This window comes from Heterodontus francisci, chromosome 15 (genome assembly GCF_036365525.1).
Source record: "Heterodontus francisci isolate sHetFra1 chromosome 15, sHetFra1.hap1, whole genome shotgun sequence".
NCBI lineage: Eukaryota > Metazoa > Chordata > Chondrichthyes > Heterodontiformes > Heterodontidae > Heterodontus > Heterodontus francisci.
Genome location: NC_090385.1, coordinates 55,836,103 through 55,907,974, shown reverse-complemented (window position 1 = coordinate 55,907,974; position 71,872 = coordinate 55,836,103). Strand labels below are relative to the sequence as shown.

Below are 71,872 nucleotides of genomic sequence, written 5' to 3'. Positions count from 1 at the left end.
AACAACAGCCCTGTTGTTTGGTGATACCACCCAACTCCAGAGGGTGGCAGTAGTATTATGGTAAGAAAAGAGATTGGTTCAGTCAAACTGCAATCCTGAGAAGGAAACTGTTCCAATCTCCTTGACCTCCCATCAATTATCGCTACATGAGAATGAGATCACCATATTTGGAAATAGCCCAAGAGCCCGGCTCTGTTTGCTTGATCTCTTTCTTGATTGCTTGCTCAAGAAGTACAATACCCTTTTGAACTTATTTAGACTATTTACTTAAATGGTTTTCACTAATAACCAATTGCACAAGAAAATCATTTGGTATTTCTGTTCAAGTGTGAGTATCATACTTTAGACTGTGTTTCTTATTTGCCAGAAATACTGGATAAGGAAATGTTCCGAAGAAGGGTCACTGACCCGAAACGTTAACTCTGCTTCTCTTTCTACAGATGCTGCCAGACCTGCTGAGTGAATCCAGCATTTCTTGTTTTTGTTAAGGAAATGTTCTCCATGTATTTGCAATGCAACATACGAAGACCAAAGGAATCCTTCACAGAGAATTTGTGTTTGCTTGTTATTATTTCCTTATTTACTTTTCTTTGCTGCCTCCCGTGCTTTTTGTATGCGCACATTTTCCCCTATTGGCTTTTAATTATGATTTTGGTCTCACACGGACTGAAGTTGCTCTTGGGCGGTATCTTGAAAAGTGGCTCAACTACACAACGCGCAATTTTCATTTTCATGGATGTAAAATGGGCTGTGGACCCGCTATCATTTGATGTTGCTGCCCAGGACACACTTCACCCCACTCTCTTTTCAGTAGTTAATATTTTACATTACTTATAATTCTTTATCTCTACATATAATAGTGGCGTGTACGTTCAGTACACTGACAGTATAGTTTTGCCATTTTTCGGACGATTTCGCATGCTGCAGGACCTGAATGGACACAAAATGGGTAGCACAGCAGGTCAGGGTGCACAGGAGCTATTCCATCTTTGCTGGATTTGCTTTTGAATTAGGTCACTCTACTCGGTTGAGCACCAAAGTTAATCTGTTGTCTTTGCCATTAGGCTTTTTATTCGGCAGGATTGCGTGATTTCTAAGAAGGCACATGTTGCAAAAACCTGCAGGAAGCAAATCCAGACTTCCATTTTTCCCAATTTCAGGCAGAGACCATACATCACATGTTGTGACTAGTATATGTCTCACACATGCTTAATGCTTATATTTGTGGAGGCAGAGGTAAGTGTTCATCGTGGACAATGGGGCAAGGGTAAATGGATACAATCTTTCCATTGAAAGTTAAGCTAATCTGTACATCTAATGTGCACCGAGCATCCCTTGGACAGGCCTAGCATACTATCTAGATCAGTTCCTGGATAAACAAATGTTGTGCAATTGAATTTATAAGCTGTTCTTTCCACCATTCATCACTATAGAAGGGCAGACATTATAAAGAATAAAAGACTTACATATTGTTTCTTTCATGACTACAGGGCATCCCAAAACACTTTACAGCCAATGAAGTACTTTTGAAGTGTGATCACTGTGGTAATTATAGGAAATGCAGCAGCCAATTTGCGGACAACAAGTTCGTACAAACAGCAATGTGATAATAACCAGATAATCTGTTTCTGTGATGTTGATTGAGGGAATAAATATTGATCAGGACACCAGGAAAACTCACCTACTCTTCTCCAAAATAGTACCATGGGATCTTTTACATCCACCTGAAAGGGCAGATGGGACTTTGGTTTAATGTCTCATCCAAAAGACAGCACCTCTCCCTCAGTACTGTACTGGAGTATCAGCTTTGGTTTGGTGCTCAAGTCCTGGAGTGGAATTTGAACCCACAATGTTCTAGCTTAGTGGTAAGACTGCTACCAACTGAGCCATGGCTGACACTTATCCAGCATGTGTGTGCATTCCTTAATGTTGTTGTAACTACAGGATGCTATTTAACTTCCTCTGTGCACTTGCCAAAGGGAGTAAAAAAAACCTGAAGTTATAAGGGACACGCCGAGGTGCATTATCAATTAAAGGGAAACATTTTTCAAGGTGAATGAGGTGCAGCTTAGTCAGTGGGGCAGCTTGGGAGGTTTTAGGAACATAGAACGTTTACGGCACAGAAAGAGGCCACTTGGCCCATTGTGTCTGTGCTGCCTGAAAAACAAGCCACCCAGCCTACTCCCACTTTCCAGCATTTGGTCCATAGCCCTGCAGGTTACGGCACTTCAGGTGCATATCCAGGCTCCTTTTCAATTTGATGAGGTTTTCTGCCTCTACCACCCTTTCAGGCAGCGAGTTCCAGATCCCCACCGCCCTCTGGGTGAAAAACTTTTTCCTCATCTCCCCTTTAATCCTTCAAAAATCGCTTTAAATATGTGCCCCCGAGTCACTGACCTCTCTGCTAAGGTAAATAGGCCCATCACATCCACTCTATCCGGGCTCCTCACAATTTTGTATATTTCAATCAAATCTCCTCTCAGCCACCTCTGTTCCAAGGAGAACAACCCCAGTCTATTCAATCTTTCCTCATAACTGCAATTTCCCAGTCCTGGCATCATCCTCATAAATCTCTTCTGTACTCTCTCTAGTGCAATTACATCCTTTCTGTATGAGGTGACCAGAACAGCACACAGTACTCAAGTGATGGCCTAACTTTCCATCATAACCTCCCTACTCTTATATGCTATACCTTGGCAAATAAAGGAAAGGATTCCATATTCCTTCTTAACCACCTTATTGACCTATCCTGCTACCTTCAGGGATCTGTGTACATTCAATCCAAGGTCCTTCACTTCCTCTACACCTCTCCGAATTCTCCCATTAATTGTGTATTTACCTTGTTTGACCTCCCCAAATGCATCACCTCACACTTCTCCGGGTTAAATTGCATGCTGTCCACCTGACTAGTCCATTAATTTCTTCCTGCAATCTATAGCTGTCCTCCTCGCTATCAACCACTCGGCCAATTTTTTGGCCTCCATATCCAAGAAGGCTGAATTCCAAGCCATCATACACCTGAGCTGGACAGCCCAGTACGAATAACCAACATCTGGAGGCTCTGGTAATTTTTAATCACACAGTTCGAACAAATAACATATAATCACAGGGAAGACAGGATTTGAAGCACTCTACATTCCTCTGCTTCTTTCCTGTATACACCCTTATTGCACCCCAGAAAGAATGTTGTCCCTAGAGTTAGGTGAGGAGATTGTAAAATAAAAGTTGAATCTTGACATGATTACTTCCTTCTTGCCTTTCCAAAAAGCAATGCATGTATTAATTCTTTTCCATATATTATTACATGGTAATCACTGGTATATACTCTACACTTTCAGGTCTCCATCCATAGTCCTTCAACTTAACATTTTTGGCCTTACTGTTCTCTCTGATTTTAAAGGGAAATCCTACATGTTCAGCTCTGAGAAACTCAGCTTTGCCTTTCATGGTAAACACTTTCCCTCCAAGTCTCTCAAGATCCCAATTGCACCCCAGATTTAAATACTGCTTCCATCTCTCCTGTAGCCTGACAGCATACAATATTGCTCCATAAAGGATCCCTCTCTCTCATTCTCTTTCTTTTTAGAATTAGAATTAGAATGTTACAGCGCAGTACAGGCCCTTCGGCCCTCGATGTTGCGCCGACCTGTGAAACCATCTGACCTACACTATTCCATTTCTTGTTCGTAGATTCTCAGTCTTTTCAATTTGTTACATTGTTTCTCTACTTATTCAGCTTTCATTTTCCTTTATTGCCTGCAATTGAGCTGTTGTTCTACTCTCTCACTTCTTACTTGCATTTTCTCAATTTGTTTGTGGTCTTGGCTGGCTCTCAGGAGATGTTGTCTAGGTGTTAGTGGAATTCTGCCAGGGCCACTCAGCTCCTGACCTCATTACAGCATTTGTCCAAGCATGGACAAAAGAGCTGAACTCCAGAGGTGAAGTGAGAGTGACTGCCCTTGACATCAAGGCAGCATTTGACCCAGTATGGCATCAAGGAGCCCGAGCAAAACTTGATTCAATGGAAATGAGGGGGGGAACACTCCACTGGTTGGAGTCATACCTAGCACAAAGGAAGATGGTTCTAGTTCTGAAGAAGGGTCACTGACCCGAAACGTTAACTCTGCTTCTCTTTTCACAGATGCTGCCAGACCTGCTGAGTGGTTCCAGCATTTCTTGTTTTTATTTCAGATTTCCAGCATCCGCAGTATTTTGCTTTTAATTAAGATGGTTCTAGTTGTTCGAGGTCAATCATCTCAGTCCCAGGACATCAGCTGCCCTATCAATGACCTTCCCTTCATCATAAGGTCAGAGGTGTGGATGTTCGCTGATGATTACACAATGTTCAGCATCATTCACGACTCCTCAGATAATGTAGCAACCCGTGTCCAGATGCAGCAACACCTGGACAACATCCAGGCTTGGGCTGATAAGTGGCAAGTAACATTTGTGCCAGGCAATACTATCTCACACAAGAGAGAATCTAACCATCTCCCCTTAGTGTTCAATGGTATTCCCATCGCTGAATCCCTACTATCAACATCCTGGGGGTTACCATTGACCAGAAACTGAAATGGAGTAGCCATATAAATACCGTGGCTACGAGAGCAGGTCAGAGACTAGGAATCCTGCAGCGTGTAACTCACCGCCTGACTCCCCTAAACCTGTCCACCATCTGCAAGGCGCAAGTCAAAAGTGTGATAGAATACTCTCCACTTGCCTGGATGGGTTCAGCTCCAACACTCAAGAAGCTCGACACCATCCAGGACAAAGCGGCCCACTTGTTTGCCATCCCATCCACCACCTTAGCGATAGTCAGCACGGTTTTGTGAAGGGTAGGTCGTGCCTCACAAACCTTATTGAGTTTTTCGAGAAGGTGACCAAACAGGTGGATGAGGGTAATGCAGTGGATGTGGTGTATATGGATTTCAGTAAGGCGTTTGATAAGGTTCCCCACGGTAGGCTACTGCAGAAAATACGGAAGTATGGGGTTGAAGGTGATTTAGAGCTTTGGATCAGAAATTGGCTAGCTGAAAGAAGACAGAGGGTGGTGGTTGATGGCAAATGTTCATCCTGGAGTTTAGTTACTAGTGGTGTACCGCAAGGATCTGTTTTGGGGCCACTGCTGTTTGTCATTTTTATAAATGACTTGGAAGAGGGTGTAGAAGGGTGGGTTAGTAAATTTGCGGATGACACTAAGGTCGGTGGAGTTGTGGATAGTGCCGAAGGATGTTGTAGGGTACAGAGGGACATAGATATGCTGCAGAGCTGGGCTGAGAGATGGCAAATGGAGTTTAATGCGGAAAAGTGTGAGGTGATTCACTTTGGAAGGAGTAACAGGAATGCAGAGTACTGGGCTAATGGGAAGATTCTTGGTAGTGTAGATGAACAGAGAGATCTTGGTGTCCAGGTACATAAATCCCTGAAAGTTGCTACCCAGGTTAATAGGGCTGTTAAGAAGGCATATGGTGTGTTAGCTTTTATTAGTAGGGGGATCGAGTTTCGGAGCCACGAGGTCATGCTGCAGCTGTACAAAACTCTGGTGAGACCGCACCTGGAGTATTGCGTGCAGTTCTGGTCACCGCATTATAGGAAGGATGTGGAAGCTTTGGAAAGGGTGCAGAGGAGATTTACTAGGATGTTGCCTGGTGTGGAGGGAAGGTCTTACGAGGAAAGGCTGAGGGACTTGAGGTTGTTTTCGTTGGAGAGAAGGAGGAGGAGAGGTGACTTAATAGAGACATATAAGATAATCAGAGGGTGAGATAGGGTGGATAGTGAGAGTCTTTTTCCTCGGATGGTGATGGCAAACACGAGGGGACATAGCTTTAAGTTGAGGGGTGATAGATATAGGACAGATGTTAGAGGTAGTTTCTTTACTCAGAGAGTAGTAGGGGCATGGAACGCCCTGCCTGCAACAGTAGTAGACTCGCCAACTTTAAGGGCATTTAAGTGGACATTGGATAGATATATGGATGAAAATGGAAAGTGTAGGTCAGATGGTTTCACAGGTCGGCGCAACATCGAGGGCCGAAGGGTCTGTACTGCGCTGTAATGTTCTAATGTTCTAAAAGACAGGTTAAGTGAGTGGGCAACAAGATGGCAGATGGAGTATAGTGTAGGGAAGTGTGATGTTATGTACTTCAGTTGTAAGATTAGAAAAGCAGAATTTTTTTTAAAGGTGTGAAACTTGTAAGTGTTCAACAAGACTTGGGTGTGCTTGTTCAGAGAATGCAGAAAGTTAACATGCAGGTATGACAAGCAATCAGGACGGCACAGTGGTTAGCACCACAGCCTCACAGCTCCAGCGACCTGGGATCAGTTCTGGGAACTACCTGTGTGGAGTTTGCAATTTCTCCCTGTGACTGTGGGGGTTTCCGCCGGGTGCTCCGGTTTCCTCCCACAGCCAAAGACTTGCAGGTTGATTGGCCATTGTAAATTGCCCTTAGTGTATGTGGTAGGAGAATTATGGGGATGTGGTAGGGAATATGGGATTAATGTAGGATTAGTATAAATGGGTGGTTTATGGTCGGCATAGACTCGGTGGGCCGAAGGGCCTGTTTCAGTGCTGTATGACTCTATGACCATCCAGGACAAATCAGCCCCTTGATTGGCACCCCATTCACAACCATCAACATTCACTCCCGTCACCACCGACGCACAGTGGCAGTAATGTGTACCATTTACAAGATGCACTGCAGCAACTCACCAAGGCTCCTTCGACAGCACATTCTAAACCCGCAGCCTCTGCCCCTCGAACACCACCACCTGCAATTTCCCCTCTAAGCGGCACACCACCCTGACTTGGAAATATATCGCCGTTCCTTCACTGTCGCTGGGTCAAAATACTGGAACTCCCTTCCTAACAGCACTGTGGGTGTACGTACGCCCCAAGAACTGCAGCAGTTCAAGAAGGCTGCTCACCACCACCTTCTCAAGAGCAATTAGGGATGGGCAAAAAATGCTGGCCACGCCAGTGATGCCCACATCCCATGAACAAATAAAAAACATTCTGAACCTAAAGGTTTCTCCTTTTATTCTGTCTGTTTTAGCTTCACTTGTCCTTTGCTAGCATGTGTGTTCCACTGCAGCCTCTAGAGGCTACAACACTACGTTATATAAAACACAAGGTCGGCCCCGGCAGGAATACTGCGTCCAATTCTGGGCAGCACACTTTCGGAGGGAGTGAAGGCTTTGAAGATGGTACAGAAGAAATTTGCTTAAATGGTTCCAGGAATGAGGGATTACAGTTGCATGGATAGACTGGAGAAGCTAGGGTTGTTCTCCTTGGTGGAGTGAAGGCTAAGAGGAGATATGATAGAGCTGTTTAGAATCATGAAGAGTTTCAATGGAATAAATGAAGATAACTGTTTCCAGTGGTTGAACACTCGGAAACCAGAAGGTGATTAGCAAAAGCACCAGGTGCAACATGATAAACAACTTTTTTTACACAAACAGAGGTTAGGATTTGGAATGTACTGCCTGATAGAGGGTGGTGTATACAGATCCAATGGTAGTCTTCAAAGGGGAATTGGATAATTCCTTGAAGGAGAAAAAAGCTGCAGGAATGTGGGGAAAGATCAGTGGAGTGGGATTAACCAGATAGTTCTTCGAAAAAGCTGGTGCAGACTTGATCAGCCGAATGATCTCCTTCTGTGCTGTTCTATTCTATGATCCTATGATTCTTTGCTTTTATGATTCTGCTACGAGTGATGGATGTGAGGTCTGGTTTCCAGATTCCTTTCTGTTTGTTCTTTGCCATTTGCTGACCTAGACTTTGCTCCCATGGCCCTTTAGACTTTCTGGTGGTGCCATTCTAATGTCAAGCTCTGAATTCACTTATGGCCCATCCCGCTGAGAGCTCGTTGCTGTGCTAGACTGGGCAGAGGGCTGACAGAACAATGAGAATCTTCAGTCATGCACAGGTCTTCTTCAAGATCTGTAGTGCTATTGTACTTGTTGGGTGTCCTTTTACTCCCTCCATCTGCTTGCACACTATCCCTTTGTGCAATTTTATGGACAAGATTCTTTCTGGGATGCAGTAAGGTTGTAGACCTGAAAAAATAGAGGAATGTCGAGTACTTCCTTATTCTGTCTCTCATTATTATGTTTTATACATTAAAACTGTGTGGTTAGAAATTATTAGGGGCCCCAAACCTTAGTTGCTATTACTGAGCTGCCCAGCTCAGAAGTATGATGGCATAGAATGCAGCTTCACTGGACATGGAGACCAAAATCTCCAGTTACACAGACAGTCCCAGGTGCAGTAGCTACAAGTGGATTCAAAGCCCAACCTGACAACATATCACCAGGCTTAGCCAGCTTCTTCGAGAGGGTGAGATCTTGAGATCTGTCCTGTCAGTAGTTAATAGCAAAATTCCATCAAGGTAACGATGGCCAGGCTAGTCAGTAGAGATTGGATGGTTTTGGCAGAATTAAAAAAGACAGGAGACCTTCAGCTCGGGGTCATGCCTGTGAACTGAACGGAGGTGTTCTGCAAAGCAGTCACCAAATCTATGTTTCGTCTCCCCATTGTAGGGCTGACTGCATTGTGTGCAGCGAATACAGTATGCTGAATTAAAAGCAGTACAAGTAAAGCAGAGACAGAAAAGTTAAGGAAGGGAAAAGTCAGAGATGGACCATCTAAAGGTGAAGGGAGGGTGGAAATTGGAAGCAAAGTTGATGACATTTTCCAGTTCAGGGCGAGAGCAGGAAATGGTACAGATAGTCATCAATGTACAGGAAAAGCTGAGAGAGGGGACATGAGTAGAAAAAAAGAATGTTCTACATTTCCAACAAATAGGTAGTCATAGCTAGTACCCCTACAGGTTCCCTTATAGCATCTTTTATTTGGAGGAAGTGAGTGGAGTCAAAGGAGAAATTGTTCCATGTCAAGTTAAGTGGAGGAGGGGAGGGTGGTTGAGCTTCCATTCAAGGAGGAAGTGGAGAGCCCTCAGGCCATGCTGATAGGGGATGAATGTGTAGAGGGATCAGATTTCCATTGTGAAAAGGAGCCAGGAAACTGTTAAGGTGGTGGAGTGCGATGGAAGAGTTGCAAATGTAGGTGGGAAAGTTGGACAAGGGGAGAAAAATAGAGTCAAGATAAGAAGATATCAGTTCAAGATTCTGTCCAAAGTCATAGCCAGTCGAGTCAAGTCTGCTCTGGAGTTGATGATCCACCCCGATCAGACCTGTACTGTACCCGGCAGGAAGATCTCTGATAGTCTCGCGCTACTCAGGGATACGATCGCCTACGTACGGGACAGGAGGGTGGACACCTGCCTCATCAGCCTGGACCAGGAGAAGGCTTTTGACAGGATATCGCACACCTACATGATGGATGTGCTTTCCAAAATGGGGTTTGGGGAGGGAATCTGCAATTGGATCCAACTGCTCTACACAAACATCAGTAGCGCAGTCTCAATCAACGGGTGGGAATCGGAAAGTTTCCCGATCAAATCTGGAGTCAGACAGGGCTGTCCTCTCTCCCCGGTCTTGTTTGTTTGCTGTATTGAACCCTTTGCTGAGTCTATTAGGAAGGATGCGAGCATAAGAGGGGTGACAATCCCAGGCAGCGGAGGCACTCAGGTGAAAACCTCCCTGTACATGGATGACGTCGCCGTCTTCTGCTCGGATCCGCTGTCTGTGCGCAGACTGATGAGCATCTGAGACCAGTTCGAACTGGCCTCGGGAGCCAAAGTTAACCACGGCAAGAGCGAGGCCATGTTCTTTGGGAACTGGGCTGACCGATCCTTTGTCCCCTCCACCGTCAGGTCAGATTACCTGAAGGTGCTGGGGATATGGTTCGGAAGGGCCAGGGCGTGCACCAAAACCTGGGAGAGCGAGTAGCCAAGGTATGACAAAAGTTGGGCATGTGGGGGCAGCGATCTCTCTCCGTCGTGGGTAAGAACCTGGTCATCAGGTGCGAGGCGCTCACGTTGTTGCTCTATGTGGCGCAGGTCTGGCCCATACCCCACTCCTGCGCTGTGGCAGTCACCCGAGCCATTTTCTGCTTCATCTGGGGATCTAAAATGGATCGGGTCCGGAGGGACACGATGTTCAAATCTCTGGATAAGGGCGGGTAAAATGTACCCAACGTGGCCCTCATCCTGATGACCACCTTCGTGTGCGGCTGCATCAAGCTGTGTGTAGACCTCCAGTACGCAAACTCCAAGTGTCACTACGTGCTGAGGTTCTGTCTGTCCCCGGTGTTGCGAAGGATGGGCTTGGTCACATTGCCGCGGAACGCTCCATGTAGTTGGGCCGTGCCGTACCACCTATCCTTCGTGGAGCAGTTTCTGCGGGAAAACACCTTTGACCACCGATCCATCAGGCAGTAGTCTGCACGGAATGTCCTCAAGGCCCTACGGGAAAAGGAGACGGTGGATCCTGTCGGATGGTTCCCCGAGCAGACCGTCAAAGTCATTTGGCGGAATGCCTCATCACCAGAACTTTCAAACAAGCACAAAGACGTAGCTTGGCTGGTGGTGAGAAGGGCCCTCCCCGTCAGATCCTTCATGCACACCCGAAGTCTCGCCCCTTCCGTACAATGCCCCCGCGGTGGCTGTGGTGGGGAAGAGACGGTCGCCCACCTCCTCCTGGAATGTGTCTTTGCAAAGCAGGTGTGGAAAGAGATGCAGTGGTTTTTCTCGAGGTTCATCCCAAGCAGCTCTGTAACACAGGAGTCTGTGCTCTACGGGCTGTTCCCAGGGACGCACACCGAGCCAAACATCAACTGCTGCTGGAGGACTATCAATTCGGTGAAAGACGCCCTTTGGTCTGCCCGAAACTTGCTGGACTTCCAGCACAAAGAGTTGTCCACCACCGAATGTTGCAGGCTGGCATATTCCAAGGTCCAGGACTATGTGCTGAGGGATGCACTAAAGCTTGGGGCAGCCGCAGCAAAGGCTCAATGGGGAAAGACCACAGTGTAAGGTCCCCCCACCAAGCTGAACTGAGGGGCTGGATCCATGGGAAACCCCTCGAAGTGTATTGGGAAAATTTTCATTTGCTGTAAAATGTTAAAACGTTAATGGCATGACAAATGAACTGGAAGGGTTGTGAGGCAACTCATGATTGTATTGAAGGAAACTGATCTCCCTTGCAATGTTTGTATTTTTTGGTGCTGTTTGAAACTGGTAATGTATTTTTTACAGATTTTTATGAATAAAGTATATTTTGGAAATAAAAAAAATAATCAGTTCCTTGGGGCAAGAATAAGCTGAATTTTAAGGGAATGATATGGATGGGTAAGAAGGCATGGGGGGCATAAAATCGGAACAGGACACGTCCGACAGGAAGTCCGACGTTGTGGCGTCCATCCCAATTTTGTCCATGGGAGCAAACATGGAGGCTGGAGGTCTGACAGTGATGTGGCAGGCACGTAATTAAGCTAGTTAAATGGCCAATTGAAAGCGACTTTTTGTGTCAGATGCAATTTTATAAAGGGCGCACGGGTCTCATGGGCCTTCAGTGTCTCGCGATGGCAGATCATGCCTGCCTGGATAGAGAGGCTATTGATTGGAAGGGCTGAGCTTAGCGTGTCATGAGTGAGGGGAAGAATGGCTGCGTTGCAGGGGGACCAATTCAAAACGGCAGTGGGTAAGTGACACCTGGGCAAGGATCACGTGTGGGCATCAAGGGGGACACTGGCAGGGGAAGACTACCTTTAAGGGAGAGGCTATTTATCATGGGCCTCATTCACCCAGGCTTCAGGGACCCCGTTGCAAACAAATTGCACCTGAGTGGGAAGGAGGGCCAGGCACCTTCAGTGATACCACAATGGACCATGAGCCCACAGGAGGGACCTCAGCAGCCTCTGGACAGAAGGGCGAATAGGAGAGAGAGAGGGAGGTGGCCGGCGCAGAAAGAGGTACCCTGCAGAAAGAGTGTACAGGTTGAGGCTCAACTACCTGCAGATGTCCGAGAGGTTGTGCCAATGAAGACTGCGGCTCTCCAGGGAGGCCATTGCTGACTTGCATGTAATGATACATAATGAGCTGTGCCACAAGGAACTGGGTGGCAATCCAATGCCAGTGTCTGAAGGTCACTGCAGCGCTGAACTTCTATGTCACCTGATCATTCCAGGGATCCACAGGGGACATTTGTAGAATCTCGCAGTCCGTGGCATATCGGTGCAGCAAGGAGGTCACCAATGCCCTGTTCAGGAGGGCCAGAGACTATGCAGCCTTCCGCACGGAACCCAACTCACAAGCAGAGAGGGCCATTGCTTTCAGGGCCATTGCTGGATTCCTCCAGGTGCAGGGGGTCTTCAACTGCACACATGTGGCCATCGAGGCTCCGGAACACTTCATCAACAGGAAAGACTTCCACTCCCTCAATGTACAACTTGTCTGCGACCACTGTAAACAGACCCTGCAGGTCTGTGCACACTTCCCGGGAAGTTGCCACGATGCCTACATTTTGAGACAGTCTGAGGTTCCTGCACTTTTCCATCCTCCCTCCTGCCTTCAGGGATGGATCCTTGGAGACAAGGGCTACCCACTGAGGACATTGCTGCTGACACTTGTGAGGAACGCATGGATGCAGAGGAGAGGTACAATCCATGCCATGGAACAATGGGAGCTACCAATGAGCAGACCATTGGTCTGCTGAAGATGAGATTCAGGTGTCTAGATCAGTCCAGGGGAGCCCTTCAGTATTCCTTGGCGAGCGTCTCACGTATCATGGTGGTTTGCTGTGTGCTGCACAGCCTTACCCTGCAGAGGGAGGAGCCAATGAGCAACGAGGAAAGTAAGGAGCAGACTGCCTCCTCAGACAATGAGGATGTAGAGTGGGAAGATCGGCAAGCTAGGCCAAATTAAGAACCTGAGGGGCAACATGGCATTGGACATGAGAGGGAGGCTCGCGATGCCCTTATACATCCCTGTTTTATTTGATCCTTTATGTACCTTGTCCAATAAAGACCTTCCTTTCTGCAGCCAACTTTCACCAGTCCTTCCTTAACAATGCATTGTCTTATTGATCATTCACGTATAGCTGATCTGGTGAGGGTCCAGAGCTGGGCCCTCGCAGCATCAGCGATCGCCTCCAGCTTCTTACTAGAGGCTGGAATGCAGTGAAGGATCAAACCCTTGATGGAGAAAAAGGGAGGGAGTCCTTGCCTAGCAGCAAAGATTTATTTACAGTCATAATGGTTGCAGAAAGTGACAAGCACCTCTCCTGTGAAAACTCAGTGATTCTAAGAGTACTTCTTAATTTTCTCACTTGAACTATTATGTAGTGCTGACCCTGCTCTGTCAGCTGAGATACAGCCTGCCTGTTGATCATGATGCCGCATGGCGACAGATGACATTGACCGTCCACGGGGTGCCTTGGGCCTGGAGAGCTCCGGCATGCTGTGGGCCTCCTGCACAGAGGCAGTACTGCCTTCTTTCAGCTGGGATGTTGGATGTACTGGCGACACTGGCAGAGGGGCAGAGGAGCTGTTGCCTGCACCAGGATCACCCTGAGAGGAGCCCCCAGCTGGGGGAGGCAGACACTCCTCCTCCCTATCAAGGCAGACTTCTGCTCCCCCTCCCTATCAAGGCAGACTTCTGCCTCCCTGCTGAGCTGAGAGGACAGAGGATCTGGTGGTGACTCGAGGTCCTCTGTCCCCTTCTCGCCTTGCCACTGCCACCTTGCGCCCATGGTGAGGACGAGGGTACGGTGGTCTGCACAAATATCCAACTATTACTGAGTGCTCTGTTGGATGTGACTCTCCATCAGATCTGCCAACCTCTCAATGGAGGAGGCCATTCGTCAGAGATAATGTCAAGTTCAAGGCTTGGATGGACTCCTCAATTGACCACACTTGGGCACGCATAACCTCTAGCATCTCTGCCAGATGTTGCTACACTTCTCACTCAGCTCCAGCATTTTCCTTATTGCTACCAAAACCAGAGGCACATCATGAGCCTGGGGTTCAGCATGGGCCTGGCCTCCCACAATCTGTCAGACTGTCAGAGACATAGGCTTTTCACCGTCTCCATCAGCTGCCTGGGCATGTGTGTGCTGTGTTCACCAGATGCTGTGCCCTGATCTAAACTCACACACAAACCCACCAGGGTGCATGTATCTGTGCTGGTGAAGGGTGGAAGAATATCAGGTGCTAATGGACCCTCTCAGGCTCCTTCCACCCTCAGAGGTGGCAGAATCTGCCGTATTTTCCACTGGTGTCCGATTTGGCACAGCTTGACCTGCATGACAGAACAAAGACATGTAACACTCTAGGACCTGCCATCCCTCCGTTGCAGACGCCCCGACAATGCAGTCCCCTGTGTGCACCGATGCCTGATGAACAGCATGGTGACATCATTGCAGATACAGCGTTGAGCCGCATGTAGACCTTACTATCTTGGGCAGATGCCCCTGTCTCTCCGTCTGCAACGATCCTTCCATCCTGCGGTCTGACAAGCTCCACGACCTCTTCCTCCATGCAGCAATGGCAGCCCTTCTTTGGTCTTCGCCTACTCCATATGATTATGTGCTATCTTCTCCTGCAGACAGAGGAAAGGAAGATGTTGGACCCCTAGCAACATCAATCCCAATACAAAGGCTGCTGGTAGTGCAGTTGCCACTGATGGGGGCACACATACACTTCCAGCATGTGTTCTCTTCCCAGGGATCTTGCGAGATTTAAATATGACAGGGTGCTTGCTTTCAGGGCTAATGTGACAGGCCGCTGACAGACATGTTGCATCCTCTGTCCCTTTGCCCACATTGGTGGAGGGGCAGGTCACTGTCGTCCCAACGCAGTGTCCTACTTTGACAGATGCACAGCTCAAGATGATGAAAGGATTAAATGATACTCACTTTCGTAGCCCAGATGAGGTCATTGAGCCACTTGCAGCACTGTATCCATATGCGCGAGGTTACGCCACAGCTGCTGACTTCTTCAGCAAACTGGACATGTCTGCTTGGTTCAGCTTGCCGGTCTCCTCCTCCTGTTTCTTTGGAACAAGATGTTCCTCCTCTCCCTGAAAGCCTGTAGGAGCGCCTGGAGGGAGACATCAGGAAACCGTAGGGCTGTTCAGGGTCTCCTGTCAGCCATCTCTAATCATCGGATGTCACCTCCTCTAGAGCTCAATACAGGAGTGACATCCCTTTTAAAAATGGTGCCAGACCCTGCCGAGGCATCACCTGACAACATGCTCCCCACCTCCGGGCCCAATTCTGACCACACAATTGCTCAGAGTTCACGGCTGGCCACTGCTGAATCATGTGCAGCTGGCAACTCCATCCTCCCTTGTGCCTTCCGTCTGACTTGGCTCCCGACGGCAGGACCAGCGTTCAAAACACAAAATTCAGCCCAATGGGTCTACCAGGACAGTCCTAATTGTGGATCTTGGGAAGGAGGTGGAAGTGGCTGAGCAGGATTGGAAGCTATGAGGTTTGAGGCCATCGAAGGAAGATTGTCAGAGGAGATGAGGTCAGTGATGGGGTTGGAAACAATGGCATGATGTTCAGTACTGGCGTCATGGTCCACTTTGAAAAATGGTTAGTTTTGGAGACAGAGCTGGGACGATTTGTATAATGGGCGTCTCGAAGGCATATCCTCTCCAGCATTCACTCAACAGAGAGGTGCAGAATTTAGGAAGCTTATGTGGAATATATCTTCCTTGTAATTAGCCATCTATTCTCCTATCTTTTCTAAATTGCCCTTCCAGAGCTTCAGAATCCACCATGCTATACTCTGTTCCTAATCCAGGCATCATTACTCACTGTTTTGCAATCAAGAGCCATAATAGTCTGTTACTAATTCATGCTTCCAAAGACCTCAAAAACTGTGGCTCATTTTTTCCTGTGTCCTCCCATTAGCAAACGTTTAAACTCCACGCTTGGTGTAAAGGATGTAAATGAAGAAAAGTGGTATGTAACTCGCCTGGTCTTCAGTATCTTGCAGGAGTCACCTGACGTTCTCAATAATCCCAATATCATGTATAAATGGAGAGAAACAGAACTGCTGATGATCTATTCTGATGAAAGGTCACAACCTGAAATTAACTCTGCTTCTCTCTCCACAGATGCTGCCAGACCTGCTGAGTATTTCTAGCACTTTCTGTTTTTATTTCAGATTTTCAGCATTCGCAGTATTTTGCTTTTATTATGATGTATAAGTATATCCTCACTCAATAACAAAATTAGATGAGACATTTTCTATTGTCTTGTAAACAATGTTTTGTTATGGTTTCCGAACGAATTAAGGCGGGTAACAAACTGCTGGACTATTCGTGACCCGAACGATAGCAAGAGCAACATTCTGCATTTCTAATGGATGTCTCCCATGCCGCAGACTCCATACATTTTCACAGCTTATAATAGTGACTTTCAGATCATTTAAATCCGTCAGAGGAGGAAATATAACCTTAGTGTTCTGATAAAAAGTATACCTGCGAATAAGACTTGAAAACAACTGAAGAATGATCACTCAGTGAAGATATTTTTTCCTTATTTCAATTTTCTCGTGTGTTTTTTTGATTTTAATCACAATAATTTACAGGCGCTCACTAAAATTATGACGAACAAGGAAGTTAGCTGTGAGATAATGAGGTGTAAAAAACGTTAGTAAAAGCGCTCCAGGAGGTGGTCACATTATGGAATGCAATCCCTACTATTTCCTCTTTCTGTGACAGCTGCTATAAAACTGGGAGCCACGATAGTTGGAAATAACAGCGAGGAAGGTGCTCTTCAAGGACATTACATGTAAGCAGCATTAACTTTCATTCGATTAGAGGATGCTATTTGTTAATGTAGAAACAGCCAAGTGATCCAAAAAATCTAAAAAATTTAAAGGGAAATAAATCTGCGGTGTGGTTTCGATATCGAGCTATTTCTCCAGCCGAGAAATAAACCGAAGTATGAGTTTACAAGCCAGCTCAAATTCGTTATATACCTTAATATTAATTGTACAGTGTTAACTTAAATCCGATATAAGAAATGCGTTCATGATAATGTACTCGAACTACCTTTTCGTCTAAGATATGTTTGGATCAGATTCAGTAAGGATGTGATACTTTAAACAATTTCAGGGAAAAGATAAAATAAATCTAACGTATCTACTATATAATCTAATGTATGGGGATAATTTTTCCGCTTCTGAAACAAGCGTTGACACAGATCTCAGAGTAAGTGGAGCAAATCACTCTGGGAGACCATTCCTGTCAGTCAGTGGTTCTATTCCCAATTAGATTCCCTGGACTCCGGGCTTCCGCATGAATAGGTCCCAGAAATGGTCTGATTTCTGAACTTTTCTGGAAGCCCTTAGCAGGTTAGACAGCACCTGCTTTTAAACAAAACGTGTGTGGATGCTGTTCATTCTTCATTGTCTGTAGATGGCGCCACATTTACACGGCTAAAGCCATCGAATCACCTGTAAGTTCTGTATTATTGCTAAATTCACTACTTTGAACCCTCCAGTTACTGAAGCTCCTTTGAAAAATTTCAAAACAACCAGTATTTAGGTAATACAGTTCCGAAGAAGGGTCACTGACCCGAAACGTTAACTCTGCTTCTCTTTCCACAGATGCTGCCAGACCTGCTGGGTGAATCCAGCATTTCTTGTTTTTGTTTTAGGTAATACAGCACTGATTAGAGTGATTATTAAAACCAAATGCAGAGTAGATTGAACTAATTGTTTCAATGAGTACTATCATCAGAATACTCTTTTAACTATAACAAACTTCATTGTGTAATGGCTTTAAAATAGATCAATGTCCTTAGGTTCTTCATAATGGGTGCCAAGTGATGGAAGAGTGTTAGGCAAGATGGGCGACACAGTGGTTAGCAATGCAACCGCCGCTCCAGCGACCCGGGTTCGCTTCTGGATACTGTCTGTATGGAGTTTGCTAGTTCTCCCTGTGACTGCATGGGTTTCTGCTGGGTGCTCCAGTTTGCTCTCATAGCCAAAGACTTGCAGGTTGTCGGTAAATTGGCCATTGTAAATTGCCCCTAGTGTAGTTAGGGAGTAGGAGAATTGTGGGGATGTGGTAGGGAATATGGGATTAATGTATAAATGGGTGGTTGGGCTGAAGGGCCTGTTTCAGTGCTGTGTCACTCTAAGATGACCCATAGTTTAGTCAAAGAGGTGAGCTTGTGTAGAGTTTTAAAGGTGATGGTGAGGTTTTAAGGGGGAATTCCAGACCAGAGTGCCTAGCTGACTGAAGATGCAGCTGCCAATGGTGGGGGAAGGGACAAAGTATGCACAAGATGTCATTGTAAATGGAGTGGAGAGTGTAGAGGGTGGAGAAGGAAGGTCAAAGGCTAGACAGTTTGGATTTTAAAAGTGCAGTGACTTACGGGAATCTCTTTCCAGGAATAGACTCAGAAGGAATTGGGGATGTTGGTGATGAGCTAAACAAGCTGGTGGTTGGAGACGGCCTTGTGAAGGATCAATACCATAGGAGTAGAGAGGCCAAAGGTCAAGAGGATGGCCTTGAATATGGGTAGACAAATTTGTACGGAGGGAAAGGTTTATGGAGGACAGGAGTGCCATGAGGAGAGAAGAAAAGGCAACTGAGATGGACATGAAAATCACCAAAGCTCAAGGAGAAAAGGAAGGCAATGATTACAGGAAGAAACCCATGGTGGGGCTTGGGAGGCAGTAGGAAGCAAGGATTTTAAAAGAGAGGTGAAACAAGGTGAGGTGTTCGAAGGAGGAGAAGGAATGGTAGAAGGAGCAGTGGGAGAGATCACATTGTGAGTTGGTGATCAGAGCTACACCATTACTGTGGCAGTTTGAGTGCAGCAGATTTCATGAATGACAAGGGCCTTGTTCATAAATGAACAAACATTGTGGAAGGACATAAAGAGAGGGAAGGTGATTGGTGATTCTCAGGCAAAGTCTAAGGAGGAAATGGTGAGTGGGGTGAGCGGGATGGAAAGGATGTTGGTGAGTTTAGCCCCCAGTGGGGTACTGGGAAAAAAGTCAATGAGTTTGAAGGATAGAAAATTTGTGGTTGCTGCTCATAAGGAAAGGAATGGGTGTCTTGATGGGCTCTTCGGAGAATGCCAAGAGTGGCACAAAGTGTAAGTATGGTTTTATTCAAGGGATGCTAGTAGGAAAGCAAGAAGGCAGAGGAGAAATGATAGGTTGGGGAAGAAATTAGGGGAGCAAGGTACATAAAGGGGAGAAATGAATGATGCCATGGCTGTTTGACAGGAAAGGGAGAAGATAGAAGTAAAGGCCTCAGGTCTGGAGTGACAGCCAAAATGCTCACACACCTGAATCACAGTTTTGTATTTTGCAGTGGTAAGAATATTGATAAAACAAGTTCAAGCAAATTTAAATCACTTCGATGAGATAGCTTGTGTTCAGTAAAAATCACAAGCTAACACATCACCAAATACTGTTAAATTTACAGAAGCATGTAAATCATTGAAGGGTGATACTCTTCTGTTTATTACCATATCTTAGTTTCTATATATTACTGGGTCTGTATATGGTATTATGCATTGTTAATATGCTATATATAAGTTCACCCAGTCTCGTCATATCAATTATTGCTATGCTGATTTCTAAACCGTAGGTATTTTTTGTGTGTGATATATTTTGTCAAGAATGGAGATGTCAACTTCTTGGCGGGCTTTGTATTTCATTCCTAATCCTTAGATTTAAAGACAATGTCTAGTTCTTGATATACATGTTGTTTAATTCATGTATTCCTTTATTCATTTATTCTAGACTTAAAGAAAATGTCTAGCTCAGAAGGTTTTGCTGCTGTATTTTATAGTGAACCAGGAGTCCTGGGGCTATTGGCCAATGTAATCAGTGCCTTCCTAGTAGCTCTGCAGAATTTTGCTCAAGTCAATGCAAATGTTTCAGCCAATGGAACTGAAAACATCTTGGCAGGTTAGTGAAAATATGGTAGTGTGCTACAGCTGTAGTTAGTGATCTCCTCACTGGAAGACAACAATATAAAATATCTTATTTTGCTAACATAACAACAGTCACTAAACTTTAATTATGTGAAAAGTTTTGAGATGTCTTGTAATAGTATTACGCAGGGAAAATGGTTTAGGATGATTGGATTTCATAACTGATGTGAAATATTATCTGTTTAGTAAATAATCAGAATATATGCAAATATTAGTGCATCCTTTATATTTACTGTCAGATTAATGACAGTTATTATAGGGAAAATAAAGAAGGATTCAAAAAGAAGGGCCATTTAAATATTGGTTTTAGATTCCAGAGGTGCTATGTAACGTAAGGGAAGAATAATATATCATTTGCAATAAACAATATTCCTAGAATCTGTTTCACGGATCTGAGAGTACTTTATAATGTGCTTATTAGGGATAAATTTTTGCAGGAGTTCTCCAGATTGTAACTTTGGTCGAAGAGCCACAAAACCCCAGAAAAATTGTGAACATGATGTTTGTGCTATTTCTGCAGTGGTTCAAAGTCATGGCGGATGATCATAAGAACCAAAACAGAACTGCACTCCATTAACTATTTATCTCCCCTACAATTAGTAGAATAGAGAATGTGTCATAAAGTAACAATAGAAAAGGTCGCATTGATTAATGTTCAGGGCATTAACTACATTCTTTTTAGAAAGACTTCTGTGTTCAGACTTTGTCTATAAAAGGGTCTTTACATTGAGATGTAGTTGCCTTTCTACTTTACTATACTTTAGCATCATTGCAATGCAGTTTTTTTCTTCACACTAACATTAAAGGTGTCAGGGCCCAATCTGACTGCTGAAATAAGCATCAAGAGACTCTGCAGAAAGCAACCTCATACCACTGAATGGGATATAACTGCAGTGCAGTGTTAATCTTGCTCCAATGTTTCTTGGACCTCCTGTGACCCAACTAATTTCTAAATCCCACATGCACTCTGTAACTATTTACACACCATGTGCTGTCAAATCCGAGCACTTATTGACTGCCTCATCCAGGGGTTGTCACACTGTTCCCCTTTGCAGTCAGTCAGAATCTGACTCCAGAGTTTTACTGAAAGTATAGGGTTGTTGCAAAGCAGAAAGCTTCTCAACAAAGCTAAAATCGCAGTCTTAACAAATGCTGAGGAGATTTTGAATGAGAGATTCCTGTTAAATATCTCCTGATCCTGAAACCCTTTTTTAAGTAATGCCTTTTGACCTTTTTTAAAGTTTATGGTGTTCAAGAATGAATCAAGTTTGAAGACCATATATTTGATGTAAAATGTTTGACAAAGGAACCAATGCTATTAAAGATTCCATTGTCTGTTTTCTAGGTGTTCACCTTATCTTGATTGGTGGAGTGACACAACTTGTTGCTGGATTAATGTCCTTCAGGAAGTACGACCATCTTGGTGGCACAGCCTTTATAGCATTCGCAGCTTTGTGGAGCAGCTTTGGGGCAACTCGGATTATTTTGGGAGCAAGCTCCCCTCTTAATGCCACCTCCAACAGTCCATATCTAAAAGACACCAGTGTTGTAAATAATAGTTCAAATGTGGACCTACCTCCTATTAGTGAGTCAGCTGTTGCAGGGCTAGTAGCCTACATCAGTGTAGCATTTATTTTGTCCTTCTGTTCAGCTACAGCTAATTACATCATGCCTTTTGTGTTTGGGGCCATTACACTTGCACTCATTTTTGAAGCTGTTGGTCTCTTTAGCCAATGGGCTTTAATACTATCTGGAATCTTTGAACTAGTGATAGTTGGCTTTGGGCTTTATGGAGCCACTGCCCTGCTTTTAAAGGGAGTCACCCAGAGATACATCCTTCCAGGGTTTGGCAATGCATTATTCAATGTGCTGCTTCTTGGAGCAGCTAACAAATCATCTTCTAAGACTATTGGCGAAGAGAAGAAGAAGAACACCAAATATGCTGAGCCAATGGCCCTTGGTAACTTGTGCAGTGTGATTTCTCCCTTCATCTTTGCTTTTTACTGCTTTGGATACATGAAATCATTTTATGTGGGAGCTGTGTGGGTCAGCATCATTTCTATCGTGCAGCTTTGTGCCAGCTACTATGGTTACCTGCGTAGTGATGTCTACTTTGCTACTAAATTTGGTGTCCATAGTATGTATTGGCTTGTGAAGTCTTGGGAGGAGTTCATTTTAACTGTCCTCATAAATATTCATAATTTAGATAGCAGCAGAGCCAGGATGACAGGAGACTGGTTTTTCTTGGTCACGGCTTTGATTTTGTGTCTGATGTCTCTCAATAGAAACAAACTGGAAATAATCCATAATGGCTTTTTTGGTCTTCTCACCATCTCCACCATTCCTCAGATCAGCAGTGTATCATATTACAGATTTTTTGGGGCAGTTTGCTCTATGTATACAGCCCTGTCACTTTACGTAACATTTGCCAGCCTAATCAACTCCATAGCAGAAAAGGCACTGATTCCTATTGGAACTCAACTCCTCTCTTCAAAAACATTTCAGAATGTTCTATTTTCCCTAAAACAAAGATTCACCAAAGCTGAGGAGCTCCCATCGTTTACTACTGTGCAGCTTCCAGATGCCCTCTTCTACATCTGCAATGGACTGGCAGCCCTGTCTGCCATCCAGAGTGCAAATTTGGACCATGCCCAAGCTCATCTTACTATTCCCTGGGTGCTGATTCCTGGAACTGTGATCCAACTCTATGTATCCAGGATTCAAGTCCGAGGAGGAAGGCGTTTTGGCTCTGTATTACCCTTCTTCTATGCAGCTATCTGGGCAGCTTGGACCTGGCTTCGATTTGCAGGTATATTTGTCAGTGCAGTATTACCATGAACAAGCAATCTTCTATTGATAGAAAATATCTGTATGTATCTATATATAATGAAAGTACTTTTGTAACTGAGATTTTAGTGTATATACAGTTTTTTATTGTTTTTGTAAAAGTTATATTTCTTAAGCTTGCACACTTTTATATTAAAAAAAGTTCTGTTTATTCTTCTTACCAGCTTTGTCCACCATTTATGATGTTAATCTATCCAAAGCAAAAATGGCCGTTATTACAAAAATATTCCTTTACTATTAAAATAATAGACAGTTAAAAGAATGAGCTATACTCTCCCCGTTCATTTGGGGATTAAATTTACACTTGTGATTATACAACCCAAAATTAATATTTATCTATTCTCTACTTCTACACATCATACTTCTAGCTTATTAAAATCTCATTCAACAGAAACAATGCAATGCCATACAACTATGAAATATGTTACTGCATATTATTCAGATTTGGAAAGCAAATTTTTTTTTCTCAGTTGTGATATAGTAAGAAAACATATTAAGTATACATGGACAAAGTCTTAACATTGTCTCACCATTCCTTGTGTGCTGATCTCTGAGTCCCTGGTCTATCTTTGTGTTCAGGATTCAAGTACAAGAATGGAGGTGATTTGGGATTATACTATTGTACGTTCTGCTATACAGCTATCTGAATGAGCATTTCATTCTTTATCCTGGAAATGTTATAAATGCTTCACGACTTATATCTTACATTTCTCTTCACTATAACAACTCATTATATTAAGTCATGTTAACATAGATTAACAACTCATAAAATAGCAAAGGGAGGAAGTTGTTAAATGTGTATTAAAATTTCACACTAAAGCATCTCTCAGAAAATTCCAACTTTCAATCATTTCTCAGTAGACTGGAAATTTCCATTGACCATTTCTGGTCACAATATCTTCACTCTAAATTCTTGCCCATAAGTAATTACTCAAATTAGTCTTTGTATTGACAGTAATATTGTGTGCTTATATTCATGTTTGTCTGTAACAAGTTTCATTAAATATGTGTTTTATACAGGTCATTTGTTAAATATTGATCCTAGTTCTGATGGTGGATTCACTGCAGGAGCCATAGCTTTCCTTATAGTCAACATGTTTCTAGTTATCTTGGGTGAGTGTTTTAATTGCAATTCTGCTCAGTTTGTGTATTTCAATACCTGGAATCAATGAGGAATTAATTTATTGTGTGCTCTCTCCCACAGCCATTTATATTAATATAGTGCTACTCGTAGTCACAGTTATCATGGAAGTGATAATCATCTGCTTTCTACTCTTCACCCTAGAGCGACTGCCTCTTCCTTTGGAAGGTCAATCATTAGTTCAAGTTATTTTTAATTTCCAAAAAAATGTCTATTTTATAGCCACATAAGCACGAAAGACTATTTCTCTCCATTGTTAACCCCACAGGTGTGATGCTGGCTTTGTTCAGTTTTGTCTGTGTTTATGGAGCAATTGCCTCTTTTGCCAACCACATGTTTGGAAAACAACTAATTCCTCTGGGTGACTCTCTCTTCAAGGTAAATGCTATATGATATATATTTGCTTCTAATATTAATCATTTTTCAATGTATTGCACACTAGACATCAAAGCTAAGTTTGGTCTTTAGTTGAAACAGGATTACAAAACAGCATAATTGGACCAGGGCATGTAGGTGTAATTCAGGCCCCTATTTTAAAGTCATACATTCTGTTCTCATTTTTGTATATTTTAATTTTATATTGTTGCCTATATTTAAATAGCACAACTTACTACAGTTTGGGAAGTGAAACAGTTAAGTTGCTTGAAACACAGGAGTTCCTGTGCAGTGCAAGCTGAGGAGTTGGGAAACAAAATGGCACCACTGGCAGGAGGACATGATTACAGTGTGACAAGTTTACAGAGGCAGTTTCCATTATAAATGTGGACATGGGAATGTGCATAAAGATATAAAAATTTTACTAATACTATAAATGTGCAGGCACTTTGTAAGGAGCAAAGCACTCTCTTCCTGTAATGTGATAAGCTCGCATATTTTTATTTCCTCGTAAAATTTGCTGGTCTAGCATCATAAACATCTTTTGAAAGGAATGGCGTTTATAATGCGAGGTCTAACAGTGAAAGAATGCCAACATTATACATTATTTTACATATGTGTTTTGATAGAATTCATTATACTTCCGATATCACACAGTCTGTCAAAAATATTTTAAAATAACCATTTGATGCATTTTTATCTTTACATGGAGTTGAAAATTTCCAAGCACCTGCAACTTTGCAAACTTCAGTCATCAAATAGGAATTAAATTCTGGTTGACCTATTGACTTAAAGTAGTTCAATTTCACAATCTTAAATGGGGAGGCAGTTAAACACAGCAGCACTTTAGCAACAAAGTGTATTGCGTGGTATAATGCTGCTGTCATTATGAAATGCCCCATCATCTGAGTTTCTGTGCACAACACCACAGAGGCCCACTAGTTAAAGAGAAAACTACCTGGGATCATATACATGTATTTAACATTCTTGATAGTTTACAAACTGCGAAAGTACACCATTTATGCTTTGGGATGTCATCCAAACTCCTAAAGCTTTCTAATGCTCCACATAATTTCTGGTTTTTGTTCACAAATGTCTTGTCCATTCATTAAACAACGGACAGTGTGAAAAGGTTCTACTCATATATGTAAATCCAAACAATATTGAAGCTTGTTTCATGAACAGAAAAACCTGCATAAACATCTTGACTATAAAATCTACTTTGTTCTGTAACATACATTTTATTTGAATTCTGAACAGTGCAATCTAGACCTGATGATTCATTTTAGAAAATCCTAAAGGATTATTTTAATTTTAATAACATCAATTGAAATCAAAATATTTTCTGAAATATCTTATACTTTTTATTTACAAATCGCAGGCAGGAACAAACGAACAGAAAGATCAAGCCTCTTTGCCTTGTCCCATTGCTTCTTCACGGCAAACTAGTGGTCTACAAACTATTGCAAAGATCTTAGATTCTGGGCATGTGTGCGGAATCCCAACCGATACTGTGTATGCTCTAGCAGCTTCCTGTAAACACCCAGAGGCTATTGAAAGTATCTACAACATAAAGGTAAGGATGTCAAAACCAGTAAGGCATAAATACTGTACATTCAGACGTGAGTCTTGCAGTTTTTTTTATTCTTCCCATTAATATCATTTGCCACAAAGTGCACCTTTCAATCTTTTAATGGATGATTGCTGTCCTTGCTTTTCTAGGAGCGTCCTACAGAGAAACCTATCTGTATCTGTATCTCCAATCTGGACCAGCTTTCTGCGGTGCATCCTCCATTCAGCCCCTTGCTTTGGGAGTTTATGAACCATGTCTACCCTGGAGGGATCAGCTGTATTGTGAAGAAAGGAGAATGGCTGAGGAAACTAGGTATGTCTTGTGATCAGTAGAACAGTTTGAAGCATCTGTTCATCCCTATTCAAACAGCCAGTTGTATCAGTTAATATGAATGGGAATGAGATTAGATTCTAAGGAATCAGATTGTATCCTTTGTTAAAGGTGTTGGCGCTGCCTATGATCGTGTTGGTACAAAGGACAGCATCATGATCCGTGTTCCTGACCACACTGTGACAGCCCATCTCGTGAATATGACTGGGCCACTAGCCATTACTTCAGCCAATCCGAGCGGAGAGCCTGATAGCATCCATCATGACATGGTTATCTCGTATGTATTCAAATATTACAATTGAACTAATTGTTGTTTTACCTTATAATGGATGCCTTTTACAATTTATGTGTTATGTTTATCAACAGGCGCCTTGGGCACAAAATTGATGGTGTTCTATGTGATGGAAATTCCAATGAATTGGTTGCTTCCACTGTCATCAACTGTACTAAGATTGATGAAGGTATTACAGCGTTCTGCACAATTATATAAATTATATATTCATTTAGTTACTGATTAACCTGATTGTATCCAAGAACATCTACACTGGTTTGGCTGCTAAAGTTCATGCATGTGTGTATTTCTTTAAATTGTATATCAGTTATAATATGTTAACATAGTGGTGGTTGAAGTAGGAGATGGGGCTGGAATTGGACTGGCTGCACACAAAGCAGTTTCATTTAATGCTGAGCAATTTTCAGTGATAGCATTTGTTACATTGATGAATGTACTATTAATACTTGTGCAGGTCAACCAGATGTAACTCATGTTGACAACTATGAGGTTCATAGAGGAAGTACTATTGTAACCCGATTTTGTCCAATAACTGGCATTAGCTTAGCATCAGACTTTATATGTGAATGAGTTTTTAAAAATACAATGTGAGTTTTAGTATGACGTTTTCAATACTTCTCTGTTATTAATGCTTTCGAAAGACCACTTCAGTATTAATTGTGATGGATTTTGGCTATGATTAATCTGTTTTTAATAGAAATTATTTACTTTCTTCAGAAGGAATCACCATTCTAAGAGAAGGCTGTGTCCCAGTGGTGAGAGTCATGCAGCTTTTTGAACAAGTGAAGAACAAGTTAGATTAATGGCAAACCTCAACTGACAGAATCTGTCAGAACTGACATGTGGTGAAGATACAAAGGTCAACTGCATAGTCTTAGGATTTCTTACACATGTGGATAATTTTCCATTACCGTTGATCCATGTGGCAGTAGGTATAATGCAGTGATGCATAGTGGTTTCCTTTTATTAAAGAGAATATGGGAGTTCATGATTTGTTGCACTTTATAGTTATTTGGTTCACCTTATCAAAGAAACACTTTGTAAAGACCTGATATGAAGTTTACTGACCCAACTGAAACATGTTCAACAGTTAATAATTCTGCAATTAATTAATATTTAATTAATTGTCAGTTTCAATAATCCAGATGTATAAAGTAAAAGTCATAAATATACATTTATACAAACAACTAATAAAATCAGTCTCCATCAATGTAATCATTGAATTCATTCATTAAAGATCTGAAACTGCATCTTCAATTATGAGATACAGTCATCTGGGTGACACATGACTGACTCATCTGTGACATCCGATGCTACCCATACTATCATCACATTACATTTCCTCATGACAATTTGAAGCCAAACACCAAAGCATTTATTGGTATATTTGTTAAAACAATAGCCTGTGCATTCATCCACCCAACCCTAGTAAACTACAATCTACCTCTGTGACTTTACCCTACCAGTCATAAACCTGGTGAAAATTGCACCTTTTCTACTAATCCCAGACTAATAGTAAGATTGTGCTTTCTACTATTCTAATGATAAACTATGCTTTTTGGCAACACTAATTTTAATAGAAAGACAGTACTTTTATAACATAAATAGCAGAAATAAAAGGAAAAACTGCACATTATGGAAATTTGAAATAAAAACAGAAAACACAGCAGTATCTGAAAGTGAAAAGGTTAATATTTCAGGTGGGATCCTTGATCATAACTGACTACTTGATATTGTTCAGCAGATCTGAATTAGAATATTGCTATTATGTGTCCAGGAAATGCTTTGTGGACACTTAGCAATTAATTACATACAAATAATCGAAAAAAATGTTTAGGAAAACACTGAATCGCAATTACCGGTCACTAATTATATCCTAGAAATGACTGTGGGTTATTTTATACTACATTCTTTTCATTATTTTGGTATTTTAATGCAGGTATTAATCTGCTTATTTCAAATAGATTAAAATTTCCTTTGAAAGCGCAAATAATTTAATGGAATATAAACACATTATGCTAATATTGTCCCATAATTTCAAGACTTAGGTATGTTGAGCAGTTGGTGCCAGTAAATTCTGATGGTAATAGTTTGTTATCTCTATGTAATTGTTACTGCTCCTGAAAGGATGATGGAAGCAGATTGAATAGTAACTTTTAAAATGGAATTACATATATACTTGAAAAGAAGAAATTTGCAGGGCTCTCTGTAAATAGTGGTGGGAGTGGGACTAATTGGATGGGGTGAATGGCCCCTTCATGTGCTGTAAGAATCTATGATTCTATGTATTGAGATATTACTGTGTATTAAAATTTTTATTTAAATTCTATTTTATGCAAAACATTAAAATATTTTTGTTTGTTTTTAAGATCTTTTAAACAAATAATTGCAGATAGAATGCTCATAAATCATTGCCTGTGCCCAGGAGTGACTTAGTCAAATGGCCATAGTTATTACTTGTTTATATGCATCTTTGGTTTTAGTGAAAGCAATATGCCTGATTTTGTCAAAACCACTTGAATACCAAATACGACGAATCCTGCTAGAAAGTGAAGGAGAAAGTAACATATGAAGATTTTGTGTAATATTTAATTTCCTGTATGAAGGAAATTATTTTGAAATTCTTTCATTGTACATTTATGATGATTATGTCAATAAACATTACTCCAGGCAATTATACCACATCAGCAATCGGTTTAGTATTTTTTCTGTGTGCTGTCTAGAAACTGCATTTATTAACTGAACGCAAACTAGCTCTGAAGAGACTCTTATGAAATGAGACATGCCTATTGGTCCTGCAAGTTGAAGTGTTACTTATGAATGTTTTACTTTCCTGCAGGATTATCAGGGGATGGAGATTAAAGTAAGAAAGGAAACCACTTTCTTGGACAACTTCTGTAATTTAAAAACCCGAATACATTGAGAAGTTATGGGTCCCCTAATGGACCAAGGAAGATGGTCAACAGCAGAAGCGGGGTGGGGTTAGATCAGTCCAGTCGAAGTAAACAAAAAACTTGCATTTATATAGCACTTCTCATGAATACTAGACATCTCAAAGTGCTTTACAACCACTGAAGTACTTTGAAGTGTAGTCACTGTTATAACGTAGGAAAGGAGGATACAGTAGGGGCTGTGTCATTATTATTTGGCATGGGGATGTCAGGCTGGAACCGGGTGAATGTCGAGACCATAAAGAGACACCACGGGGCTGGGAAGATTCCACCCAACGAGTCAGTTCCCTTTCCAATTGGCTGTGGAATGGTAGTGGGCCTGGAGGACAGACCAATGGTGGCAGGGTGGTTCAAGGCGACAGAACAATATGCTTAACCAAAGTTGGTAATTCCATGCTTATGGGCTGTATGTACTCCAGACCTTGAGTAACCCCCTGCAGAGTTTGGCCAGAGAAATTATCCCAGATTTATTTAAGGACGGGGATCTTAAAAGATGGAGAAGGGGGAGGACAATGTGAAGTTCCTCATGTGTCTGCTCGAATGGTCCTGGGGTTTGTCATGACTATTATGGTCAAGTTAGCAGGGGTTGAAGGGCTTCTTTCTTTTCCCTCTCTTTGTTTGACCACAACAGGTTTTATTCTTTCTTAAAGTGGATGTACTGGCCAATTCAGTATGTGTTTGATTACTTACTTGCTGTGCTCATAACAAGAACCAATCAGACAGGTTTTCTGGAGTTTAACGACGAACGAGCATAATTTTATTGTACCTAAACCGAACAAAAGAAAATAAAAACTATGCACCAACTTTCATTCACACACATACACACACTATAAATTTATATGCATAAAAATAGGTTACAGAGTGGAGGAAAGTAGATTGGTTGAGTTAGAATTCCTAGAAAAAAGCAGATACAGTGTGTGGAAATTGGTGATTTGGCTGGCCTCTAGCTGAATTCGATGGTCCTGAGGCTTTTAGTTTGAAGAGGTAGAAGACTGGTTTGGTGTGTTGCTTGGAGACAGTGATACAGATGATTTCCTCCAGCAGGGCTTCTGATTGTAGCCAGAGTATTCAAAGCTGGTCAGTCAACAGGCAGGATTTGAAGCTTTCAAGCTGGATTGGAGAGAGAGAGGGACCCCCCACTTGGGTCAGCACGTGTCAGAGTCCAGATGTTTCTCCTTGCTGCTACAGAAAAACACAAGCTTAACACCACATGGGGAGGGGCTTGTCACATGACAGTCACACATTGATTCACGTATCGTAGTTATCAGTATTCTTGTGAAAAGAAAAAGAACAGCAGTTCCCTTAAACTCCCTTAAACTTCCTGGGTCTTGGTTCTTGCTGGGATGAGCAGACATTTTGTCTCCCTCCTCAGAGACCTTGCAATGTAGGATACAGTGTTGCAAATTAGATAACCATCTTAAGCTGCTGGTAAAGTCATGTTTTATCTGTTCTTTTTAAAATTTATTTAAAAAAATATAAATTCAGCTCTCTAGTCAGTGGATTAAAGAAAATTATCAACAAAACAAGTTGGCATGGCATGAAAGCTTCCAGTAAGCATAAAGGGTGTGCTAATGGAGCTTGTTTAGTGAAGGATTTCATGTACATTTCCTTCCCTCTATCCTTCTGAACATGGAAATGTCTGTGTTCATGAAGCTGGCCAGGGTGTGTTCTGAAGCAGTCGTTGAAAAGTACATTTATAAATGGAGAATTACTGATTTATAATGACCATCAAGGACAATGGATTGATGAATAACTCAGCATGGATGTGTGTGTCTTTAAGATTACTCAGCCGATTTGTGAGGGAAGGCAGGTTCAACCGTGATACACTCCTTACACAAATTGGATGCAGACATGCACTATGTGGGCTAATATTAGAAGAAAAATCATTTAGGTGAGGAACTGAACCATGATCCTATCAAGATAACGAATCAGTGGCTACAAAAGTCAGCTCCATAGTGCCAAGAGTTTCTGCACTATGGTTGCCAGTTTAGTAGCAAAATGACATCTGTGTCACTTCCGCCCACTTATAGTGTGATCCACGTTGAACACCATCTTGGTTAGGGCATGAGTGTGGGCACGACAAACTTGTTCCCAAGGTATGCAGAGTAGGCAGATCATGATGTCAGTCAACATCTAACGCCAGCACTGTCATGTTGAACCTTGCCACACTAGTTAATGCCTTCACTTAAACACTCACAGCTGAACATGCGTTCAGCAGCAGGAAGGACCCCCACTAAGAGTACAATTTGCAGGTTAGTTGTTTATTAATTTCTACAGGCTCTGTTTGAATTTTCAGAAGTACTGGATGTTTAGACAAGTTGCTTACAGTTGGTGAAGACTGCAAGGAGTGGTACTGCACATGATGGCATTGATTGTCACTGCAAGGGCTCTGGTCACACCACTTACTCCCAGTCTTGGAACAATCCCCCTTGGGCTACAGCACAAGTGGGAGATAGTGCAGAGGCAGCAAAAACGAAGGCAAGTTACTCACAGAGGGTGAAGGAGAAGGGGGAGAAGAGATCTCAGCAGGAGAGCTTATCCACCTAGGGCCTTCTGGGGGCACTTTTCTTGCCTTCACATAAGCCAAGAGCAATGTGTGTGTCATCTGCAATTCACAAAGGTGCTTTACGAACTCTGCCCGATCTTAGAACCAGGCCTGCAGCCTCAGAGTCACTTCAGGATGGTGCTACCAGTGGCAGTGAAAGTGACTATGGCCCTCAATTTCTACACTTTTGGAACCTTTCAATCTGGAACAAGTGGCATAGTTAACATCTCCCAGTTCATCATCCATTGCTGCATCAGTGAGATGATAGACACTGTGCCTGCCAGGAGAGGGGATTTCATTGGATTCTCCCTGAAAAGGTGAAGCATGCATGTGGCTTTGCCAGGATAGCAGGCTTCCTCCCAGTGCAGGATGTCAACAACTGCACACACATGGTTTTGCGGGCGCCACATCTCAATGGCGAGATGTACTGAAACCGCAAAGGTTGTCACTCACTGAATGTGCAGTTGGTGGGTGACGATGATCAGCACATCATGCTGGCGACTGCTATCCTGGCAGCAATCATGATGCATTCCTCCTGAGCCAGTCCGCTGTTCCAGTGAACTTTCAGCCACCACTTCAAACTAGAGGCAACAAGGACTACCTGCTTTACACCTGGCTGATAACTCCCCTCCTCAACATATTTACTGACAGTCAATACATATATAATGAGAGCAATGCTGCCACAAGAAACATCATTGAGTAGATGATTGGGGTGCTGAAGCAAAGGTTTCACTGTCATGACTGGATGTCCTGATTCATGGTGGTATGCTGCATTCTGCACCACCTGGCAATCACAAGGGCACAGCCCTTTCCATCGCGGATTTGGCAACAGCCTTAGAAAGAGGAGGGAAAGGAATAGGAAGGAACGAGTCAGCTGGCAAATCCACATTCTGGACAAGCTATTTGTGAGTGCCTAATTCAACTCTGATTCCCAGGAATCCATCCTCAGATCCAGATTGTCCAACAGTCCCACACCCTCTGTTCTTAACCATCACAGCGTCCTCTTGGCCACATTCCTGAAATAAAAACCACCACAGAACAACCATTCCATACCAACTTTATCCAATAATCTATACAAAACTCAACTAATCACTGCTTAGTGCATTCCCTTAGTGCTTGTCTCGACTGTGCCTTTGCCTGGCCCAGTGTTCCTACACAGTGCTAACCCAGTGGCTGCAGCAGGGCTGGTGGACGGCTGTTGGAGGTAACTGTAGAATGATCTTGCAGAATGCCCTTGAGCAGCTCTGGCCTCAGAAGGCCTGACACTGGATTGTACCACCTTGGGCATGGGCAGCAGCAGTCTGGGCTGGCTGGCTGGCTGACAGGCAACAGCTAAGGTACTGGTGGAGGCAGTGGTGGGAGCATGAATGCTGCCATCCACAGAGTCACTGCCACTCCCCTGGGGCATCACTTTAGCAATCAGAGTAAGCTGCTTGAGGAAAGATTGCTTGAGTTCTCTAAGACCCGACAAGCCCCTTTGAGCACTGGTATCCGCAACCATGATGGAAGCAGTCTGAACCTGCCTGGCCACAAGCTGAGATTTCATGACCTCAGTCTGAGTTTCCACTGCAGCACTCAGTCATTGGGCGGCTTCTGCTTGTGCTGCAATGGAAGCTGAGACACGGCCATGCAGGCCACAAGTGCCTGGTGACTCACCACATTCAGATCTGACCTCTGTGCTACCCTCTAAAGTACCTGAGCTGCTGGCTGGAAGTGTCTGAGGGAGTGATAGTGTTTCTTCTTCATCAGTCTCTTCTCCCTCTCGCCCCTCAGCCTCCCAAACCACTGCCTGGCCAAGTGACAATTCTTAGGTATCTGAAAGCAGAAAGACACAAAGACAAGGTTGGGTTGAGGGATGCGTTGGGGGCAAAGCAAGAGTTGCATGCATACCCCATCTGCAGATTGTATGTCAGAGCAGATTGTGGGATGAGGATAAAGTGGGATGTGAGAAGGTGGATTGGGCAGGAATATACCATCATCATCAATGGTTCCAGCCCCAGCATTGGCTACTGCCTCAGTTCTGCTGTTCCAGTTATTTCCAGCACTGTCTCCTCAAAGGTGATGAGGACATGCAGCCACGCCTGCCCCACCTGCCACCCCCCACCAGTTTGCTGCTCCGAGCATCTATTCTGGACCACTTTGGCCTGCAAGGGAAAGGGAAGTGTGTCAATCAGTGTGGTGCAATATGTTTGGGTGATGTGCCTGTCACAGTTGAATAGCTGTGCAGTGTCGGCAGACTGTGAGATGTGAATGTGCAGCTTGCAACTGTGCTAAGTGTGTAAGAGAGAGGTGAGGTTATGAATGAATGTTTTTATTCATTCACGGGATGTGGGCATTGCTGGCTAGACCAGCATTTATTGCCCATCTCTAATTGCACTTGAGAAGTTGGTGATGAGCTGCCTTCTTGAACCGCTGCAGTCCATGTGAGTTGGTACACCCACAATGCTGTTAGGAAAGGAATTCCAGGATTTTGACCCAGCGACAGTAAAGGAACAACGATATAGTTCCAAGTCAGGATGGTGTGTGACTTGGAGGGGAAATTGCAGGTGGTGGTATTCCTATGCATTTGCTGCCATTGTCCTTCTAGTTGGTAGAGGTCGTGAGTTTGGAAGGTGTTCTCTAAGGAGCCTTGGTGCGTTGGTGCAATGCATCTTGTAGATGGTACACACTGCTGCCACTGTGCGTCAGTGGTGGAGGGAGTGAATGTTTGTGGGCTGCTTTTTCCTGGATGGTGTCAAGCTTCTTGAGTGTTGTTGGAGCTGCACCCATCCAGGCAAGTGGAGAGTATTCCATCACACTCCTGACTTGTGCCTTGTAGATGGTGGACAGGTTTTGGGGAGTCAGGAGGTGAGTTACTCGCCCCAGGATTCCTAGCCTCTGACCTGCTCTTGTAGCCACGGTATTTATATGGCTACTCCAGTTCAGTTTCTGGTCAATGGTAACCCCTAGGATGTTGATAGTGGGGGATTCAGCGATGGTAATGCTGTTGAATGTCAAGGGGAGATGGTTATATTCTCTGTTGTTGGAGATGGTCATTGCCTGGCAATTGTGTGGCGTGAATGCTACTTGCCACTTATCAACCCAAGCCTGGATATTGTACAGGTCTTGCTGCATTTCTACACGGACTGCTTCAGTATCTGAGAAGGCGAGAATGATGCTGAACATTGCCCAATCATCAGCGAACATCCTCACTTCTGACCTTATGATTGAAGGAAGGTCATCGATGAAGCAGCTGAATTTGGTCGGGCCTAGGACACTACCCTGAGGAACTCCTGCAGTCATGTCCTGGAGCTGAGATGATTGACCTCCAACAACCACAACCATCTTCCTTTACGCTAGGTATGACTCCAACCAGCGGAGTGTTTTCTCCCTGAATCCCATTGACTTCAGTTTTGCTAGGGTTCCTTGATGCCATGCTCGGTCAAATACTGCCTTGATGTCAAGGGCAGTAACTCTCACCTCACCTCTTCAGTTCAGCTCTTTAGTCCATATTTGAACCAAGGCTATAATGAGGTCAGGAGCCGAGTGGACCTGGCAGAACCCAAACTGAGCATCACTGAGCAGGTTATTGCTAAGCAAGTGCCGCTTGATAGCACTATCGATGACACATTTCATCACTTTACTGATGATTGAGAGTTGATGTGAGGTATAAGTTGTAGTTGATCGTGAATGTTAATAGGTGAATTAAGGGGCTGTGGTGAATGGAACAGTGAGTGAAGCTAGTGGTGCAGTAGGTGGGAAATGGAATGTGTGAGATGCATTCACTGACCTTGACCACTGATGCGAGTTCAGTAAACTTCTTTTGGAACTTTTATCCAGATCCAGGGGCTCTCTTCTGTCACCACTTCAAGCCTTTAAGAGGTGCAATCTGGCTTTAAGAAGTGCAGGCTAGCTATAAGTGATGCTCGTCTCACATAAACTTGGTCCCCCTGCTGAGTCGTTCAGCCACTCAACTGTTTTGTACTGCACCAGCTGATAAAGGCCTGCTCGGGTCTGCAAATGAGACCCGACCTGAGCCCGAATGCCGGACCCGGAAGTGTGACCTAACCCAACCCAAACCCGACACATGTCATTGGGTCCCGTCGAGTTTGGGTTGGGTAGCAGGCCTTTACTAGCTGATCTCAGCAAGAGGTAGCAGTAGAAGTACAGCAGTAGCTGGCCGCAGTGCACTCAGTGCTGGGCTGCATGACCCAATCATTGTAATTAGCAGGCAGCACAAAGTTTGCATGCCACTTGTCTCTCATTGAACAGGCGGGATTTCATCGTGCATCACAGTCCCCCACCTGATCTCAGGCGCTATCCAATTTAACCCCCGCATTGTCACCTCCCAACCTCGCCATGAGAAGAGGAAAGGATGGCAGGATAAAGGAAAAACAAAAACAAAATGCCACATGAATGAAACAAATAAAGTCATAACATCTGCTGTTGATTTCAAATGAATTTATTCTTGGTTTCTTGCTTGCAGGTCACTATCTTTTTCTGGACTCTATTTTCTTAAAGCACTCTTATCTCTTTTCATGTGGTTGGTTTGTCTTTTCTGATTCAGTTTTTATTATTCAATATGAATGACTATGGCTGAACAACTGATACCCGTAAAGTTAGAAAAAAGAACAGTTCATGCTTTATGAAGGCTTTGAAAGGCATTTCCCCAACCCTCCTGAAAGTGCCAACTCACAATGGGGTGTGGTTCTGGGGATGCCTGTTATCTTTCAGTATATCACCAAATAGTTAAGCTTCATATGTAGGCAGTTACAGCAAGTGTTGGAAGGTATTTACCCCTGAAGGGAATCACAGCCAAATCCAGTCGTCATACTAGTGTCTACATAGCTGCACTTTTCAGCAAAGGTTTTGAAACATAAATGAGAAGGCAGGAACTCTGGCTGATTTTTCTTCTTCCTAACCCTGGTGCACTGATGCCAAATGTAACATAGGAACATACGAATTCGGAGCAGGAGTAGGCCACTCGGCCCCTCGAGCCTGCTCCACCATCCAACAAGATCACGGCTGATCTGGTTGTAATCTCATCTCCACATTCCCACCCACACTGGATAACCTTTTACCTCATTGCTTATCAAGAATCTGTGCCTTAAAAATATTTAAAGACTTTGCTTCCACTGCCTTTTGAGGAAGAGAGTTACAAAGACTCATGGCCCTCTGAGAGAAAAAAATTCTTCCAATCTTTGTCTTTAATGGGTGACCCATTATATTTAAATAGTGACCCCTAGTTCTCGATTCTCCCACAAGGGGAAACATCCTCTCCACATCCACCCTGGCAAGACCCCTCAGGATCTTATATGTTTCAATTAAGTCACCTCTTACTCTTCTAAAGTCCAGCGATTACAAGCCTAGCCTGTCAAACCTTTCCTCATAAGACAACCCCTCCATTCCAGGTATTAGTCTAGTAAACCTTCTCTGAACTGCTTCCAATGCATTTACATCATTTCCTTAAATATGGAGACCATTACTGTACACAGTACTCCAGATGTGGTCTCACCAATGCCCTGTATAACTGAAGCATAACCTACCTACTTTTGTATTCAATTCCCCTCACAGTAAACAATAACATTCTATTAGCTTTCTTAAATTACTTGCTGAACCTGCATATTAACCTTTTGCGCTTCTTTTTTATTCTGCCTTCCAAAATGGAAAATTTCACATTTTCACACATCATACTCCATTTGCCAGATCTTTGACCACTCACTTAACCTACCTATATCCCTTTGTAGCCTCCTTATGGCCTCTTCACAACTTACTTTCCTATCTATCCTTGTGTCATCAGCAAATTTAGCAACCATACCTTCAGCCCTTTCATCCAAGTCATTCATATAAATTGTAAAAGGTGGAGGCCCAGCACTGAACCCTACGGCACACCACTCGTTACATCTTGCCACCCAGAAAATGACCCATTTATGCCTATTCTCTGTTTCCTGTTAGCTAAACAATCTTCTATCCATGCTAATATGTTACCCCCTACAGCATGAGCTTTTACTTTCTGCAATAACCTTTGATGTGGCACCTTATCAAATGCCTTCTGGAAATCTAAGTATAGTACATCCACCAGCTTCCCTTTATTCACAGCACGTTAGTCTTCAAAGAACTCCAATAAATTGGTTAAATATGATTTCCCTTTTCACAAAGCCATGTTTACCTGCTTACCTTGAATTTTTCTAAGTGCCCTGCGATAATATCTTTCATAATAGCTTCTAACATTTTCCCTAAGACAGATCCTAAGCTAACTGGCCTGTAGTTTCCAGCTTTCTGTCTCCCTCCCTTCTTGAATAAAGGAGTTACATTTGCTATTTTCCAATCTAATAGAACCTTCCCTGAATCTAGGGAATTTTGGAAAATTAAAACCAACGTATCAACTATCTCACTAGCCACTTCTTTTAGGACCCTAGGATGGAGTCCATCAGGGCCCGGGGACTTGTCAGCCTCCAGCTCCAACAATTTGCTCAGTACCACTTGCCTGGTGATTGTAATTTTCTTGAGTTCCTCCCTCCCTTCCATTTCCTGATTTACAGCTATTTCTGGGATGTTACTTGTATACTCTATAGTGAAGACCGATGTAAAATACCTGTTCAATTCATCTGCCATTTCCTTATTTTTTCTTATTCATTCCCCAGACTCACTTTCTATAGCACCAAAGCTCACTTTGTTAACTCTTTTCTTTTTTAAATATCTACAGACACTCTTACTATCTGTTTTTATATTTCTAGCTAGCTTCCTCTCATACTCTAATTTTTCCCTCATTATCAATCTTTTCATTTATTCTTTGCTGTATTTTTATATTCTCTTCAATAGTCGTTTAGTAGTACAGAGCTTGAGGATTGCTGAAAATAGAGATAAGTTGTCGAAGCTTTTCGTCTTGCACTCATCAGGACAATATGCAAGAATAACCAATATAGGGGAAAACAACAACTTATACTGCATGGGAAAGAGAGCGCTGATTGGTTGGCAAGTGAACTCTGATTGGTAGAGGCATTGCCATGGAAAATGCACCAGTTTACAGTGACTGACAGTAAACTGCCAAGCTCTGTTTGAAATTTAAACCAGGCAGCATGACTCTGATTGGTCAAGGCATTGCCCTGAGGAATGAACTAGCGAATGGCTGTCCCTTATTTTGTTCAGCTGACACAGGTGCAATGTTTGTACATATACTTTCTGTTTGCAAAGAACAGGGTCCTGTCTATTAATATATGTAGCTTCCAGTACACGCAAATGCGCCACACAGCGAGCCCTACTGACAATCTTAAATTGATTGTCAGCGTAATTCTTAGCACACTGTGGATTATTTAGCAAATGTTGTCCAATCTAGAATCACATCTAATGTTGGACACTGTGTTTTGAGTTTTGCAAGCATGGACTGGTTGGGTACGGCCCGTACCTTGCCCATTTCGAACAGCAGAAGAGACATGTTGTTTGATACAATACGCCAGTCTTTGGGACGTATGGCCTATATGTCTAGCATCACATTGGCATTAAAATTCATCTATTACATTACTCATTTGTGTGATAGGCAGGATGTATTTTTGGCTTGACGGCAGCATACTGTTAGTGGCGAACACCACACATGTTGCTACTGCATAGTAGCAGCATGAAACAGCTAGCTTTATCTGTTGCTCAAATTTTTGGGATATGTTACCCTTCCTGGGTCATTTGAGGTAGACTTGGCACTTTTCGGGGCTGAAAAAGACAGCCTTAGGCCCATTCATATGTTTGCCCGATACACAGCGAGAAATGATCTGATCAGGGTAGCCATTGTCACACAGGATGTCTTTGATTCGCCCTATTGCCCTATTCTTGCGATTGTCCTGATGAGTGAAAGACGAAAAGCTTCGACAACATGACTATTTTCAGCAATACTCAAATTCTGTCTGATCTTCTGACCTGCCAGCCATCTTTGTACAATTATATGCTTTTTTTATAAGTTTGATACTACTTTTAACTTTTTTAGTTAACCACAGATAGTGGGTCCTCCCGTTAGAATTTTTCTTTCTTATTGGAATGTATATATTCTGTGTATTCTGAAATATTCCCTTTAATGTCTGCCACTGCACATCTATTTACCTATCCCTTAACCTAATTTGCCAGTTCATTTTAGCTAGTTTTGCTTTCATGCCCTCATAATTGCTCTTATTTAAGTTTAAAATACTAGTCTTGGACCCATTCTTCTCTCCCACAAACTGAATGTAAAATTCAGTATATTATGATCACTGCTACCCAGGAGAGCCTTCACTATGAGGTCATCAATTAATCCTATCTCATTGCACAATACCAGGTCTAGTATAGCCTGCTCTCTGGTTGCTTCCAGACGATGCTTTCTAAAAAACTATCGAGAAAACATTCTATGATTCCTCATCTAGGCTACCTTTCCCCATCTGATTTCTTTCAGTCTATATGTAGATTAAAATCCCCCACTGCAGTACAAAATGGTGCAATTGTTAAAGGTAAAGTATAAATAAACACCTGAAAAATCTAGGTGTGGTTCAGATTGAGGGCTGGATTTTGTTTTGCAGACCCCGGTCCTGCAGTTGAGACCAGGAGCGGGTGTGCGCCAGGCTGGGGCCAGGAGCAGCTGTGCGCCATGTTGGGGACAAGAGCGGGTGTGCGCCACGTTGGGGACAAGAGCGGGTGTGCGCCACGTTGGGGCCAGAAGCAGGTGTGCATCACGTTGGGGACAAGAGTGGGTGTGCACCACGTTGGGACCAGGAGCTGGTGTGCGCCACGTTGGGACCAGGATTGGGTGTGCACCATGTTGGTGCCAGGAGTGGCTGCCCACCTGCAATCCAGCAGCGGCCAGCCAATTAAGGACAATGAGGCGTTGGACCAACCAATTATGTGGTCAGTGCCAGCAGCAGACGTGAAGACGCTGGCATCAGCTGATGCTGCAGCAGGTACTGGCACCATTTTTAAAGGGCAGCCAGCCCTGCCTTCAATCTTGATGTCTGTAGGCATAAGAGAGGCAGAGTTCAGAGAGGCTGCAGAGTAATGGTAAAACTCTGGGTGACCCCACGTTTCAGTGACGCCGCCCACTAGGTGTTCCTACAGGCTGCCAGGGAAAGACAGCAAATCGTATTCCATAGGAAGCAGGAGGCCTCGAGCCTGACCAAGCAAGCCTAGCTGCAGATTGTGGAGGAGGTCAACAGTGGGGTCACCCCAAGGATCTGGATTCAGTGCCGCAAGCAGCTCAAATCCTCATTCAAGCAGAAAAAGCAAGTACCTCTTAAAGCTTTCACCTCTTGGGTCTTGCATCTGGCAAGGCAGGAGATTGCATTGGGTGGTGAGGGGGTTCCCATCCAGACATGGGCAAAGGGTAAGGGGAAGGGAATGCAAGCAAACCGCCTGAGGCATGGTGAAATAGTCCCGAAAGGAGGCCTTTTGTCATTGGAGACCCTCACGAGATCCCTGGAAAGGGGCCATATGCAGGAGGCATCTGTGTGCCCCCATTTGCAGCAGCTGGACTACCACCAGCCTATGTCTTGGGATTGTTCTCACTGGGAGACCAACAGACTCCTTCCCTCTGTCCGCAGAAGAAGATAGCACACAATCGCAGACTGCAGGCAAAGACCGGCTGTGGGTTGCCCATTCTCCATGTCATAACCCCGATGGAGAATGAGGAGGCCATGGAGCTGGCTGGACCGCAGAATGGATGAAACATTGCAGACGGAGAGACAGGGACATCTTCCCAAGACAGTGAGTAAGGTCAACATGGGTCACAGGGCAGTATCTGCAGTGATGGAGCCGTGCTGCTCATCAGGCATCCAGTGCCTACAGTGATTTCCAACATAGGGGTGTTTGTTATATCAGGAGGGGAGGCTCTTGACCTTTCAATGCCTCTGTTCTCTCATGCAGGCCACGTAGTGCCTACTCGAATAGCCTCCGAGACTGTAGGAGAGCCTGTCACATCTGAGGGGGAGGAAGGAGCCACAGAGGGTTCAGGGTCACCTTATATCCCTGCACCCTTCACCAGCACAGATACTCTCACATTGGTGGGTTTGCTCTCATGGTTAGATTCAGGCATACAACCTGGTGAGCACTGCACACACGCCCCCGAGCAGCTGACAGAGGCTATGATAGCCCAAGGTTCCAACAGTTGGTGGACTGTGGGAGATCAGGCCCATGCTGAGCCCCAGGATCATTATGTGTCTGTGATGTCACCAACATCATGGGAAATGTTGCAGCTGCAGCGAGAGGTTTGGCGACATCTAGCAGAGATGCCAGAGGCAATGCATGCCCAAGCACGGATGATGCAGGAGTCCATCCAGGCCATGAGCTCGGCATTGTCTCTGACTGGTGCAGGGGTGGCGTCCTCTATTACGAGATTGGCGGATCTTAGGGAGATTCACATCCAGCAGAGCACTCAGTGTCTGAAGGATATTTGTGCAGATTGCATATCCTCATCTTGATCATGAGCTCAATGCAGCAGTGGCAAGACGAGAGGGGGACAAAGGTCCTGGAGTCACCACCAGGTCCCCTGCCCTCTCAGGTCAGCAGGAAGGTACAAGTGTACTTTGCAAGGGAGGAGGAGCCATTGCCCAATGCTGCAGGGAACTCCTCTCAGGGTGCTCCTGGCGTGGCCAGCTGTTCCTCTGCCTCTCTGCCATTAAGGCTAGGGCCTCCATCATCCCTGACGACAGAGAGTGCTACTGCCTCTATGCAAGAGGACCCCAATATGCTAGAGCTTACCAGGCCTCAGGCAACCAGAGGACGATTGCCAAGGTCATCCCGAGCCAAAGGGTAGCAAAGTCAGCAGTCTGCCTTCACTTCTGCTGACAGTGCAGGGGGAGCACCTCGCTGGGATGCTTACAAAAGAATGAGGAACAGTGCCTAGATTCAACAGGGTTTTCACAGATGATTCTGTATTGTAGATGGAAAGTGTAGCGTCTTCTGTTATGGTCATTAAAGATATTTTTTCAACCAAGCAAGATCTCCTTCTTCTTCCGTAAGACCTTTGGCACTTCGTTTGAATACGGCCTCTGAGAAGACGCCCAAGGTGAGGGATCATGCTGCAAGGAGTCCAGTCTGGAGCCTGGCCATATCAGGGTTGCACAACTGATCAATGAGTGAATGCTTCCTGAAGGACAGAAGGTGACAACACAGCTACATAAGGGTAAGTCATTATTGGACAATATTCAACTGACAGTAAGGTCCAAAGGAAATACAAATGTTTAAAGGCATCACGAGCTCCCTTGCATGTATCTCATAGCGTCTCTCCTGTTGACCCTGGGGTCCCTCATCAGGCGATGCTTGGCCAGCTTCCTCTCCGCATCCTCATTGTCCGAGGAGGTGTTGCGCCCCTCGCATTCTTCATGGTTTAAGACCTCCTCCCTCTGTAGCGCAAGGTTGGGCAGTGCACAACAGACCACCATGATACGTGAGACCCTCGTTGCAGCATACTGAAGGGCTCCACCAGATCAGTCTAGGCACTGAGTCCCATCTTCAGAAGACCAATGGCCTGTTCTATGGATACACATGTTGTCCCATGGTAGGAGTTGTAACTCACCTGTACATCTGTGCATGGGTTCCTCACAGACATCAGTAGCAATGTCCTCAGTGGGTAGCTCTTGTCTCCAAGGATCTGTTGTGGGACGACCTCAAGAGCAGACCACCATAAGAAGCTGGAAGTGAAGGTCACCAGAGGAAGTGATGTCACATTACACATGACCAGGGAGTTGTGGGTGTAGCCTGACAGGGTGAGATGTGTTTAGATGTGGCTCATGCAGTAACTGTATGTTCTAGTTAAACTAAAATAAAAGCCCACGTTTTCCTTGGATATTACTGGGAGTACACTGAGTCTTACAGTAGTTTACATATCAAAGGAACAAGTAATATTACATCATGGAAACATTTGGGATATATTTTTCTGAAGACCACCGAATATTCCATCGTGGCAACATTTGATTTTTTTTTTTGAAGAACACACTAAGAGAGAACATGGAACAACAGGTTGCTTACCAGGAGTGGCTGAAAATCCTGGAGTACAGCTGGCAGAAGATCCTGGAGAACAGCTGGCAGAAGATCCTGGAGAACAGCTGGCAGGAGATCCTACAACACAGCAGCAAGTTAGGCTACAGACAGGATGCTGGGAGATGTTGAAACTCTGTGAGTTCAGTCGGCAATTTGCCAGGGGATCAGAGCTTTCAAATGGTCTGGCAGTGGGTCGAAAATTTGAAGCTGAAGCCATTACTGTTTTAGTGTTCCTGTATTTTTTTGCTTCATGGGTGGGGCCTAAGCCAAAAAGAGAAGGAATAACTCAACAGCATTACAGGAGGTCCACTGCACAGAGAAAAAGCCTGGTTGCGGCAGCTGCTGATACTGCAAGATGCATCTGGCTGTAAAAAAAACTCTCAAGTTAAAAAAAATCTCACTTCAAAGAAAATGAACCAGCCAGTGTAAACAATGCTGTCTCACAGTTTAAAAAAACACCGAGCTGTGGAAACAGAAAGCAGCTGTGTTGTCTTACTCTTAAATGGCAGGCCTGGAGAAAATAAATCTGTCTAAAGAAGAAAGAAGTGTGCCTGTGAGAAAGAAAACCTATAAAATGTCCTATTTTTATATAAAAAAAGCAGGATCATTAAGACAATGGTAATGAGGGCTGACAATGGATCAATACAATTGGATTGTCAGCTGAGGATCAGAAGGACTCAAGCAAGCTATGGACATTCCTGGAGCAGCAACTCAAGGTGAAAGACAGCTTTCGAGGACAGAAGCTTGAGCTTATGACCTACCAGCAAAGGCAAGATGAGTCCATTGACCAGTTTGTTGCAAGGTGCCGAGACAAAGTTCAAGAATGCGACTTCGCAGATATCGAATTGTTGGAACGGGTTATAGAGCTAGTAATCACATCTATGCCAATAGAGGCCTTGCAAAAAGACCTTCCGGAAAAGAAGAAAGAGAACACCATAGATGCACGACTCAATGATGGAAGGAAATTTGAAACGATCATGGCTGAGTGCCAATAGTTACACGCGTTGGGGGCAACTACAACAATTGGTATGGTAACCAAGGGTCAGAGGTCTACAACGCCTTGGGGCAAATGTGGCCTGACTCACTCAATTCGCAGTTGTCTGGTGTACCAGGACCAGTGCAAAGCTTGTCGCATGCTGGACACCCCAGGAACATCACCCCTTTCTATTCAGGTAACATGAGTGGCTATTCAGTTGGTGACTTCAGTGCCACACGAGTAACATTCTGTACCATGGGGAATTCCAGCTACCCTGTAGATGTCCCTGGCACTTTGTTTCTGCTGCATGGGATGATACTGAAGTAGATGAAATCAACAGCTCTGTGGAAGATTTTGTCACCTCCCACATGCATGCTCTGACAGCACCCAAGTTAATATTGCACCTGCAGCAGTCCGGAAGGATCCAGAATCAAGAATTTAGGAATGTTGCTATTTTGGTTGCCACGAACAGAGCAGCTGTAGCAGTGGAATGAATTACAAACATTTGTGATGAAGTTGGTTGAGGTGCCCAATGACATCCTTAGAGAGGCAATGCCATTAGATCCACAGATCCTCAGAGAAGTCCTCCTAAAACTAGTGCAATCTGCACATGAACCGCAGAGGGTAATAATTGATGGGCTGGTTTCCTCCAATTTATCTGATTCTTCTATCCTATGGCTACACCTCCTCCTCCATTATTATGACATAGAGTGGTATGCCCAATGATACGAACAGGTGAGAAAGGGGTCTACGGTTCCCTCTCAGCCTTCACCTGGTCTTACCGTAACAGGGTTTTATTTTAAACACACTTTTTTAGCTCCCCATTCAGCGAATCCTTGTTCACTAACTTCCAATTATAATGCAAACCGGCCAAACAGATTTTCTTAGGTTTAAAGAAAAAAAGATTGAATTTTATTAAACTTAAACTCTAATTCGGATAACGCCTACGGATATGGGACGCGCCTACACTGGCATGCAAACGCGATACGCATATGCAGATAGAGACAGAAAAGAGAAGAAATAAAGTGGAAAAGTTTGAGGCAATATCTGCAGATGGTTTTAATTACTGTTCTTCGAGCTTGCTGTAAAGTCTTTGATTGTAGGCAGGCCTTGCTTTTCGTTAGGGCCCACTATTCTTCTTAAACCTTGGTTAATGTCGGAGGCTTTGATCTCTTGAAGTACATGTGTCCTCACTGGGTCCAGCACCTTGTGAGCAAGAGATGGCAGCAGACAGGAGAGGTCTTCTCACTCCAGGAGCAAACAGTCCTTTTCTGAGTTCAAAAACACTGTGGCTATTTCAAAAAACCCTGGACCAGCCAGTTAGTCATGTGACTATCATAATATAAAAGCAAAATACTGCAGATGCTGGAAATCTGAAATAAAAATAAGAAATGCTGGAAATACTCAGCAATTCTGGCAGCATCTGTGGAGAGAGAAGCAGAGATAACGTTTCAGGTCAGTGACCTTTCATCAATCATGAAACCAGCTGGTTCTGACTTTCGTGGATAGTATCATCTTAGCAGTCTCTGGAATACTCTTCCTTACACCTTCAATGTCTGGTGATCAATATCCATTGTGGGTTGCATATGTCAGGGAATGGTCCTTTTGTCTCCACAAGCACTATCTGTTCGTATGAAAATGTTTTTCATCTAAGTGACTGGCAGCCCTTGTAACAGGCCTTCTCTTCTTCCCAGCAAGATTAAAATCAATGTTCATATGACAAAATTAATATGCCTCATTCTTGGCAGGTGGGGGCCTACATGGCACCCATGATAAACGCCAATAACTGCCCAAAGTTGATGTTAAGGTTGCCATCCCTCCAAGAGCGACTCAGAGTCTGTAGGAATTCAAGATTAATCATCTCGAGACAACTCTGAGCAATACAGGAGACAAATTATACGGTCCTCACCAAAAAAACTATATATTTTTTAAATTCTCTTTGAAAATTTTAGTCTACTCATTTTGAAACTTTGGAGATGAGGAAAAAGGCTCTTAGACTGTGCAGAGGAGTTGGAGGCGGAAGGTCATAGGATAAAATCTCCAGGAATATGTCCAAGCAAGGTTGGAGTGGGGGTGGGGTAGGAAGCTGAAAATCTAAAAATATTTTCTAAGAGATAAAAGTACGATGGTAAAATTAAATACAGTTCTCAGCGATTTAAAATTGAATTAACCTTTCCTATTCCTATTACTTCTACTTGATGCTATACCTGTAGCTTCTGCAGACCTAGACGCAGGTTGCTCATTCCCCTGGTCTGACAGCTGAAATGCCCCTGGTGGATGTGCTTTTTGTTTTGGGGTCTGTGTCGACCCTGTCAAAGAAGTTCCACCTGCACCTGCGCAAGGACAGACATTGGGGCAGGAAGAAGCTTGTGTGGCTCTGTCTGATGGATCAGGGGCAAGGGATGAAAATTGGGAGCACCTTGAATAGTGTCCTCACTTCCTTGTGCCCTTTATCCTCTCATCTTCATTCTCATGGTCCACCTGCACTTCCCTGCTAGTCAAGAGCTGGAGACCATTTTACTGCACTTCAGTCGGGCGTTGAACTGCCAAGGTGAGGCTTTCCTCTATCAGTTTATTGGTCAATGTCAGCAGGCACTTGGTTGTCTGCTGTATCAGATGTTCCATACAGGTGGCCATGCTTTCCATGAAGGTGGACATCAGTGCAAAGGCCTGAGACATCATGTGTTAGATGGAATTCTTCAATCTCTCTCCAATGGTGTGCTATAATCAATGGTCAACAAAAATATGAAAAACTGACTTCAGTTCATTTGTCGCAGATTGTCAGTCGGGCAACTGTTGAATTGGTTTTATTTTTCTGGACTTCCCTTAATTGTAATTAAAGCGCCTCGTGCTACCAGACCGAGTTCATCAACATTTATGGCTGATCGAACGACGAGGTTTATGAGAACAAATGTTGCTCGTACACTCATAGCTGACGAAATAAAGAGGTTAATGAAAATACAATCACAATTGGTAATTGCAAAGGTTTCATTGACTATTTTGCTGAGAGTGGAGCTCGGGCAACTAAGGGCAGTTATACTCCTCAGTACTTGGCACTGGCCGAGACACAGAGACTAACCGGCTCTTACATTGCAGGAAATACAGTCAGTTTCAGTTCAGGAAGTAGCAGCGATCTCCAATACTTCAGCTAAGCTAAATGGCGCTTTTAAAGGGTTTGATTTCTACAGGATTCCGTTGTCACGGTGTTTACCGTCAGGTAAATTTACCTCAACTTTATATGAAATAAAACATTGAGCATAAAGAAAGCCTATCCTTGCACGAGCTGTTTTCCTGAGCTCTTCACAGCGGAGGAGCAAGGTCCCGCAGGCCGACTCCGGAACAACACAGCCCTCAGTCACGGTAACTGTGTATCCCAATCCGATCCACATCCTGGGTTTGGGGCCAGGCTGTGAGTCCTGCAGGCCTAATCCTGGGTTTGGATAGTCTTGGCTGGGCACATGCTGGATTTGGAACCACTGAATGGTCTGCTCTTTTTCCTATGTTCCGAGGGGTCGGTATTCGGCCCGCTGATCTTTTTGATATCTATTAATGGCCTGGAATTCGGTAGACCAAGCTAATTTCAAAGGTTGCAGATGATATGAACGTTGGAAATGTAGTGAACAGTGAGGAGGAGAGTAACAAACTTCAGGAGGACATAGACGCACTGGTGAAATGGGCAGAAACATGGAGATGACATTTAATGCAGAGAAGTATAAAGTGATTCATGTTTGTAGGAATAATGAGGAGAGTCACTAGAAACTAGAAGTTACATTTTAAATGGGGTGCATAAAAAGAGAAACTTGGGGTTGTAGGTACACAAGTCTTTGAAGGTGGCAGGACAAATTGAGAGGGCTGTGAAAAAAGCATACGGGTTCCTTGGCTTTATAAATAGAGGCATAGAGTACAAAAGCAAGGAAGATTTGTTAAACCTTTATAAATCACCAGTTATGTGCCACACATTTGGAAGGATGTCAAGGGCTTAAAGAGGATGCAGAGGAGATTTACCAGGTACCAGGGATGAGATAGATCAGTTATTTGGAGGAACTGGAGTTGTTTTCCTTTAAGCAGAAATGGTTAAGAGGAGACTGAATAGAGATGTTCAAAATCATGACAGAGTAAATCAGGAGAAACTGGTCACTGGCCAGAGAACACAGGATAAAGGCAAGTGGCAGAAGAACCAGTGCCAAAATGAGGAAACATTTTTCTATGCAGCAAGTTGTTATGACCTGAAATGCACTGTGTGAAAGGGCACTGAAAGCAGATTCAATAATAATTTTTCAAAGCAAATTGGATAAAAATTTGAAGGAGGAAAATTTGTAGAGCTATGTGGAAAGAACAGGGGAGTGAATCTTTTAAAAAGTTTCTACAGTCATGATTCTAAGAAGAAAGCAGGAAGTTGGAACACAATGTGCACAATTCTTTTGGGCCTCCTTATCTCGAGAGACAATGGATACGCGCCTGGAGGTGGTCAGTGGTCAGTGGTTTGTGAAGCAGCGCCTGGAGTGGCAACAAAGGCCAATTCTGGAGTGACAGGCTCTTCCACAGGTGCTGCAGAGAAATTTGTTTGACGGGGCTGTTGCACAGTTGGCTCTCCCCTTGCGCCTCTGTCTTTTTTCCTGCCAACTACTAAGTCTCTTCGACTCGCCACAATTTAGCCCTGTCTTTATGGCTGCCCGCCAGCTCTGGCGAATGCTGGCAACTGACTCCCACGACTTGTGATCAATGTCACACGATTTCATGTCGCGTTTGCAGACGTCTTTATAGCGGAGACATGGACGGCCGGTGGGTCTGATACCAGTGGCGAGCTCGCTGTACAATGTGTCTTTGGGGATCCTGCCATCTTCCATGCGGCTCACATGGCCAAGCCATCTCAAGCGCCGCTGACTCAGTAGTGTGTATAAGCTGGGGGTGTTGGCCGCTTCAAGGACTTCTGTGTTGGAGATATAGTCCTGCCACCTGATGCCAAGTATTCTCCGAAGGGAGCGAAGATGGAATGAATTGAGACGTCGCTCTTGGCTGGCATACGTTGTCCAGGCCTCGCTGCCATAGAGCAAGGTACTGAGGACACAGGCCTGATACACTCGGACTTTTGTGTTCCGTGTCAGTGCGCCATTTTCCCACACTCTCTTGGCCAGTCTGGACATAGCAGTGGAAGCCTTACCCATGCGCTTGTTGATTTCTGCATCTAGACACAGGTTACTGGTGATAGTTGAGCCTAGGTAGGTGAACTCTTGAACCACTTCCAGAGCGTGGTCGCCAATATTGATGGATGGAGCATTTCTGACGTCCTGCCCCATGATGTTCGTTTTCTTGAGGCTGATGGTTCGGCCAAATTCATTGCAGGCAGACGCAAACCTGTCGATGAGACTCTGCAGGCACTCTTCAGTGTGAGATGTTAAAGCAGCATCGTCAGCAAAGAGGAGTTCTCTGATGAGGACTTTCCGTACTTTGGACTTCGCTCTTAGACGGGCAAGGTTGAACAACCTGCCCCCTGATCTTGTGTGGAGGAAAATTCCTTCTTCAGAGGATTTGAACGCATGTGAAAGCAGCAGGGAGAAGAAAATCCCAAAAAGTGTGGGTGCGAGAACACAGCCCTGTTTCACACCACTCAGGATAGGAAAGGGCTCTGATGAGGAGCCACCATGTTGAATTGTGCCTTTCATATTGTCATGGAATGAGGTGATGATACTTAGTAGCTTTGGTGGACATCCAATCTTTTCTAGTAGTCTGAAGAGACCACGTCTGCTGACGAGGTCAAAGGCTTTGGTGAGATCAATGAAAGCAATGTAGAGGGGCATCTGTTGTTCACGGCATTTCTCCTGTATCTGACGAAGGGAGAACAGCATGTCAATGGTCGATCTCTGCACAATTAATTATTAAATAACTGGATGTTTCACCATAGGTCATTGTTGAGGAAAAGACTAATGTAATTAATAATGGAATTGGATAAATATTTGAAAAGGTTATGTGGAAAGAACACTGAAGTTGGATTAGAGCAGATTGTTTCAGTTGAGAGTTAGATCAGGTACCATAATCCAAATAGCTTCAATTTGTGCTGTAATTTCTATATTCTTTCAAAAACCTCTTCTAAAAAAGAAACTATCCCTATTGGAAAGGAGATTAATCTTGGTTTCATTTAGATGGCTCAGTTAGTAAACATGAACTGCTGAGCTCCTGATCTAAGTTTATCAAAAAACCTACACTTTTATACTGCCTTTAACATAAAAAAATCAAGGCATTTCACAGAGAAAGAAAGGAATAGATGGAGAGCCATTGCTGGAGAGTTAGGTGAGGTGATAACAATCTTGTTTGAAGAGACAGGTTTTGAGAAAGACTCTCAAAGATGTTGAAAGAGGTAGAGGGATTTATGAGGAGATAATTGCAGAGTGGGAGTAGAGAGTAGGTCCTATGTAGTTGAAAGGCTACCACCTATTGCTCTCAGATTTAAAATTATTAACTCAGCTAGCAACTACTTTTTCTTGTGGGAGAGAGTTCCACACTTCTACCATCCTTTGTGTGAAGAAATATTTCTTAACTTCTCTCCTAAATGGCTTGATCTTTATTTTAATGTTATCTCCCCTTGTCCTAGACCCTCCCACCAACAGAGAACATTTTACTGTATCTACCCAATTTATTCCTTTCAAAATCCGAAAATATTCAATCAAATCATCCCTTAACCTTCTATATTCCAGGGAATCCAAGCCTAGTTTATGTAATATCTCTTCATAATTTAACCCTTGGAGCCCTGGTAACATTTGGTGAATCTACGCTGCACTCCTTCCAAGATCAATACACCCTTTCTAAGGTACAGTACACAGTAGTCCAGATGTGGTCTAACCAGGGCTTTGTAAAGCTGTAGTAGAACCTCCTCCCCTTTATATTCTAGCCTCTAGTTACAAAGGCAAACATTGCATTAGCCTTTTCGTTTTTTTTTGTGCCTAACCACTAGTTTTAGTGATCTGTGTACATGGACCCCTAAAACTCTTTGGAGTTCCAAGTGTCCTTAGCTTTTCACCATTTAAGTATTACTCAATCTTTTTTGGTGTGGATGTCCTTATGCTTGCCTGCTTTGAAATCCATCTGCCACAGTTTTACCCACTCATGTAAAACTATCACTGTCTCTGTAATTTTATGCTTTCGTCTGTACTACTTACTATACCATTAATTTTTGTCATCGGCAGATTTGGATATATGGCTTTCTAGTGTGCTATCTAGGTCAATAAATATAATGAATAGTTGAGGCACCATTAGTCACTTCTTTCCAATTCGAGTATATACCCATTATCTCTACTCTGTCTTCTACCACCTAACCAATCTCCTAGCCAGGTCAATAATTTGTCTTCAATTCCATGAGCTTTAGTTTTAGCTAACAGTTGCTTATTTGGCACCTTATCGAATGCCTTCTGGAAGTCCATATAAACTACATCCATAGACCTTCCCCTGTTTTCTACTTTAGTTACTTATACAAAAAATTCAATCAGGTTTGTTGGACAGGAACTACCCTTTACAAATCCTGGTTGGTGCTCTCTAATCAGCTCAAATTTCCTAAGTGCTCAGTCCACTCTGTCCTTAACTGTAGATTTCAATAATTTCCCCATAACAGAAGTTAGACATATCTTTAATTCCCTGTTTTCTCTCATCTTCTTTAACATTTCCTTTGACCCATTTCCTTTATATACAATCACTTTTCTTCATGTGGACCTAATTACCCTGACACTTATTAAGCAGCTTTAACCAGATGATAGCAGTTTTGTTTCACTGCTGAATGGTGAGGTTTAAAATGGATTTCCACTATCCAAGGTGGGATTCAGACCTTGGTTCCTTGCATCATAACTAAATCTATTGCTGTACATCACTTCACTTAACAACAGTTTGACATAATAATCCTAAAGTTACATTGTCACAAGGATGCTGAGAGTAATTGAACGTAGCTACTGTGGAGTTGATCTTATTGTCCATATCTAAGGTGGGAAATGGTGTACTAAAGCACAGTTTTACCAAAGCAAGTTTGTAAATTTATTTTTAACATTGTATTATACTTAATATATTGTGTAGCGTTTGATCCAGTTCAGTCAGAAAAACACTACTTCACCAGTCCAGATCAAAGGATTGGATCACCTCGTTCTGACAGTAAAGAGTATTGAAGATACTGTGGCATTCTACAGTCAAACTTTAGGGATGGAAGTTGTCACTTTCAAGGTAAAATTGCACTTTATCATGTTTACTCAGTTTCCTTTTCTGTGCACACATTAGAATTCCTTGCAACAAGTCTTGGCTCTTTATAAAGTCAAATATATCCAGAATTGAGAACTTTTCCCAAATTTAGGGAGGCGATTCTAACAGTTCTCTCTCACATTCTTGGAAATGTGTCGTATGACAGGTGATTTTTCTCTAAAATCTATCCTAGAACCTCTTTTTTTTAAAAACACACACACACACACACTTTTGTAATTTATCGTGTTTCTTTATTGAAATGATTATGGTCAATGCTTCTTTGCAATGAATTCTCTTGTTCTTCCTTCTTTCCTAATACTATGGAATACCTCCTTCCTAGAACCTCAAGCTTTTAAAATTCAAGCTTGACTTCACCCAATAACCACTAAAATACTCTTTGCAATGTTGGTGGTGTCCTGTATTGTGGGCCTTGGCCTTCCATTTTGAGGAACCCTGAAAGTCTCCTGCTTCCCTCAGCAGCACCCACCTCTCCCAGTGGGGCTACTAAGGCTTCAGCAGAGCTGGCCCTCTTATTGGGCCAGCAGCATCAGGGGCCCACCTGCCATCCTTAATTGGATGGCGAGCCCAGGCAGCCAATTAGGAGACCGCCTGCGATTTTACAGCAGGCGAACTGGTCTCACTGCTGGAAAGTGTGAACTCGAGACCCATTTTCCTGCCTGACATCGGGGTCCCAAAGTCTGCGGTAAAATTCAGTCTTTTATTGCTTGATTGATTTATTTCTGCAAATACTGAGCTTCCTGAAAATCCCATGCGTACTCAGCAGCCCCTCTTCATTTTGTATCTGAAAAGATGTGCAAAAATGGTTATTTTGGATCTTGCTAATCCTTAATGTTTCTATATTATTATGTGAAGACAAGAATTGTTAGGAACAGGAAACTGTTCAGCAAGCCTGACTATTTTTTTATGGACTAGTCACAGTTCTCCACCTTTGCACGAGATCCATTGTCTCTACAGAAATACGTCTAATTGGCTTTTTAATACATTCATATGGGGTAATTTTAACCGACCCACCCATTGGGATCAGGTGGAATGTTGATTTTACACACTGCAATAAATCTCTTACATATTTGCGTATGTTGCATCTTCCGATTTGTGTCTCAGTATTTGCTTCATTGAAAGAAACCTTCATTGAAAGAAACTCTCATGACTTCAGGACATCCCAAAATGTCTACGACTTATGAAGTATTTTTAAAATGTAGTCACCATTATAATGCAGAAAATACAGCAGCCAATTTGTATACAGCAAGATCTCACAAACAGCAATGAAATATATAATTAGATCATCCGTTTTAGGTGTTGATTTGAAGGATAAATGTTGGTCAGGACACCAGGAAATTCCCCTGACCTTCAAATGATACCCTAGGTTCTTGAATGTCCACCTGAGAGGGCAGTCTGGGCCTCAGTTTAATGTTTCATCCAATAGACAACACCTCCAACAGTGCAGTACTCCCAAAGAACTTGAACCCACGACCTTCTGACTCAGAGACAAAAGTGCTACCATTGAGCCAAGGCTAACACCTTGTTCCCTGAAAAAAATTAACCAAGAAAATGTGTTTTCAAGAACGCTGGTAAATATGTATGATAATAAACCTCTTACAACAGGGCAACCGCAAAGCACTCTGCTTTGGGAATCAGAAATTCAACCTGCATGAAGTTGGGAAGGAATTTGAGCCGAAAGCACACAAGCCTACAGCAGGATCCATAGATCTTTGTTTAATTACAAACACACCAGTCAGTAAAGTGATTCAACATCTTCAGGTTAGTCAAACAGTATTGAATAGGTGTGTAAAGGGAAGTCATTCTGACATAGGAGAATCTGATCACTCAAAATGTCTAAGAGATGCTTTACAATTTTAAATAATTGCAAGTACAGATATTTGGGAGATTGTTCCTTTTACCATGACATCTGTGCATCAACTCAGGAGCTAGAGTTCTTGCATGTGCCATTTTTTTGAGTGAGCACTCTGGAAATTTTTAAAAGTGTAAACCAAACAATGAAAGTTTTGTTTTTAAATTAGAAGTCTTTTTTTTATGTCTGTACTGTATGAGCTGGTGACATTAGTTAGTAAGGTTTACAATGAATTGTCATCATTTGTAAAGCAAATGTCAGAAATAAATTTACAACCCTAACCTATCTGTGCCATTGTCCTGCTCTCATTTGCTTTTGGAAACCCGAATGGGGGCAGGAATATCACACTAAAAAGTTCACCATTTTACTGTTCTGTCAATGTGGACATGCTGCAAAATCTCTCATGTTAAATATCATATGGTAATGAAATGTTTCAAAGTCCCAATGCAAGCAGGAATCCTACCCAATATTATTCCTGATATAATTCAATTTTGCTATGATTTAATTTTATAATGTTTATGCTATGTGACAATGAAATGCCTCAGTAGTTCCAACATTCTCGCTTCTACTCATCATGCATCAAATTGAATACGAATTGACAGGAAGTAAGACGTAAATTTACTTAATGAGCAACTTGAATAATGAACATTCTGCGATGTTTGTCATTATCCTATTGTGGTTTTTTGATGATGGTAATGACTCCAAATGATTCTTGGTATTTTGTATACAGGTATGTGGTGTTCACGTTGAAGAAGGTCCTATTGAGCGAACTGGTGCAATGGGTCCTATCACCTCAGTCTACTTCAGAGATCCAGACAATAATTTGATCGAAGTTTCCAATTACCATTCTGACCAATAGTGAACACACCAGCAAGCATACTGCAAATGTATATGAGAACTAAAACTACAAAAATGAGCTAATCTGGTTGTTATTGTACATTTAATAATGTGGGTGCAATGCTGGTATAAACATTCCAGTGGTGTGGCACAGGCAATAAATCTGTGTACATTGGAACATAATGTACAGTTTGAACTGCCTTCAAACTGATAGAAAGTGGATAATTTTGAGCATTGAATAATCAATATTTGATGAGCACATTTGTATCTTTCAATAAAAGAACAAATTACTGAACAAGATGCTGAAAGGGTTAATAAATACATACACAACTCAAACGTCCATCATATTCTGGAGATTTATGTGATAATTAAGTAATTATTTAATCTCCATTTAAAAAGAGTGTATGATCTACTAATAAAATCAGTAAATGCACCTGATTCTCACAATAAGTGGATACGTCAGTTTCTCACCTCTGAGATTTGAATCCAGTTCAGACTAACGAAATACAAGTCTTCTCTAAGGATGACTGGTTTGACAAATTGAATTGTTCACAAAATTGCTGGAACAAAATAGTCTATCCAACTGTGGAAAGGCATTCAGTTCCCTTGGTTTTCTGCTCGAGAGCAGCAGCCAAAAAGCTGTGAGCCCTGAAGATTTGTTGGATGAGGAAAAGAAAATCAAATACACATGTGACTGGTGTTCAACATGGAAGAACATTTATTCATCAGCTGAGGGAGGGTGGTAGGTGATAATCAGAAGGAAGTTTCCTTGTCCATGTTTGACTTGATGTATGAATCAGATCAAACATATTTTGAACTCATAACCTTTTGATTTAAGGCTGAATTTTATAAGTCTGCTGCTGAAATCGGCAGTGGGCGAAAAAATAGCAGCCCACGCACGCAGGCCACACACACTCAAGAGTGCAGTGGTTCGTTTAAATCGCCAGGGTGGGCTGCACCCTCAATCACGTGTAGGGGGTGGGCTGTCTATCCCCGGCAATGGCTTCGGCTTCCTGTGTGCAGGTGCTGACGCCATTTTTAAAGGGCTGTAAGCCCAACCGGGAAATTTAAATATTTACAGGGAAAATAGAATGGAAATAAATAAATATATCTCTTTTGCACCCTCTCACACCCCAATAACAATTAAATTAATTATTTGCCCTCCCTGCACCCCCCAAAACACCTTCACCATTTGACCTCCTCCCTCTAACTTCAAAACTTTAAACCACAACTTTTCCTACCATCCCCAACACCCATGATGCTAATTTGACCCAGCTCCCCACCACCGTGCTGGTAAACTAACCATCCCCCTTCCCAAAGTATTACGCCTTGTTTCCCCGGATGGGGATCTGAAGACACGATAGTGTCGGCCACCTGGCTGAAGATCACACCGGGACATCAGAAGGCAACATGAGATTAATTAATTCACTTATTTTAATTGATTTAAATATTGAAATTACAGTCTTGTTGCCGAGCAGCAGTGGGGTGGGGGGGGGGGGGATGGTAGTGGGTGGCGGGGGACGGGGGCGGGCTGCCACAAGGCCTCGCCGCCACCAAAAATATCAGGCCAGGTCATTCCAACATCGATGTCCATGGCAGGCCTCATCTGAGCTATCTTCAGGCACCCCCAGCCACAGATCCCGCATCGGGGGCTCCTTAAAATCCAGCCCTTAGAGACAAGAGTGCTACCAAATGAGCTACAGCTGACACACATGGCTTTGTATTGTACTCTGAATCTGTAATATTTCAGCAATGACCTTGTTGGATTAATGTTAAATAGTAATTATTTGGTATAGCAAAGAAAGGAACATTACAAAACTTAGTTGGTGGTCAGGAAAACATCAACTTCCCAATAAGGGGAAGGAAATGTAGAGGGATGGGGGGATTTAAGAAGTATTAACTGCTAACCAAAAGCAAAATGCTGTGAATGTTGGAAATCTGAAATAAAAACACAAAATGCTGGAAATATTCAGCAGGAGGTGTGGGAAATGGAAGAGACATGGTCAAGGACCCTGTCAGCACATTGGAGGGGAATCCTCTATGAGGAAAAAGGAAGATATATTGGAAGCTCTGATGACATCATCAGAACAGATGCGATGGAGACAGAGAATCTTGGAGAATGGAACTGAGTTCTTACAGGAAGTGTGGTGGGATGAAGTGTAGTCGAGATCGGGAGTCAGTGGGCTTGTGATAGATCTTGGTGGACAGCTTATCCCCATAAATGGGGATAGAAACATCAAAGAAGGGAAGAGAAGAATCAGAGATGGTCTCTATGAGGGCGAGGGAAGGGTGGAAATTCTGAGTGAGAGCAGGAAATGGCATTTTTACAGTCAGAAAAAGAGATGAGAGAGGATACCTGAGTTAAACAGAAGCAAAGATTGGTCTATTTATGCCACGAAAAGGCAGGTGTTAACACAGCAATCAAACACAATAGCAGGCTTCATTCAGACCCATACAAGTTTTTGTATTACAAGAAGTGAGTGGAGTTAAAGGAGAGGTTGCTCAGTTTAACAACGTCAGCCAGGTGGAGGAGGGAGCTGCTGGATAACTATTGGGCCTCTGATCAACTTTATGCAAATAAAGATCACTGATATTTCTATTTAAGTTACAATCTAAATCCAGTCAGTATCAGCATCAGCACAACGTCTGGAAGCGGAAAAAGCAAAACAAGTTACTAAAAATGCTGAGCAAGGCAAGCGATCTGAAGAAGTTCTATGAAAATAATGGCTACCTGACAGGAATCCAGGTCCTAGACAAAGACGAGCTTGCACTCGCCACTCAGAAATTTTCAGCCTTAGAGGATAAATTTGGTAAGTAAGGATTTGTGTACCAGTTATTAAAAGATCCTTACATATAGGTTAAATACTTTAACATTACGTATCCACTGCAAGGTCTGAAAGTGCAGCTCAACATTTCATCCAGTGTATTTGATGAACACCTGTTGTCACAATTGTATTTATGATAAGAAAATACTTCTTTAAAACTTTGGTTAACTTTATTTTCTGATTGCATTTATTGTGTGTATTTTAGGTAAAGTATACACCCAGTACAACCTTCACAATGTGCATTTACAGTACAAGTGGGTGATGGATTTAGCTACACATCCTCTGGTCCTCCAAACCATCACTGCAATTTTGGGGCCGAATGTCATTCTGCTTGACTCCCGGTTTATCTGTAAATATCCAGCCTCTGATGTCCCTCACAAAAGTAATGTGGCCCCCTATGTTGCCTGGCATCAGGACTTCAGGTGAGTCAAGAATTATAGGACAGCAAAAAACTGAGACATGCTTCTGAATGTGATTGTTGCTTAACCCTTGTCAATTACAACTTTACATTGTTCTTCATCAATAGGTACTGGAGCTTTGAAGGAGGATCTGTAACATCTGTGTGGTTGGCCTTTGATGATGTTGACCAAGAAAACGGGGTCCTGCAGGTTGTTCCAGGTTAGATTTGTAGGCAGTGATTGCTTTGTTTATTTTTTAAGCTCACATGTAGGAATATAGGAACAGGAGTAGGTCATTTAGCCCCTCAAGCCTGTTCTGCCAGTCAATCAGATCATGGCTGATCTGTACCTTCACTCCATTTCCCTGTCTTTGTTCCATATCCCTTGATACCCTTAACAAACAATCACAGTCTTAGAAATTATAATTGACCCAGTATTCAACAGCCTGTTGGGTAGAAAGTCCCAGATTCCACTATCCATTCTATGACAAAGTGCTCCCTGATTTCACTCCTAAATGACCCAGTTCAAGCTTTAATATTACTGCCCTTACTCTGGATTCCACCACCAGAGGAAATTGTTTTTCTCTATTTACTGTATTGAATCCCTTCATGATTTTAAAAACCTCAATTAGATCATTTCCTGAACCTTCGAAATTCAAGGGAAAACAAGCGAAGTTATACAACTTGTCCTCGTAATGTAATCCATTTAATGACACTGGCAATTTTCCAATCCAAAGGCACATTTTATAATTATATAATATGATAATTATTTGTACTTCTTAAAGAGGTAATACTGTGCTTAATGATATTTATAGGAAGCATCAAGCTGGGGCTACTGGAACATGGAACAAGTGCTATTCCTGGAAACATGTTGACATCCAATCAGGAGATTCCCAAGAATTTGGTTGAAGCTGAAAAGGCTATTAAATGTCCTCTCAAAGCAGGAGAAATGTCTGTAAGTAGAATTCTGATCTTAAAAATAAATTTGAATGAATATATACTGTGTTGTGTTTAACCTGATTGCCTGTTATTTAAAAAACAATATTGTTTCAGGTCCATGATGGTCTGACAGTCCATTTCAGTGAACCCAACCTGTCAAACAGGCGGAGATGTGGCTTTGTAATCCGTTATGTCCCCACCACTGCTTATCCTGTTGATGTGAGTATTTAACACCACTCCACATATAAACGTGAATAAAACACACATCTCAATATTTTGTATTTTCTTTATAACAGTTAACCTGAAATCCTTATCAGTAGTCGGGATTCCATCCTCCCGGATTGCCTGAGAGTCTTCCACAATTGACGATTGATCTCCCGGGTGCTGCTGTGGCAAACCAAGAGAAAAGTACTGTGTATGCGAGGTTCGCCCTTGCGCACCTCCGAGGGCCAAACTCTCAAGTCCCAGCCCAACACCATCCTAACTGCTCCAGTCGTTGCCCACACTGTAGGGCGGCTTCAAATCCATTGGCATCTTTGAGCCTCCACCGAACACCATGTAACCAGAGCAGAAAACCCCACACATTCAGCAGCCAGCATCCTGACTCCATCAAAGAGATCTATAAAACACACAAATTCTTACATTCTTTGATATTTGTGAAGCTTTGATATCACCAATGTTTGTCAAGCCAAAATCAACAGCTATATTTAGGAAATACAACTAATCTGTATAAAATAGTACAAGAAACCAGTAAGCATTGTGAAAATTTAGCTACCTTTCTGAATGATCAAGATGTGGCCTAAACAAACTGCAGGTGATCGTCTATAAAAGTGTCCATAATTTTTGAGAGTAAAATTGCAGAAATTTAAATTCTTGCTAAAAGCAGTAGCAGTTTACAGTGCTGTGACTCTGAAAACATTCCTTTTGTACTTCAATTGTTGCCCAATATTATGTTTAACAAATGCAGTGTTTAACTTTGTGTATTCATTTTTTTTATGGATACTGCACTGAATATGATATAGCAAATCCCTTAAGGTTGCCAACCCTCCCAGATTGCTCCAGAGTCTCCAGTAATTGACAGTTGATTTCCTGAGGGCTGTTGCTGGCAAACCAGGAGAAAAATACTTTGAATATGTGGTTCACACCTGCACAGCCACATCGCCCATCATCTCAACTCCTGGCTCGTTCCATCCTACCTGCTCTGAATCCCGAAGCAGTGCTGGAGGCTGAGCCGGGGCTTTTCTGGTGCAGTTGGCTTTAGACATGCCATTGGAAAGGTTAAAATCCAGAGGCTTCTTCAAACCTCCACCAAGTGTCAGCTATCCCAACCAGAACCCCGACACAATAGCAACTTGGACCTCAGGACCTGAAACTGATCCTGTCCTACAAATGAAATGAAGCTGTAAAGCAGCAAAACAAGCCCTAACAGATGGCAGAGCAATGCCCATCATGCACCCTATCTATTAAAATATTCAGTTACATTTAGGTGGAACTAATCCCTTGTTTCACACTGAGCTCAAACCCAATAGAAGGCTCATGTTTACAGGCAGAGGCATTGCAACTTTGAAATGTCAGATGAAAACTGCCTTCAGAGCCATGGTCTCTTCTGTTAATGAACATTCTTTAGGAACTTTAATAACCTAATTCCGCAACCTCATAAGGTACACAAGTAACTGGGGCTGAAACTGGTATCGTTCAAGAGGCAGTTAGATACTGTAATGGGGCAGTGCCAATTGAAGGTTGGGCAGGGAGCATGGAAACCTACAGCAAACCCAGCTTTTGCAAGTTAAATGCAATAACATGTGAGAACTGCAGCAGATGTCCAGTGATAAAACACCAGGTGATCTAGCATCATGTGATCAAACCTCCAAGAATAAGACCAACCACAGTTGACAACACCAATCAGAAATAAACATTAGTTCAAATGTAATTCACTATTGACCTGTAACTGTCTGATGTACATTTGACCCAAACTTCCTGTTGCATATGATTATTAATGCTGATTATTTCTATCTTTTCAGGATCCAGACAGACCCCGTTCTTTCCCTGCAACAGTGCTGGTAGCTGGAGATGACAAGTTCAACCATTTTCAAGACAATGCACCAAATACCTTTATTAAAACATTCTGAACATGTTTCTTGCAATCTCGAGCGATTGATGTAGAAATCTTGTATCTGAAAACATAAAATGTGAAACATGCTTCCTGCATAACTGTTATTTCTTACTGGACTAAGGAATCATAAATATTTATATATATATATATATATGAGTCAAATAATAAAGTCTTGTTATTTGTGTACAAAGACATACGTTTCCATTTTACTAAGGAAATGCTCACTGAAATCTGCCGCCTGTTACAGGCAGAACTGCAGCATCAGAGCAGGGCGAGATGGACAGTGGCTGTAAGGTGACCATGGCCATGAATTTCTTCATGTTGGGCTCGTTCCAACATCTCCAACATCTTGCAGCTCAGAATCCACTGTTGCGGAGAGAAGCAAGTGGAGTGATCACTTAGCCTAGCCAGGATAGCGGCTTCCTCATGGAGCAGGGTGCCATCAGACAGCTTTAACCAGACAGCTGCCATTATGGCTGCGGATACCAGTGTTCAAAGGGGCTTGTAGGGACTTATGGTTATCCAGCAATTCTATCCTCCAACAGATTACTGGAATTGCTGAGGTGCTGCCTTGAAGGAGTGGGGGTGGCTGTGGTGCCATGAAGCACAAACCTGCTGTCATCGCAGGAGGACAGCATTCACACTCCCACCCCTGCCAATCTGCCAGTGCTTTTACTGTTGCCTGTCAGCCAGCTAGTTCAGACTGCTGCCACTTATGCTGAGATGTTGTAGTCCAAAGCCAGCCAGCATAATGGCCAAGAGGACACTGCGATGGTCAGTAATAGAGGGAAGATACGGTGTGATAATGTTGGTGAATAGGGAATGGGGGTTGTGTTCACTGGTACAGCAGTCGAATGAGCTGATCACCGAGCCAGAAATGGGGCTAATTTGGTTGTATTCTCCTTCTCATGGTATACTTGTAAACAAGGTCTTTGTTGTCGAGGAGCCACCCTCTGGTTTCTCAGCTGGCTGAAATGCTGATGGTGCAACAAGCTGGTCCAGCATAAAGCCATATCAGAGGTGACTGTGGATTTAGAGAGGTGGTGACACATCTCTGTGCCCTGCTCTGCAATGACCTGCAGCCCATGGGATTCAATGTATATCCTAAGCCTGTGGCCCTCATAGTGACAGCGGTCCTTAACCGTTATGCCTATGCAACATTCCAGTGGCCCATTGGGGTCCTTTGTGGGGTCACACAGTCAGCAGTGCACCACTGCATCAGGGAGGTCACTGATGCCCTGTACCAGAGGGCCAGCGAGTATGTCAGCTCCAGGACTGACCCTGAGTCAGGCCCAGAGGGCCATTGGTTTCAGCACGATCGCCTGATAACCAAAGATGCAAGGGGTCATAGATTGCACCCATGTGGCCATCAGGGCTCCCATTAGGCTACCAGCTGCAGACATTGCTAGCTGGGGGAATGATCATTCATCTTCTTCCGGCATTAGACTCTTTGATGCCGGATGGCCCCACAGCCACTTGCTTCCTCTGCCAAATCCAGCCAGGCTGCGTTGGTCTGGCAGGAGGGCCTCTTCTTACCATCACTGGGGAAAAGGACCTCCCGCCTTGCCCACACAGCCTGGAGGAGAGTGAGCAGGGAGGCATCACTGAACTGTAGGGCCACTCTAGAGCACTCCTCTGCCATCTTCGGTTTTTGTTCTGGTCCTTTAAATATAAAGTGGATTCCACAGTGTACCTGCTCTACCTTCTGGCTGCAAGCTTTTTCTTGCACATGTTTGAAAACTAATGCAGCACGAGTGAGTTAATCTGTGCTGTTGCCCTGATTTTTCATCTATGACAGATCAGCACATGTTCACGTATACTTTGCTTCTGCAGCAGCTGATCATAATTATTGATGTAATATTTCTAGTTTGCAATGCAGCTAGAATATGAACATATTTTCCTGGTTCTTTTATGAAACAATTTAGTTCCATGTCTTGGTCCGTGCAAAATTAAGATTATTCAGCCAGGTGCAGCAAAAAAGAATGTTGCAGTTGAGCAGAAGAAGAGGATCTCAACTGCACAGGACACTGGGACAAAGCAGAGTAAGTATGTGGCAGCAAAGCAGAAAGTGCTGGGAAAACGCAGCAGGTCTGGCAGCATTTGTGGAGGGAGAAGCAGAGTTAACTTTCAGGTCTGTGGCCAAGGTCACAGCCTGTCTTCCTGCATGTAAAGCATTCAAATGTGCTGAAGAACTAATTGTACTACCTCCAAGAGCAAGAGGACTATCGCACAGCACCAAAGGCAATTTGGAATTTTACCCATAGACAAATTGACAGGGACTATATTCGCTAAACATGTGAAGTGAATTATTTGCATGTATTGCCTATGCCAAGGCAGTTGTCAACTTAAAGTCAGGTTGGACGGCTAAGATTTTATGCAGGATTTCATCGATCCCTGCATGATTCCCTTCACAAAGTCCATTTTTGAAACGACTTCCAACTACAGAATTCACACCCATAATTTTTCTGTTTTCACACATGTCTCTGAACTCGTCATATTGGCAAATTCCCTTCCATTAGTAGTCAGAAACTTAGCTGGCGCCCCAAGTCTGGCCCATATCCATTTCTCCATGATTGTTTTCTGTAATCACCCTTTTGTCCTTCCGAAGTATTATTGTAGAAAGACTAAATCTAGTTGCCAGTTCTATGAAATGTAGAATGAAAATATTTCTGGCTTTGTCCCATAGCTTTCGATCCATGGCAGCTACCTTATGAAAGTCACATGCCAATGGCAGGCTTACAATGGGATTTAGCAGTGACCTCTGATATTTTTTACAGATTTCACACTTCTCACTAATCTCTTGTATTCATCTCAAATAGGCTGAACCATACCTATATCCTTTAGTAGGCTTTTTCATCTTTGACAAGGAGGACAAGAAACTTGTCGATGAAACTTTTTTTCTCTGATTCGCATCACCTGATGCCTTTAATACTTGTTGAACACTCTGATGAGAAACATCAGGTTTTGTTAAGGGGTACAATAATGTCCTGATTGGGTAAACTGCAGATCCACTGCCTTTCCAAAAATAATTGCCTTATCATGTTCTATGTCAAGTTTTATTTGTGCCCTTTTCCAAGATGATTTCCTCAACAGCATAGGTATCTCACCAAAGCTTACTCCAGTATTTTACATGAAATTTCAACCCTCTTTAGTGACCTCATTGTTTTATCATCACAAGTAGTACTTTTATATTTCCTAACCTTGTGTCGATCCTCACTCCTAGATAACATTTTAACCAATCTGTTCCACATACAGTCGCAGTGCAAACACTATCTAACACAACACAGTCTGCGAGTAACATGTTCATCATAGGAGTAAAACTCCTTGTGATCAGTACAATTTATTTGGATTCATCATTATCTTTATCATCTGCCTCAGAATTCTTTGTGTCATGTATCATTTCAAGGACCTTGCCTTTTGGCAGTTCATTTGATAATGATACTTTGAGTCATACTTGACGCACGGATTAGCTGCTCCTTCGGCATTCCTGGGACTCATTTGCCTATTATTGCTGTTTCAATTTTGTCTTTTGATGTCATAACCAGATCTGCAAAAAGTGCTTTCTTCCTCATTCCACCTGTTTGTAACTTTTCCTTTGTACTGCCATGCAGAATCTGGACCATTTCGAAATCCAGCCATTATTGAGTCCTCTATTCTTTATGTCACCATGGAATGTTCCATTTGTTCCACCAATGCTGCAGGAAATGATTGTTTCCCCAGCAAATATTTCAAGGCACCAACAGGAAGTCTCTCTCCGAAAACCAAATACCAGTTAGAACCAGGAGCCTGTGCATATGCGACACCTTAGCACAATGCAGCAATTTAAATACTAGGGATCACTAAATTGTATTTCCTCAATCTTTTATACATTGAATAAGCATCTGTTTTCCAAAATCTATTAAAGTGTGTCCATGTGATATAGGCATTTAATAGATTATTTTTCTTGTAAATTTCATCCAAGAACTCTAATAGAAGATCCAAACCTTCATCAGTATCTGAATGATGGCTATCCAGCTCACTAATTACTTTAGTGATGATTTTACTTCTAGTAGAAAGTGCAATGTCAAGGCCATATCTTGTTTCCTCTTTGATAGGGACATAACCCGTGTCCACATATCTACTTCATTCTTCCATTGGTCACATGATTTAGACTCCGAGAACATCAGTGAGTAATCATATCCTAACAATTTACCCTTCCTTTTTGCCATGTTCCACAATGACTACGAGGATTGTCGTCTTCTTTCTGAATTTATTTTTAGCTTCACCTTTAGGCAACCCTCCTCTGCTACCATATAATCCCGAAAGCCAGTTGGTGAAGGATAATACTGCAGCAAACTTTACGCAGACTTACATTTGTTTACAGAGCGAAACATTACAAGCACCTCCTAACTCAACCACAGTTTTAATAACTACATATCGGGTCACATTAGATTTACAGCACAGGAACAGGCCATTCGACACACCCAGTCCATGCCAGCATGTATGCTCCACTCAAGCCTCCTCCCAACTTTCCTCATCTGAATCTGTCATCATAACCCTCTATTCACTTCTCCTTCATATGCTCGGACAGCTTCCTCTTAAATGCATCTATACTATTCGCTTCCAGTGTCTCTTTATATGTGCTCAATTGAAAACCCAATTAATGCCCACTACCACATAGAATTAAATTCAATTAATATGCAATTAACATCCTGGACAATATTTCTCCCTCAATCAACATCCTAAAAACAGATATTCTGGTGATTATCATCTTGTTGTTTGTGGGAGCTTGCTGTGAGCATATGAGCTGTTGTGTTTCCTACAATACATCAGTAACTACACAAAAAAAATAATAATTTGTTGGCTGCAAAGTGTTTGAGACATCCAGTGGATATGAATACTGTTATTTAACTTATTTTTATTTTATCCTTCTTGTAAAGGAAAGCTGTCAAACAGCCAGAAACAAAGAAAAGCAGCTGGAGAAGGAAGAACCACTGTATAAGAAGGCAGATGGGATCTTTCTTCAGCATTTCACCCAAAAGACAACACCTCTCAGTGCAGAAAGCAATAAAAACTTACATAGCAATATGTAACAACTATTATGAGTTCTGAACACTCTTGCTGGAAATAGTGGAAGGGCTGCCATAATCTTCCAAACTTCCCTGGATACCTGGGAGGTCTGACGAATAGAGTCATGGAAGGGAATTTTATCCTGGTGACGGGGGTCTTGACATCTGGAGAAACTGATGCCGAGATCCCCATGTCGCCTCTTCGATGGAAGGGTTGCCGAATTTAGTGCCAATCGGGCATTTAAATGGACGGGCCTTCCACCAAGGGCCTGAAGTCCCGTCCTTGCAGAGCTGCTGCCTAATCGGAGGCGGTGGCTGTTGCTGCAAGTGCACCTGCCAGAGGCTCAGGACCAGCCCTGGAACCATGCCTCAGTTAGGTCAGGATGGGAGGGTCACGTTGAGTGGGTTGTGGGTGAGGTGAGGCCGGGGGTCGATAACAAGGGCAGGGGAGTGGCCCTCAGCAGACCCCCCTCCCCACTTCCCAATGCCTGTTTCCTCATTCAGGCATTTAGTGTCTTCCCTGCTCTTGTATTCAATGCCTCTATTTATGAAGCCCAAGATCCCATATACTTTCCTAACAATTCTCTCAATATGTCCTGCCACCTTCAAAGATCGATGCACATGCACCCCCAGGTCTGTTGACATTTTCCCTGTTTATTGTTTCTAAAACCTTACCCACCACTAATGTTAAAGTAATTGGCCTGTCATTGCTAGGACTGTCCTTACACCCTTCTTGAATAAGGGTGTCACATTTGCCACTCTCCAGTCCTCTGGCACCTCTCCGGTATCCAGGGAAGTTTGGAAGATTATGGCAAGTCCTTCCACTACTTCCATCCCCATTTCCTTTCGCAACCTGGGATACAAGCCATCCGGACCAGATGACTTATCTACTCTTAGCTTAGCCAGCCTTTCAGTACCTCCTGTTGGGAAGGATTGAAGAATAAAGGGTGTTGTCGAGGGAATGGTCCCTTTGGAATGCTGAAAGGGGAGGGAATGGGATATGCATTCAGTGGTGGCATCACACTGGAGGTGGCAGAAATAGCAGAGGATGAACTGTTGAAAGTGAGGACAAAGGGAGCCCGATCATGGTTTTGGGAGGGAGGGGAAGGGGTGAGAGCAGAAGTGGGGAAATAAGACGGATACAGTCGACAGTCCTGTCAACCACAGTGGAGAAGAATCCTCTGTTGAGGCAAAAGGAATACAAGTTGAAAGCATTGGCATGGAAGGTGGCATATTCAGAACAGATGCGACGGGATAGAGAAACTGGGAGAATGGAATAGAGTTCTTACAGGATCCTGGGTGGGAGGAAGTGTAATCAAGATAGCTGTGGGAATCAATGGGCTTCTAGTAGATATTAGTTGACAGCCTGTCCCAGAAATGGAGATAAAGAAGTCAAGAAAGGGAAGAGAATGGACAGGAATGAAGAGAATGGAAGGGAAAGGTAGATGTATCGCGTGAGAAATGATAACTTTCTTCAATCCACTGACTGGAGATCTGAATTTAAATTTTTTGAAGAAATTTAAAAAGAACATATAAAAAAATGACTTTGGTAGCAGCTTAGGATGGTCACCTAATTTGCAACACTGTATCCTACATTGCAAGGCTTGTGTGGTGGGAGATGAAATCTCCGCTCATTTGCCAGCAAGAAGCAAGACCCAGGAAGTTTAAGGGAACTGTTTGTTCTTTTTCTTGTAGCCAGAAGAAATACTGCGAACTGTTCTGTTTCAATCAGTGAATGACTGTCGTGTACAAGCATCTCCCCATCTCTGGTTTTAAGCTTGTTTTTCTCTGCAGCCAAGAGGAGAAACTTCTGGAATCTGACATGTGCAGACCTAAGTGGGATCCCTCTCTCTCTATCTCCATTTCTGTTTACAAACTTTGAAGTCTGCCTGATGTCTGACTACCTTTGCAGACTCCTACTACAGCCAGAAATCCCTTTGGAGGAAATCATCTACATCTCTGTGTCCAAGAGACCCACCAAACCAGTCAGCTACCTTTACAAACTAAAAGCCTCAGGACCACCGTATTCAGCAAGAAGCCAGCTGAATCATCAAACCCCAAGACAGTATACCCTTTTTTTCTTTGGACTCTAACTCAACCAATCTATCTTTCCCCACTCTGTAATCTATCGGTGTGTTTGTAAACCTCTAGTGTTTGTGAATGTGTGTGAATGAAAGTTGGTGTGAAGTTTATTATTTTCATTAGCTCGGTTTAGGTACAATAAAGTTAACCTCTTTCTTTGTTAAACTCATGAAAACTTGTCCGAATTGTTCCTGTTATAATCACAGCAAGCAAGTAATCAAACACCTACTGAATTGGCCAGTACAGCCACTTTAAAAAAGAATTAAACCTGTTGTGGTCAAACAGGGAGAGGGAAAATAGGGAAGCCCTTTGACTCCTCCTCACTTGACCATAACAGAGGGGTAGAAATTGAAAAGACAGTTAATAAAATATTGCAGCTCACGAAAGCAGCACCGATACTGTCAATAATGTATAAAAGAAAAAGGTGAGGGATCCCCTTGTGCCTTGCACCATCATCCCTTTGGTCTTTTAATCACTCCTGCCACCCACTCTATCCCAGAACAAAAAAAAGATGTATTGTGTATGGCAGGTGAATTCTTCAAGTGAGAACCAGGCCATATACAACAAGTTGAGAGGGGAGGTGAAGAGGAAGACAAGACTGGCAAAGAGAGAGCATAAAAATAGAATGGCAGTCAACATAAAAGAAAACTAAAAATTTTCGACCAACATCTAAATGGTAAACCAGTAGTCAGAGCTAGAGTGGGGCCAATTAGGGACAAAGAGGGTAACATATGCTTCAATGCAAAGGGCAAGTATAATATACCTAATGAGTACTTTGTATCGGTGTTCACTAAGTAAGTGGAATCTGACAAAATATCAGTCGAAGCGGAGAGAGTAGAGGCAATGGAGAGGATAAAAATTGAGAGGGGGAGGTACTAAAAAAGCTGGCTATGCTTCGGGTAGATAAGTCACCTGGTCCGGATGGCTTGTATCCCAGCTTTCTTAAGGACGTAGGGATAGAGATAGCGGAAGACCTTGCCATAATCTTCCAAACCTCTGGAGGAGGTGCCAGAGGATTGAAGAGTGGCAAACATGACATCCTCATTCAAGAAAGGGTTTAAGGATTGTCCTAGCAACTACAGGACAATTACGTTACCATCAGTGGCGGGTAAAGTTTTAGAAACTACAATCAGAGAAAAAAATCAACAGACACTTGGGGTGAGATTCAAGTTAATTAAGGATAACCTGCACAGATTTGTAAAAGACAAATCATGCTTGAATTTTTTGATGAAGTAACAGAGAAGGTTGATGAAGGGAATGTGGTGGAGGTTGCTTATATGGATTTTAAGAAAACATTTGATAAGGTATCACATAAAAGTCTGGGTTAACAAAATTGAGGCTCGTGGAATAGGATGGCTAGTATCTGATTGGAGAAAAAATGGCTTAAGGGCAGAAAACAGCAAGCCATAGAAAATGGTTGCTTTTCAGACTGAAGGATGGTAGACAGTGGTGTTCCCCAAGGGTCAGTGCTTTTTTTCTATCTATAAATGACTTAGATCGGGGAATATGGAGTAGAATCTCAAAATGTGCCAGTGACATCAAAATTTGAGGTGTGGCAAACAGTGAAGATGATATGAACTGCCTGCAACAGCACATAGATAGGCTAGTGGAATGGGCAGACAGGCGGCCGATGGAATTTATTGCTGTGAATTGTGAGGTGATGCATTTTGGCAGAAGGAATAGGGAGAGGCAATATTTACTTAATGGAACAGTTCTAAAGAGTGTGCAGGAACAGAGGGACCTAGGAGAGCATGTGCATCGATCTTTGAAGGTTACATGACATCTTCAGAGAGTGGTGAGTATAGCATGTGAGATCCTGGGCTTCATAAATAAAGGCATTGAGTACAAAAGCAGGGAAGTTATGCTGAACCTTTATAAATCTCTGATGAGGCCCCAGCTGCAGTATTGCATCCAGTTCTATTCACCACACTTTAGGAAGGATGTGGTGGTCCTTGAGAGGGTGCAGAGGAGATTTACCAGAATGGTTCCAAGGTTGGGGAATTTTAGTTTCAAGGTTAGTTTGGACATTTTGTTATCCTAAATTGAGGAGAGATTTAATAGAAGTGTAGAAGATTCTGACAGGCTTTGATAAGTTAGACAACGAAAAACTGTTCCCATTAACTAGTGGTATCTGGATGAGGGGACACAGATTGAAGGTTGTGGGTAAGAGATGCAGGGGAAATATGAAAATGAACATTTTTATGCAGCAGGTGGCAATGACCTGGAACTCGCTGCTCACATGGATGGTGGAAGCAGAGACAATTGATCACTTCAACAAAAAATTGGTTGACCACTTGAGGAAGTAGACTTGCAGAGCTACGGGGATTGAACGGGGGAGTGGGACTTTTTCTTTTATTCGTTCATGGGATGTGGACATCGCTGGCTAAGCCAGCATTTATCACCCATCCCTAATTGCCTTTGAGAAGGTGGCGGTGAGCTGCCTTCTTGAACCGTTGCAGTCCATGCAGGGTTGGTACACCCACAGTGCTGTTAGAAAGGGAGTTCCAGGCATTTGACTCAGCAACAGTGAAGGAATATCGATATAGCTGCAAGTCCGGATGCTGTGTGACTTAGAGGGGAACTTGCAGGTGGTAGTGTTCCCATGCATCTGCTGCCCTGGTCCTTCTAGGTAGGAGAGGTCATGGGTTTGGAAGGTGCTGTCGAAGGAGCTTTGGTAC

The 71,872-nt window shown here is 43.1% G+C and overlaps 3 protein-coding genes across 3 annotated transcripts; all 3 read left to right on the top strand.

The window, feature by feature from the left end:
* Positions 1-21,745: 21,745 nt before the first annotated feature.
* Positions 21,746-27,288, top strand: LOC137377903 (uncharacterized). Its single transcript, XM_068047976.1, has 9 exons — positions 21,746-22,681; positions 23,740-23,832; positions 23,924-24,028; positions 24,129-24,238; positions 25,617-25,811; positions 25,958-26,120; positions 26,250-26,415; positions 26,505-26,599; positions 27,148-27,288. Exons 1-9 carry the CDS (start codon positions 21,823-21,825, stop codon positions 27,231-27,233), a joined length of 1,872 nt encoding a protein of 623 aa, XP_067904077.1. The 5' UTR covers positions 21,746-21,822; the 3' UTR covers positions 27,234-27,288.
* A 20,664-nt stretch (positions 27,289-47,952) lies between these two features.
* On the top strand, positions 47,953-56,088 carry glod5 (glyoxalase domain containing 5). The gene is made up of 4 exons (XM_068047975.1): positions 47,953-48,086; positions 52,925-53,068; positions 54,707-54,862; positions 55,684-56,088. Exons 1-4 carry the CDS (start codon positions 48,027-48,029, stop codon positions 55,810-55,812), a joined length of 489 nt encoding a protein of 162 aa, XP_067904076.1. The 5' UTR covers positions 47,953-48,026; the 3' UTR covers positions 55,813-56,088.
* Positions 56,089-58,040: 1,952 nt separating this feature from the next.
* Positions 58,041-62,154, top strand: LOC137377900 (L-threonyl-[L-threonyl-carrier protein] 4-chlorinase-like). The gene is made up of 6 exons (XM_068047974.1): positions 58,041-58,600; positions 58,821-59,037; positions 59,142-59,233; positions 59,828-59,967; positions 60,066-60,170; positions 61,973-62,154. The coding sequence occupies exons 1-6, from the start codon at positions 58,471-58,473 to the stop codon at positions 62,078-62,080; spliced, it is 792 nt and encodes a 263-aa protein (XP_067904075.1). The 5' UTR covers positions 58,041-58,470; the 3' UTR covers positions 62,081-62,154.
* Positions 62,155-71,872: the final 9,718 nt, after the last annotated feature.

Bases quoted from the DNA above. Each gene is read 5' to 3' on its own strand.
- LOC137377903 (XM_068047976.1), top strand. From the start codon at position 21,823: ATGGCCCTTGGTAACTTGTGCAGTGTGATTTCTCCCTTCATCTTTGCT. The intron at 22,682-23,739 runs GTATATTTGTCA...TGTTTTATACAG, and splicing joins GACCTGGCTTCGATTTGCAG to GTCATTTGTTAAATATTGAT. The intron at 25,812-25,957 runs GTAAGGATGTCA...TTGCTTTTCTAG, and splicing joins AAAGTATCTACAACATAAAG to GAGCGTCCTACAGAGAAACC.
- glod5 (XM_068047975.1), top strand. From the start codon at position 48,027: ATGGCGCTTTTAAAGGGTTTGATTTCTACAGGATTCCGTTGTCACGGT. The intron at 48,087-52,924 runs GTAAATTTACCT...TATATTGTGTAG, and splicing joins GTCACGGTGTTTACCGTCAG to CGTTTGATCCAGTTCAGTCA. The intron at 53,069-54,706 runs GTAAAATTGCAC...CTCTTACAACAG, and splicing joins TGGAAGTTGTCACTTTCAAG to GGCAACCGCAAAGCACTCTG.
- LOC137377900 (XM_068047974.1), top strand. From the start codon at position 58,471: ATGCTGAGCAAGGCAAGCGATCTGAAGAAGTTCTATGAAAATAATGGC. The intron at 59,038-59,141 runs GTGAGTCAAGAA...CTTCATCAATAG, and splicing joins GCCTGGCATCAGGACTTCAG to GTACTGGAGCTTTGAAGGAG. The intron at 59,968-60,065 runs GTAAGTAGAATT...ATATTGTTTCAG, and splicing joins TCAAAGCAGGAGAAATGTCT to GTCCATGATGGTCTGACAGT.